At 36.8% G+C, this 62,744-nt stretch overlaps 1 protein-coding gene across 1 annotated transcript; it reads right to left on the reverse strand.

Annotated features, from left to right (window-relative positions):
• Window positions 1-2,176: 2,176 nt before the first annotated feature.
• Window positions 2,177-47,909, reverse strand: CPN1 (carboxypeptidase N subunit 1). Its single transcript, XM_051981855.1, has 9 exons — window positions 47,599-47,909; window positions 32,622-32,818; window positions 26,788-26,943; window positions 25,119-25,301; window positions 18,041-18,152; window positions 15,857-15,996; window positions 14,936-15,035; window positions 8,203-8,321; window positions 2,177-6,043 (listed from the first exon to the last, which is right to left on the reverse strand). The coding sequence occupies exons 1-9, from the start codon at window positions 47,834-47,836 to the stop codon at window positions 5,876-5,878; spliced, it is 1,413 nt and encodes a 470-aa protein (XP_051837815.1). The 5' UTR covers window positions 47,837-47,909; the 3' UTR covers window positions 2,177-5,875.
• Window positions 47,910-62,744: the final 14,835 nt, after the last annotated feature.

The raw sequence follows: 62,744 nt of genomic DNA on the forward strand, positions 1-62,744 counted from the left end.
TTTATTCATTTAATTTTTTTCATTCATTTATTCTTTTGAATATGGGTCTCTAGATTTCAACAGACATTGCTAAAGGGGGTCATGACACAAAAAAAAATCAAATATTACTGGTAGTAGCTTGAGAGCATCATGGGATAGAAGTTAGAGTACTAGTCTTTTAGATCTGATTTTGGATCGATTAATCAACATTTATTTGTCACTTATTAAATACTAGGATCCATGCTGAATATCTTCAGATATGTTATAAGAGTCTTTGCCCAATAAGATGGAGGTCATCATTGTCACCATCATCATAGCACCTATTTCATTGACTTTTCCTTTCTTTTTTTTTTTTTGGCTGAGGCAACTAGGGTCAAGTGACTTACCCAAGCTCACACAGCTAGGAAGTGTTAAGTGTCTGAGGTCATATTTGAACTCGAGTCCTCCTAATTTTAGGGCTAGTGCTTTATCCATTGACTTTTCCTAAGGACCAAATGAGATGTATTTAAAATCCTTTGCCAACTTTAAAATACTACATTTGTTGTTATTGTTAAATTCTGTCCAAACTCTTTGTGATCCCAGTTGGGGTTTTCTCAGCAGATATTGTGGTTTACCATTTCCTTTTCCAGCTCATTTTACAGATCAAAAAACTGAGGCAAACAAAATTAGGTGGCTTTCCCAGGGTCATATAGCTACTAAGTGCTGAGGCCAGATTTGAGGTCAGGTCAAGAAAATTTGTTTTAAGGCTTAGGAAAAAAAATTCATTTCATAAAATAATACTATATCCTCTTTCCCCTTAAAATGTTAATTCATCAGGAGTGGAAATTGTGAAAAGACCCAGTGGTAAGAGGCTCTCTGGTGGCTGGGTAGGGCAAAGAGCTTGTTATAGCTCCACACAGATAAGCTGACAAAGAAGAAAATATAGGAGAAAGGGCACTGCAAAAGGGAGGAGCACTCTTTCCTGCTAACTGGGACAAGATAAATATTGATAAAGGTTGAGCCTAAAACTTCCAAAGTTTTATTTTCTTTGTGTTTTATCTGCTAATAGAGAAATGAGTAATATTTCAACACTCTGGTATTCCTGAGCATTCCTCTTCCAAGTAAAGCATTTTTATGCCTTGCTGTGATTAATAGCCAATCTGTTGTGAATGAACCTTTTTGAATATAGCTAAGTTATTCCTCAGAGTAGAGCAGTATCTGATCTTCCCTAAGAACACAGGCCTCTTTTCTCTCTCTCTCTCTCTCTCTCTCTCTCTCTCTTCTCTCTCTCTCTCTCTCTCTCTCTCTCTCTCTCTCTCTATATATATATATATATATATATATATATATATATGTATATATATATATATATATTTTTTTTGCTGAGGCAATTATGGTTAAGTGACTTGTCCAGGGTCAAATAGCTAGGAAGTGTTAAATGTGTTAAATGAACTCAAGTCCTCCTGAGTTCAGGGCTGGTGCTCTATTCACTGAGTCACCTAGATGCCCCCTATAAAGAGACTTTATTGAAGATGACTGGATAGACATCCTATAAATAGCATTGACTTGATGTGCTATTGTTAAAATGATCAAGTACAAGAAGAGGGACTGGACCTATGATTTTACTGGTGTAGAGAAGTCCCAGATGAAGAAACTCTCCTTAATCACTATTTATGAAGTACTTTAAGATTCACAAAGTAATTCCTGTGCATTACCTTCTCTTAAAATTAAAAACTTTAAAACTTAAAAAAAAAGCTGAGAATAAACATATAACACTGAAGTTAGGTGACTTGTCTAGGATCACACAGGCAAAATGTGAGAAGCTGGGCTTGAACCCAGGTCTTTTGGGCTTGGAGATCAGCTTTCTATATGCTACACCATGCCAGGGTGAGGATAGGAATTCTTAAATGAATTGCTGTGACAACATGTAGCCACTGAAAGAATTGGATGCCCCTCAATTGGAGAAGGGCTGAACAAGTTTTAGTATATGATTGTAATGGAACACAATCATGCTGTAAGAAATGAAGCAAAGAATGATTTCAGAAAATTCCAGGAACTTATATGAACTGATGCAGAGTGAAGTGAGCAAAAGCAGAAACATGGTACATAGTAGGAGCAATATTGTACAACAATCAACTGCACACACAACAATCCAAGACAATTCCAAAGAAATCATGATATTATCCACATCCAGAGAAAGAACTGATAAGAGTATGAATACAGGATCAAAGACAATTTTTTTCAGAATTGGGTTTTTATTTTTTTGATCTACAAATTCTTAAAAAGTCACAATGTGACAAATATGGAAATTGCACACATATAACCTATATCAAAATGTATTCCATCTCAGGGAGGGAAAGGAGAGAATTTGAGACTCAAAAATTTCAACATGAAGGTTTAAAATTGTCTGTACATATAATTGGGGGAAATAAAACCTTTTTTTATTTAAAAAGGGGGAAAAAGTGTCATCAATTGAATGCTATAGCTCCAAAATAGAGTACCATCTCAGAAACTGGGGATAAGTTCAGAAAATGTCATTCTGAATTATCTTCTCCCTTTCCTACCTTTTGTAAATGTATTGCTAATAAATGTGGAGGTTAGTTCCTAAATGGACTCATGTGTGATAAATTATGTTGGCAATTTAACATTTGTTATGAAAGCTCTAGTGACATAGGAAGTGATGTTACTGTGGAAAGAATGCATTTCTTATTTTGCCATAACAAATGATGACACAGACAGTTTCAGAGGAAATTGAGAAGACCCCAATGAACTAATGTAGAGGGAAGTGAGCAGAACACTAAGAGAACAATTTGTGCAATAACATTATGGAGAAAAATAATTTTGAAGGATCATAGAATTCTGAAAACAGTAAACCAGAAGTCCAAATGAAATTATATTACATATACCTCCAAAAAGAAAAATCGTTAATTTAAATGCATGAAGAAAAAGAAACATTTTTAGACATGACTTAATATGAAAATTTGTTGTACTATCATGGGCTTTATTTTCTTCTATTTGCTCAAGTGGGAAATGATAAGGGGAATTATGTGTGTGCATGCACCCACGTGCATATGCATATGCATGTGTGTATGGAGTCAGAACATCTGGGATTGAATCCTGGCTGTGCTGTTTAATGTGTTCCTTTGTGAAGATGAAGTGACTTCTTCAGATCCCATATTCTCGTCTTAAAATGGGAGATTTAGGTTAAAAACTGGAATCAAACTTAGAGATTGTATAATCTATGGTCCTACCAAATTGTTCATAGCTGGTAAGGATTATTATATAGAGGCAATGTAGGGAAATGTTGACCTTGAAGAAAGGAGACTCTGACCAATTGTGTGATTTTAGGTAAGCCAGATAACTTCTTGGTGCTATAGTTAACTCACTCTATAGGACTTATCTTGAATGTTGGAATCTGCTATTTGTGGAGGAAATTCCAACCCAAGGAATTCTCCATGCTGATGAAATTTTTCCCTTTCCCTTATTATATAAGGAATGCTGAAAAAGAAAGCAAATGGTCAGAATTTGTCCAACACCGACAAGCAGAAAAGGCATTTCAGTTATTCAGATAGGAGCTCCTTAGACAAAGATAGATTCTTCAGAGTAAAACAATCCAATCCAGGCCCAAACAAACCAGCAGCAGGACACACCCTGGCAAGCCACTACAGGCCTGGGATGAGGGAGGAGGGGGTGTGACTGAATCACCAGCAGAGGCTTCCAGAGCTCTCGGCCGTAAAGGATAAGAAGATTGAACAATTGATCAGATTATAGGGGACACATCACTAACACTGGATATAAATCCAACAGGGATTTAGGTCACAAATACAAGATGAAGAGGAATCCTAACTATGCTCAAAAAGTTATCAAACTGTGCATATCCTTTGACCCAGCAGTGTTTCTACTGAATCTATATCCCCAAGAGGCCATAAAGGAGGGAAAAGGACCCACATGTGCAGAAATGTTTGTGGCAGCCCTCTTTGTAATGGCCAGAAACTGAGTAGATGCCCATCAATTGGAGAATGGCTGACTAAATTGTGGTATATGAATGTTATGGAATATTATTGTTCTGTAAGAAATGACCAACAAGATGAATACAGAGAGGACTGGAGAGACTTACATGAACAGATGCTGAGTGAAATGAGCAGAACCAGGAGATCACTGTACATAGCAACAAAAGGATTATATGATGATCAATTCTGATGGACTTGGCTCTCTTCACCAATGAGATGATTCAAACCAGCTCCAATTATTCAGTGATGAAGAGAGTCATCTACATCCAGAGAGAGGACTGTGGGAACTGAGTGTGGATCACAACACAGCATTTTCACTCTTTCTGTTAATGTTTGCTTACATTTTGTTTTCTTTTTCAAGTTTTTTCTTCCCTCTAGATCTGATTTTTCTTGTGCAGCAAGATAACTGTATAAATATGTATACATATATTGGATTTAACATATTTAACATGTATTGGACTACCTGCCATCTAGAGTTGGGGGGGAGGAGGGGAAAATTTAGGACAGAAGGTTTGCAAGGGTCAATGTTGAAAAATTACCCATGTATATGTTTTGTAAATAAAAAGCTTTAATAATTTTTTTAAAGGATAATGAAAAAAAACACACCAAAAACATGTAACAAAAAGAGAACTGAAGAAATTGAATACTGACCTTCAAGAAAAATAGGCACTGATCTGTGGGAAAATTGAATCATGAACAATATTTTGGAGCTTAAAAAAGCCAAATCAGTTTTTTTCTTCAAAATCAAACTGTAAAACTAATTGAACACGGGATGAATATTTCAATGTAAAGCAACTCAGTTACAACAATAAACTTGATGTGACTTCTCCAAAAAAAAAAAAAAAGAGGAATCTTAACACATTAGAACTCATAGCCACAGGGGTGCAGAAACCCTGAACAGGGCAGAAAAAATCCTTATGGTAGCCATAGATCAGGAGAATAGTAAACACACTGCTCCTTAAATCATGCTACCTAGAAAGAACTAAAAACTTATAAATCTTCAGAATTACCTCTGAAAACAAGAAAACAGCAGCAAGGAAAATAGTGTCCCCTCTACCCCTGGAGCAAAGAACAACTTTTACATGTTTTAAAAACATAAGCTATTTATGATCAATTAACTATAAAAGAATCTGGTCACTATGAGGATAAGGAAAACACAAACTTAGAAGAGGAATAATGTCAAAGTAGCTAAATGCAAGGCTTCAAAGAAAAAGATGAGTTGGCATCAGGCCCTAAAAGAATTCTTGGAAGAGCTCCAAAAGATTTTAAAAATCAAGAAAGAGAGATAGAGGATAAATTGGGAAATGAAATGAGATAATCTAAAAAACCCTAAAAAAAAGAGTGTATCTTACATCAGACTCCTTTTGTAAATATTTGTTCACCAAGAAACTAGATAATTTTGGGTAATTTTGCCTCCTTGGCAGACTTGCACATGAGAATGGGTTACTTTTTGCAGAGGGTTTTAGAATTAAAATTCAAAGGGATTTTAACTGTCATCTGGTCCCCAGAGGATTAGAGGTCGAGGAATTTGTTCAAGGTCACACGGGTATCAAGTGACTTATATCCTGATACCAAATAAAATTTTAAAAACATAAAATGTTAATACTCCTGTAAGGGACATAAACTAGTCTGCTAGTTTCAGTTACACTATAACTAAAATGCCAGGATCTTGTTTGTAACCTCTTGTAGTTTCTAGGACATCTCCAGAACTGAAAAACAAACTGAGAATACCCTTTTTTTTCTGAATTAGTTTTGTATTTAAATACCTCACAGGTTACAAAATAGACAATTCATCTTATTTAATATCAGGTATAATAGGCTCTCATCAAGCGTGCCTCTTGGTTTTTCTTCATCCTGCTCGAAGTGACTGGGTTTAAGGCAACAGTGAGCAGAGTCCATGTGCATGATCAGGGCCTGCCTCTCCGTGTCTCTCTGCCAGTTTCTCGGGATGCCACCTTCTTTAGGAGGGTTTTTCCACTGGAAGCTTTGACAGGGGCTTTTTTCTCTTTTTTCTCTTTTTGCTCAGTGATTTCTTTAGTCTTTTCTAAGCTGTATTTTTTAAGATGAAAGTTAACCTAGAAGAGAAAGAAAATAAAGAAATATCAGCCAGGAAAACTTCTACACCAACATTGTACTGAGTGGCTCAGAAACTTTCTGGCCTTGTACCCCTTCAGGGTGCCAGGTCTTGAGACAAGTGAATAAGAATAATTAGCCCAAAGGGAGAGCTGGCTGCAGGTTCTAAGTGAAGATTTCATGCTGCCATCAAGGCATGAAGAAAAAGCTGAAAGAAGGCGGCTCAACCATTCTCCAAGTATACTCTGCTCATTTCAAAAACAGCCAAGCAAGTTTGGACACATCTCCTCCAGAACTTTATATACCCATTTAGAGATCCACCCACCTACCAATTTATTTAACCAATCAACTAGAAGTCCAAATGAAGTGGAGGAAAAAGATGAAGTCACTTGAAAATAGAATCACATTTTCTCTCACACAGCCTCCTTTCAACCATGGACTTAAGACACAGTGATCTTTTTTTGTTGTTGTCCTGTGATTATGGTTGTGTCTAATTCTTCTTGACTCCGTTTAGGATTTTTTTGGTAAAGACTCTGGAGTAGTTTACCATTTCCTTCCCCAGTTGAGAAACTGAGGCAAAAAAGATTAAGTGGTTTGTCCAAAAGCATCAACAAGGAAGGTTCATTCTGGTACACTCCAGTTTTAAATCTTTCCTTTTGATTCTCATCTGCTCTTTTAAGTGGTAGAAGAACTCAATTTGACATGATTGAGACTGAATAGTAATCCATTTCCAACCAGAATTATTTAGCCTTTTATTATTTAAATGACTATTTGTCATTTAATCTATCTGAGCCTCTGGAAAAAAGGACCTGAATTCTAAGGTCCCTTCTAACCCTTGATCTATGAGTCTATGACAATAAAAAGGAGGCTCAGTGACTATTCATGGAGCTTTCTTCCATCAGAGAACCCTTCCTTTTTTCTACTCTCACTAACATTCTTTCTCCTTCCTTTCTCTATAACTTATATTGCTCTGACTCATTTCTATAGTCCATACCATCGACCATATATCTTATTTACTTGTTTTCAGAAACATACATTGTGAAGGATTACTTTGGGAATTTCATATGAAGCAAAGACACAGATTTATAAGGAAAGGAAAGAAGGAGAGAAAAAGGGAGGAAGAAAAAGAAGTCCTGTTCAAAGTTCTAGTCCTATTTAGCTAGTTCACTAATTAAAAAAAAAAAAGTTCAGAGCTCAGTATTGTGTAGAAGTCAGAGACCTTAGTTCAAAATCCCTTAACTTTTATCCGGGGCTAAGGAATGGTCTAAGATGGGTGGAGTCAGGGGAGAAAGCCTCTCTGGAGACGGGGCAGGTCAGGAGCTTTGGAAGGAGGCTGTAGACTAGGGCTGCATTCCCAGCTTCCTCATCTGTGTGATGGAAAGGGGGTAATGTTGGGGTGCTGGACTATAACGAATTCTCAAATCCCTTTCAGTTTTGTTTCTATGATTCTGTGGTTGAAAATAACCTTGACTGGCTATTATTATTTCCCACAATTCTCATTCACTAGATGAAAAAAGTCATTTAGAGCATTCTGGACTCAGAATGCCAGATGTGATCTTGGTTGTATGGACAGCTGGCTTGACCAAGGGACATACAATGCCAAGAAAGAAAGCACTAGGAGCCACCTGGTGGTTAAAAGTGAAACTTTTCAACTAGTATCCAATTGATAGTAATCATTCTGACCATAGATTATAGATTTAGGGCTGGAAGGCACCCGTGGAGCATAAAATGATTTTTTTTAGTAAATAGTATTAGTTTTCAATATTTGTTTTTTTTAACAACACTTTGAGTTCAATCTGACAGAGATTATACAGAGCACTTTATTTTATAAAATGTTTTCCTCTTAACAACCCTGTAAAATAGGCAGTGAAAATTTTATTCCCTCCTTGCAGGGAAAGGAGGTGATTTCCCCAAAGATATGGTTCACATCAGAATTAAGATAAGATTTTAGGAAAGGTGCCATTTCCCTCCATAATCAAAAAGGGGAAAGGAAGCAGGAAAGGATAGTTTGGAGAAAGAAGAATCAAGAAAAATAATGCATAAAGAAAGTAAGGTAGAAAGAGGAAAATAAGAGGTTGGCAAAACTTAGGGCCATGAATATTAAGCACTAAAGTTTCCTACATCAGCAAGGAAGGTATTATAAAACATTGACCCAACTCACCTGCATTGCCTCTGCAGGTCCAACTGTCACAGTTGCTGTCTCCAAATAGTACCCAGGTGCTGTGGCAGTGACAGTGTAAGTACCGGGTAATAGCAGTCGGAAGTAATCACCTTGCTTACCTAAAAACCATAAGGATAAAATTCAGTCTGTAAACCAGAAACCTTATAGTGATCCAATGACACAAATACAAACACAAAGTTAAATAATGTTAATGCAAATTAGGGATATTAAAAGAAAATGCCAATTATAGAGATACATATTAATCCCACTATGCTCTCTGCATTGCTCAAACAACAGTCAAAGAGTTTCCTTTCTGGGCCATTCTCTCACTCTCAAAAATTTGTTTCTTTTAAATTGATGGAATAAGACAAGCATTAAAAACTTTATGTATAATCAATACATGAAATTGCCAATCTTTTATGTATAACTTGCTATTTATTTGGGTGTTTCTTTTTAAGATGAATCCTGGCTTTGTCTTTCATAATCTGGCTCCTTCTTGCCTTTTCACTTTATTCACCCCCATGTACTTTGGATCCTTGCTCCTTGCTGCCCCTTTGACAAGATAGTCCATCTCCATTGGCCATCCTTTCATTCCTGGAATCTTCTTCATCCATATCTTCATCCTTCCTTCTGACATCCTTCAGACTCCAGCTAAAATCCCACCTTGACAATAAGTCTTTTCTAAGCCCCCTTACACAAAGGCCTTCATTCTGTTGATTTTTTTCTATTTATCCCTCTCAATCTTGTATAAATATAAATATAAATATATATATATATATATATGTTATATCTCTCATTAGACTGGCAGCTCCATGAAATCAAGTATTATTTTTAGCCTCAATGCTTAGCGCAGTGCCTAGGAACATGCAGTTGTTCATATATTCTTGTTGATTGAATTTCGACTGAGAAAATATTCAAGCAGGTTATTTTTCTTGGAGTTTGGGGTTTTTCTGATTGATGTTTTCTTTTACAACATGATTAATAGAGAAAAATGTCTTGCATGACTATACATAAATAACGTTCATTAAATTATCGACGGGGACAGGACAGAAAAAAAATTTTGGAACTCAATTTTAGAAATGAATGTTTAAAATTGTTTTTATATGATTGTAAGAATATGATAAACAAATAATTAAAAATTATTCAAGCAAGGGCCTTTTTTTTTTTTTAAATAAGGAACTCTGTAGAAGGAATCCCTAAAGTAGACAGGGTTTAGCCTATATTACATCTAAAATTATACATTGTTGAGCAGTTGCTAAACTGCTTTGGAGGGCAGTAAAGTGCCTCAGTGGATAGAACACTGGACCGGGAGTCAGGAAAACCTGAATTCAAATCCAGCTTCAGACACTTACTAACCATGGAACCCTAGACAAGTCACTTAAAATAACAAGAGTCCAATATTTCTGCCAAGAAAAGCCTAAATGGGATCATAAAGAGGCAAATATGACTTAACCCCTCCCCTCAAAAAAAAACAAAACCCCAATCTTTCTTGGTACAAGGAGTAGTCAATCTAAGAATTATAAACTCAGGATTACAAAAACAAAGAAAAAAATACAGTAAAATTATAACAATGAAATTAATTATATGGGCTTTAGGTTGTGTTAAACTCTGTACTAAATACAGAGGTACAAAGAGAAAAAACAGTGCTTGCTTTCAAGAAATTCACATATATGGAACATATTGGTTATGAGATTTTTTTTTCACTATTACAAATAAATAATTTATCATAAAGTCACTATGAAATCAATAAAGATTTACTCCTCTAGTATATATGTCAACACTATTTTTTCCACTATAAATGATATCTTAAGAGTTGTCAATTTTATCAATAAAAGGATTCAAAATAAGCTTTCTTTAATGGGTAATATTTAAGCTTAGTCTGTTCTGAATCCTCAACTTTCTCGTGTTTTTTCGCCAATAAACAGTCTTATATTTCCCCTATATATTTTTGTATTCATTTATGTGTGCACATTTTTCCTCTCAGTAGGATGTAAGCTTCTTGAAAACAGGTATTATTTTGTTCTATGGGTGTTTGGGGTTTTTTTTTGTTGTTGCTTTTTTAAGCTTTTTTTTTTTTTTTTTTTTTTTTTGGCAAACATTCTGGAGTAGTTTGCTCATTTGACAGATGAGGACCATATTTATAATATAAATGAATGCAGAAGACAAAAAATTTGCATCTAAAGGGAACAAGATCAAAGATTCTCAATAGAAATGTAAATAAGGGCAATATTAGAGATGCTTACAATGTTCTCAAAAGCAACATGTGGTGTAATTAGCACAGGTTGTGAAGTCTATGGGATTTGTTCTCTACTGGTTATCCCTGTATTATATGCTCTTTGTCCTTGTAGATCTCAGCAGTTTCCTATTCAACCTTAACCAGTACTTTGATTTCCCTGTCAATGTTTGATCCTGTTGGCCATTCTTTTGTAAGTAGAATTTGTGATGACTGAAATTATACAAAAACTGACACACAGGATGCCATGTGAGACATCTGAGTCTGGGCAGTTAGTGAGTCTTGGAACTCTCCTTGACTATGTCTAGGTAAGTGAATATAGTTAGACACCTCTGCATATATGTATTCCAGAATTATATGTTTCTAGGACTCCTTCACTATATCCTTTTCCTAAAAAATAGCCCAATTAGGCATGTGAGTGCAAATAAGTAGTGTTTTCATGGCTTCATTCTGATACCTGAGAGGGACAAGAAGAAAAGGCTTCCTGGAGAATAATTTAGTCTTGAAGAAAACCAAAACCAACTTGAGGAAAATCCCTAATATGTTAGATAGATGCCCTGTAGCATATTTATGAAAGGATATGGACAAGATTTGCAGCGTGAACAAGTTTGCAAAAGATGGGAGAAAGTACTCCTATCAATGTGGTCACAGGTCCATTGTGAAATGTTACGTTATTTAGTGCATTTCGATTTAAGTTGCTATCAGCTAGCAACCACCTTGGCTCTTCAACTGAAACATACTTCTAATTTTGCATTACATGAGTTTCTTGGACAATTATTGGTGGTTTTTTCCCCCTAAGAATACATTCTACAGGGGCAGCTAGGTGGTGCAATGGATAGAGCACCAGCTCAGAAGTCAGGAGGACCCGAGTTCAAATCTGACCTCAGACACTTAATACTTCCTAGCAGTGTGACCCTGGGCAAACCACTTGACCCCAATTGCTTCAGCCAAAAAAAAAAAAAAAATACATTCTACATATAACCCTATAAAAATAGGGACATTCAATTCATTTACATCAATTTAGCATTATAATTATTACAATTAGTCTTGGAGACCTAAGTTCAAATCCTGCCTCACTGATTACCTATATGACCATTCATAGATCACTTAACCTCTATAAGCCTTATTTCTTCATCTATAAAATGGAGATAGTAATAATATCTATCTTACAGGGGTTGCTTATAAGGATTAAATGAGATAGTTTTTTTTTTTTTTTTTTTAATGATCTATCCTGTTTTATTGTCAAGTCAACAAGCAATTATTGACTTTTTTTTTTTTGGGGGGGGGGAAGAATATGAGAAAGAACCTTTCCTTTCTTAACTGTCTTTTTCCTACCTATTTTTTTTTTGTCTTTGTCAATATGAAATAACCTCTGAATGATTCAATTTGTTCTTTTGTCTGTTTTTTTCTGTTTTTGCTTCCTACCTCCAAAACAATGTAGTCCTGTCCATGTCATCATTGTAATACCCTGTACTTACTACCTTGAAATTGGTATCTAGATCATTCTATACTATTAGCAAGTGAATACTAAAGGTGATGTTGGGGATAACCTACCTCAGAAGGGTCTTTGTTTCCTGTTTTTTGGTCAGGGAGTTGGGTTTAAGGGATTTGCCAGGGTCACACAACTATAAATATGAAGTATCTGAGGCCAGATTTGAACTCAGGTCCTCAGGACTACAGGGTGGTACTCTATCCAGTGCACCATCTCAATGTCCCTAGATGGGGGGATTGGGAGTGGGTCTTAACCTGGGTCTCTTAATTTGTTTGTTTTAATATTTTGATAACTATATTTACAATAAGAAGGGGTCACAGGCTCCACCATATTGTGCCAAAGGAGTCCATGACATAATTAAGAAAAACCATCAATCCAACTCTTCATTTTATAGATAATACCTTCTTTAAGGGAAGTTCACCCAGGTTGTCAGTTTCAGTAACTTGAACTTATCCCTTCTGTTTCCAAATTTAGCCTTCTTTTCACTCTGTTTAGCTACCTCTTCTAATTATACTTCTCTCCATACTATCTCTAATTGTCTATCTTGTTGACCAAATATTTCCTCCAAGGCATGAACAAATTCATTTATAACTTATCTTCTTGCTTTTCCAACACATTATAATTAGAATGAGGTGACTGAGACTATAAGCTGGGTACAGATTCAATTTGCCAATTAGCACTTTCAGTCCTTCAACCAAATACAAACTGAAATTAGAATCTAATTAGCAACAATAATTAGTTAAAATGGGATGTTAAGTGGCAAGCTGGGATGATCTCGCCATCCTGCTCTTCTTTCCTACTTTGCCCCCCAACTGAGGGTATTCTCCACACTGTCTACACCATGACTATGGTGTGTAATATTTACTTAAGGGACAAAATTCTTCTTTGCTTTGTTCATAAAGAACTTCAGGATTCTGAATACCTGATGATCAAAGTTATTTCTTATAATCAACATTCAAAGTGATTTAGCATCTTACTAAACATTTACTTTTAGGTTACTTCTATGGAATTATGACCTCATTGACATGGGTGATCCTAGATTGTGTTCAATCATGTCCATGATCCATGTTTTCCCATAATTCCTGATATCTTCCTCTGTATTTTTTGACTTTATGTGGATATACATTAAGCAAGTAAGCTATTCAATAACTATTCCTTATCCTTCCTGATCTACTCCATTTTTTAGTCATGATTGTCTCGTATGATAACCCTTATGGCACTTCTTGTGCATAAAGTTCTTTAGTAATGAGTTTTTACGTCCCTTTAAGTATACCTTGATCCTCTCCATTGGCCTTTGGGTTGTCCACAGCATAAATTCTTCAGCAACAATGCTGTTTCATGCTTTATAGATCCAAAGCACCAAAGTATAATGATGTTGAATGAAAAGACCTTTGTTTCAGGGAGAAATCTGAGACCATCAAAAGATAATCCATTCTGGCAGCTAGGGGCACAGTGGATAGAGCACCAACCCTGAAGTCAGGAGGACCTGGGTTCAAATCTGACCTCAGACACTTAACACTTCCCACCTGTGTGACCCTGGGCAAATAACTAAACCTCAATTGCCTCAGCAAAAAAAAAAAAAAAAAAAAAAAAAAAAGATAATCCATCCCTCCATTTTCTCTCTTTCATTTTGGGCTAAACTCATTGATCATCTGTAGAATCCAAACAATATGTATGTATTGATGGCTCCTTGCTATAGGTTATATAGTGGTCTGGATGTTTATTTACCATGTATGGACATTTGTTATCCTTTTGGTTTTAATTCTATGTGGCTAACTTTGCCGGAAGTGGTGATGGACCTCATTTAGGTGGCTTTGTGATGTTCACTTATCTAGCCATCCACCAGAAAACCAGGACCCATCTGGGTACCTTGCCTTGGCCAAGCCTCTGATTATCTTTCTCATCACCTGGAAAAACCCTCCATATCAGGCTTCCAAAGACCATGCCTTTACTCCTCTGGGTTCCTGGCACTCTGAGCTGTCCTGACTTGTGCTTGAGTGAATAAAAATTCTCCAAGTAGGTGGTAGAACAGATCAAGCATGGTATTTAGAGCCAGGAAGACCTGAATTCAATTTTTGCCTCAAGACATTTAACAGCTATGGAAGCATGAGTAAGTCAGTTTCCTCATTTACAAAATAAACAGGACCAGCCTCACTGTTTTGAGGACCAAATTAATATACCATGTAAAGTTCTTATTATTACCTAACCCACTATACTGAGCCAGTCCCAGACCATACTTTATGTACCATTCAGTCATATGCCATGTAACCAGGAACCACTCATCTCACCATCTGCCCAGCTACCAAACACCTTCCCCATCCTTTCCCTTTCCTTTCCTTGCTCTGAGAACAGCAACTAAGAATACTCTCACTATTACCGAATCCAACTTCCCTATGACTTCTTTGACAATCCCTGTGACTTTCTAGACTAAAAGTTCTTTCTCTATCTGCCATTTCTTAAATATCCTATATTCTCTTGTTTGAATAAAAGTTCCTTGAAGGCAGGGAATTTTTTGTGTTTGCATTTCCAGTGCCAAGCACAATTAGTAGGTATTTAATAAATGCTTTTTCATTCATTCATTGCATACCTGGATGCAATCATCCTGAAACAGGTACACCTGAAGGACCTTATCATCTATGGATAATCTATTTGATGAGGATACATTTTGGTGAGATATTTGTTTTACGTTTTACTGTCTCTCTGAGGAACATAAAATGTAGTTGGTGAAACTGACTATATAGAAAAATAACTATCATAAAACGTATATTCTTGCACAGAAGAGCTCCAAACTCATATAGGATAGAATTTCTGCTTTTCCCATATCTGCTTCTCCTAGAATAACTCATTTGCCTTAGCAGCAAATGAGTTTATTATTATTTTTAAAAAAGAATTATGACTATCTGATTCAGCTTTTTAATTCATTGTCAGTCTGTCTTATACCCATGATGGGGGTGGAAGGATTGGAGAATACTAACAATAGTGCTGAGCAAAAGACAGTGGATACCTACCTGAAGTAACATCATGAGCAATCCCAGCAATAGAAATTACTGCTCCTGCAATGCCATTGTTATTTTCATCAAGAACCATTCCCTTGATGCCATGGTGAACCTACCGGAAGAAGTTATGATGTTGTAAGAACTGTTGCCCATTCATTTTAGGGTTACCTACTGAGGGTCTAACTTGGGAGACCTCTTCCATAAAGAGCTAAATTCTCTTTCTTTTATTCATTCTATCAACTAAAGGTTTCAAATAACAATAGCCTTATTTCTATTTAGTGTAGAAAGCTACAATAATTGTGTTATGGTCCTGAAACTCAAAGGCAAATAAGTTTCCTTATGCCCTTTTCCTCTGATCTATTGGCTCTCTATCTGCTTCCAAGGTCATCCAAATCTCTTGCAGAGTACTTAGAAACATCACATGCAAAAGGGCACTTAAAACATTTTGGAAATCAATTAAGGAAGAAGAGAAAGAATGGTATTGGAATGATTCCTAAGAAAATGATGCCTTGTTGCTTGCAGTGTATAGAACTATAAATTAGCAGACCAGATAAAAGAATATGGTTCGTAATTATGGAAATGAAGAGGAAAGGCCTAGATCAAATCATTTTCATAAAGCAAAAATTTTAGGACTTGATTTCTATCAGATATGGGATTTGGAAATGGAGATAGAGATAAATCTGTAAGAATAACAGTCATAAAACTGGGAGGAAAATTTTATTGTAGTAAAAAATGTGGAAAATAAACTAGTATCAATGGGGCATTTAGAAGAAGCAAGGGCTAAAGATATCACATTGGAAACCTCTACAGAAAGAGACAAGGTCTCTTGGAGTACTTGGGGTTCTCAAAAAAAAAAAAAACACTTTCATTTACAACTAAAAAATCCTCCATTTTGTGGTGCAAATATAGAAATGAAAAGTTAGGATTAGTTACCTCTTCTAGGAAACTAATCAGTGCCTCTCGGTTGCCAAGCCACTCCCTTTGCAGCTCCTCCTGGCGCGGAAACTTATTGCAACTCAGTTCCAGAGTGATTTCAAAGCAGTTGGTATGGAGATAATTGAAGTCTTGCATGCCTATGAAAAAAAGGGGGCAGTAGTAGATTTGTACATCTGAACACCCTATCCTACCTCTCCCAAATGAAACTCTTCCATCCCCTAATACTTTCTCTTGGCACCTAAATTTCTTCTTCCACACAAAAGCCTTTCCTGCTCAAATTCTTGCCCATCTTACTATTCTTTTAAACTCCCATCACCATGAAATACCTATCATTCCATCTCTATCTCACTGACTTAAAATTATTTCTTTCATCATTTCCCAAATGTCCTTAATTTAATGCCAGTGCTCTAGAATCAGGAGTATACTGGTTAATGTTTAATAATTGTTTTTTTGAATCAGAGCATGATGGGAGTTTTGAAGGGGGGGGAATTATTTTTTTAAGTATAATCTGCCTTATTTCTATTTTATCTAACACTTTCTCAAGACAAGACAATAAACAATGCAATAAATTAAGCTCTGATTTATGGCATTTGCCAATTTCTGCACTGAAAACTTAACATTTGGCATCCAGTAAGATCTGGTTCCAGTAAACCACTGCTTAGAACTAAGGTTACCATATGAACCCCACTTTTAGTGGAACAGATTAATTTTGTGATGGAATGTCCCAAGTAAATGTGGTAATAGGGAAAGGAAGAAAACAACCATAGCAAAACGGCTTTCAGAAACAATCTTTGCAAATTAGTTTCAATAAAACAAACCTATAGTGTGGCCAAAGAGACACATATATATGGGAATCATGAAAAATAGAATGATTTCTTTTACAAACACATACTTTCTAGCTGAACTAGTCAATGCCTAGGTGTCTCAAGCATCCCCAGGAATGAGTCATAGATGCACTGTATGGAAAAACTGGTATCTTATACTGCTAGAAAGCACAGGTCTATGTCTTATTAGAAATTAGAGAGACAATAGCATCACCCCAAAATAGTAATTTGCAACCATCTTTTAATTTATCTTCTTGAGAAGATGCATTTATAGAGGCAAGATTATGCCCGCCAGGTTTTCAGAAATAACAAGACTGATTTTCTTTGTTATCTCCTCTAGGATGTGACATGGTATGGATCATTCTGCACTTGAGGTCAGGACAACTCTAAGAATGAAATCTGTCTTGAGATACTTAACTATGTGTGTCTAGGTGAGTATAAAATGAAGAGGTTGATTTCAAGGAGCTTTAAAATCTTTCAAGCACTAAATTTATTATCCTATAAAACTCTTTTTTAGTTACTATGTATTCAGCACCTCCTAGAAGCTAAATAAGATGTTCTAGCCACCTGAGTACCAGGCCAGGGCCATAACTAGAAATTTTTATGGCTAGAACAAGCGAAGAGCATGGAGGATGTACTTGGAGTTCACACAAGACACAGTCTTGTAAATCTTAGCCCTGGAGAAAGTCAAGTCACTCTTCCTTAATTTTGATTCTGCTAAGTATAAATTACCTTTAAAGTTTCTAAATAATCTTTAAGAGAAGCTTGAAGGAATTCTATGATATTGGATCCCTAACCATGACCTGTTTTGCAAAACTTATAATGCTTTTCTTAAAAGATTACTTTGAAATTCTCTTTCAAATAGAAAAAAGCATTTATAATTTTATTTTATGATGGTATCTTTAGGCATTAATAAATCTTCACTTGAAATTGTTGTTTCTTTAAAGTCATTTAGTAACATTTTTACATTTATAAAAATCTAATTCATTTTTTTCTAAACCATAGAAAATCCTGAGAAAGAAATATGTTTTTAGTCACAAGAAGTCAGATAAATAAAATATATCCTTAAACCCATCTTCTTCCTTCATCCCTTCCAACAAAGATTATCCTAGCTATCAGCTCAGTCCTTATCAAAAGCAGAAAGACAGCGAGCATCAGTGTGCTGGTAAATGTTTAATAAGTGACTCTCTTACCATCCCCCTCCCTCTAACCCCCCCTCCCCGACTTTCTTTCCAAGCCTCTAGGCTGAACATCTGTTGCATCCTTTTGCTTTCCCTCACTATGAATAATGCTGCCTGTCTGTCAGGATAATGAAGCCGCTGTTTCCATTTACAAATCTTCCTTGAAATCCCCTTACCCTTGCTGACAGAATACCAGGAAGCCCCATTGGTGATGCCATCAGGAAAGTAATCGCCACAGTTCCAGCCCAGGTGCATCCATCCATGTGCATAGGAATAGACTTTGGCCAGCTGAGGGGAAAGCACGGTAGGAAACATGACCCAGAATATACCAAATTTATGTGGTAATGTTCACACCTAGAATTGGGGGTGAAGTCAAAAGTCACTCAATTAGCTGTGTTAATCAGCAAGATAGTGGGAAAATCATGAATGGAGAATTTAAGAGCCATGGGTTTTAGTACTGACTCTGTCATTAACCCCACTTTGTAAACTAGAATAAATTTTATTTGGGCTTCAGTTTACTCTTCTGTTAAAAGGAAGAGAATAGGTGGTCTTTAATGCCTCTTTCAGCTCTATGTTATTTTGGGATTGAATTTAGGAGATTATAATGTTCATGTTTTCAATAGATATTACTATTCATATATAGGAAGACACTGGAAGCAGGTTTTTGAAACCACATAAAAGTAACATTTTTGAACACCATGTTTTAACATGCTGCACGTTCATGTCAATGTGCTTTAAATACAAATTTTTAAAAACTCCATTTCATTTGAACTTCATAATAACATAATCTTGTGAATTAGGCACTAAAGGAATTATTAATTCTAGTTTATAGTAGAGGAAACAAAGTCGCAGGAAAGTTAAGTAACTAGGATCACACAGCTAATAATTATCAGGAAGAATAGGAACCCAAGGCTTCCTGCTTTCAAGTCCATTATTATCTCCATTCCATCCTGCTTTTATGATGTTATTTGATGGTCAATTTTTAGGATAGCATAGTATTTATGTTGGGTTGTAGACAGCATGGACATACATGGTCAAAACAAATAGCAGACTGTCTAAAACACCATAAAAAATGATAACTGAAATCTGCATGTAGATAATAGGGTGACTTGCCTTCATTTTTTTGGGTTATTCTCTGACCCATTGATTAATATTTAGAGCCTCAATGCTTGGGCCACTTAATATTAAAGTATTTTGTGTTGTTTGTTTGTTTGTTTTTTTCAGAAAGAAAGACAGAAGAGGGAAAAGGGAAGAAGAGGTAGGTGAAGGGGGAGAGAGAGAGAGAGAGAAAGAAAAGGGGGATTGGGGAGGACAGAATGTGAATAATCTTCTGGGGACAAAAATGAAGAAAATGGTTTAAAGGGAGGTCTTAAGGGGAAGTACACTAAAGGTGAAAAGAATAGTTTATCCAAGAAGATTACAATTACTACTAGGACAAAGAAGGGAGGGAAGGACAAAGAATGTGCCTGTTGCTGTTCTTCACAACAACAGGGACATTCCAGGGGATTTTTGGAGAAAAATGTAATCATCTCCTCAATGAACCTTGTTAACTCTTTCATCTCTTTATAAATTAAAAATGCATGGTTGTATCCTCAGATGGTGGACATAAGACTAATGGCCCTGTACATCTATTCAATGGATGCCAATTATTTATGTATCATTATTGTGCAACGTGCTGCACAGAAAAGTGCCTTATAAATACTAGAGTTTAACAAATATACATAATATTGTTGAATGAACTCTCTTTATGTTGAATGTGAACTTGTAAGGGTTGCCTCCCTATCCAAATGCCCAGGTCTTTCCAGTCCTATTAGACTATCTCTTTTTTCCTTCATTGCTAAACTTGGAAAAAAAAATACCAATGCTTCCACTTCCTCCCTACCCACTCTCTCTCCTACCCTTTGCAATTTACAGGAATATAGAACTTACAAGTTAAAGGATCTTCAAGATCATTTAGTTCAACAGCTTTTTTTGTAGATGAAGAAAATGGGACAGAATGGTTAAAGCATTTGCCCAAGATCATTACTCTTGTTGAACTGCTTCCCATTTTTTAAAGCTCAAATCAAATGTTGCCCCCTCCATTCAGACTTCCTTGATCTTTCTGGTTAGTCACAACTCCCAGTGTATGCAGCACATTATTTTTCAATTCTATAAAGCATTCATTAATTGGCATTGTACATTAGTTTCCTATATCAGTCACGTGCTACTACATCATAAGCTTTTTAAGAGAAGGGATCTATTTATTTCACTCTCAAATTTAGCCAAGGGATCTGTATACAATTGTTGTTCAGTCATACAATCTTGTCCAACCCTACATGACCCCTTTGACCACTTCATGTGGTTTTCTTGGCCAAGATACTGGAGGGGTTTGCCATCTCATTCTCCAATGTGTCTCTATTTTCCAGATGAAGAACTGAGGCAAACAGGGCTAATTAAGTGCCTTGCCCAAAGCCACACAATTAGTGAATGTAGAGGCCAGATATGAAACCATTCTTCTTGACTACAAGTCCAATGCTTTATACACTCCAGCATTGTTGAAATTCAGGGAAACCCCCAAAGTAACAGAATCCTAGTGGCCTGAGCTCCCACCCAAGAAGAGGAGACCAAGGGTCAGTGGATGAGAAAGAGAGGTCTGACCCTTGTAAGAATAGGTCCCTGACCTGGAGGATGACTCAACTATTCTCAAGGAACACAGACAACCTAGTACAATCCAAATCAGACTGGAGAATGTCCTTTTGGATAGACATGAAAGAGTCTATTAGTTAAGAAAGAGCCTTGCCCTTTAAAGAATTCTGATTGACTTTAGCTGATCCAGGACTTTAACAGCTAGAAGGTTTTGTCTAGGGGAGAGGCTAAATAAATAGCTATCTATTGCCCAAAGATAAGCCTCTTTCTTTTTCCTGTAAAAGCAGCTTGCCTAACAAATTGCTGATGCTACAACTTCTCATTGAGAGACCTTCCAGATACAGGGACCAGACCAAAGCTACTTACTCTGGGCTAAACTAATTCTTGTAAACTCATCTTATGGTTCAGGATAACCCAAACAGTACCATGCCTCCTGGGGATTTATTGTTTTCTTTCTAGGACAGAGCAGTACTATGTCAGAAAAGGCTTTTGTTCTGCATAAGCTATCTTGAAACAAGCAATAAATAATTCTGATTTAAATTATTTATTTAGAAAGAGAATTCCAGAGCTGGAAGGGGCCCCCCTCATTTTACAAATGAAAGAATGGAAGTCTGGAAAGGCTAAGTCAGTTGTCCAGATTCATGGAGGTGTCAGTGGCAGAAGCTGTACTGCAATCCCAGCCTCCTAACTCCCTGGTTGGAAGGGGCACTCATCTTCTCGGAGGGACAACCTGGCATAACTGCTTGCATGACCAAACCATTCTCAGTACTAGTACCACTATGCATATCCTCCAATGAACTTGTTGCAGACAAAAATTACTCACTATAATTCTGCCTTTAGCATATTACATTGTCTTATTCACATTACCAGCATAGTTACATATAAATATCTATCATGTGTTCATCATACACCATGTACCAAAATTCCCAAATACACATTTCCTACTACTCTGGACTTCATCATGTCCCATACACCCCTTCATTCTGCAAGACCATCTCTAAATCTCATCTCATCATTAATTTTTGCTCCCTGGAGACCCTCCTTCTGATTGGAGCATAGGAGGCTCTTCCCCAAATCTTCAGCTTATTAAGAGACTCAAGCCAACCATCTCTTCATTTCATATCCAGCTGCATTTCTCTGATCTTTCCCACTAATCATGTACTTTCCTCTCCTCACCTCTTTCAGCTTCTTTATTTTGTGTTGTCTTTCCTTTATTAAATTAGATTCTCCTTGAACTTTCTGATATTGGTATTCCCACAGCTGAGTATAATGCCTGGAACATTGTAGACACTTCGTAGAAGCTTAGAACTGATGGAAACCCACAAATCTCTCCCTGTCTGGGAACCTAGATAATTTTGGGCAATTTATTCATAAAGATTAATTCACTTGCATGTCATGACATCATCTTCCTGATTTCATGGTTCTCTTTGGGGAATGAAGGACAAACAACAATCTTTTTAGTTTTCATGCCTTCCAAAGTTTATGGCAAATACTCATGGAACAATTAAAAAACAAGAAAAGCATCTAATAACACAGTCTCTGCCTTCATGGAGTTTATAATCTTGCTAGAGAGAAAAGAAAAAGAATGTAAATATAAAGTAATGAAACAATTTAAAACAAACAAAGTTGTTGTTTGGTTACATATCTAAATGAGAACATTGCTCTGAAGTTATGATGTCCTTGGGAGGCTAGACCCCGTGATTCAATCGTTATTGGAATCAATTTCCATTTCAGGGAGAAAGGGGGACTGAAATCTGCCCTCAGGACCACATCAACCACAGTAAGGGAATCACTATATTCACACCATAAAGAAGATTAATCACAGCTCATTGACCTTGAGTTGTCTTTAATTAAAAAGCAACCATCTAAGGACAAAAATTTGCTACAACTAAAACTAATCAAAAGAACATATCATAGGCTTCAAAGCAAAAGAAACATCATCATCATAATGAATTGGTAACCTTTCATGGGAACCAAGTTGGCCACAGAATGATCAAATTCCTACATATTTTAAAAAATATTCCATCATTTTATATCTTATATTTTTGAGCCACTGAGATCTTCCCCATCATTTTTCCTAATGTTCTATTCATCTGAACCATGCCAGATATATTTTAAGAACTGAAGAGAAATAATTCATTCAACCTGAAGATATTATCACTATCTTTAAAGAATTTCTTGTCTTTTAATATTATTTAATGCAAATTCAACATTTGTGTTGTGTATTGTGTTTTATTTTGTCTTTAAGATTCTAATGAGAATGGCTATACTTGGAATGATTTTTGAATGACATAATTTGAGCGCTGGAAGGAACTTCATCACTCCAATATAACTTGATAAATGACCTTCTGGTCTTTACCTTAAGCACTCCATTGAGGGACAATCCATTATCTCTCAAAGCATTCACTTTGTTTAATCTTGCATTCCAATAGTGGAATATTTTAATCAGATTGAGCCTCAAAAGAGAGTAAAAAGATGTTTGATGGATGGATGTTATCAAGAACGATTTGCTCACTCCCCAATAGATTAAATGGTCATAAGTTATAAACAGGAAGTTTTCAGAAGAAATTAAAACTATCTAGGAGCAGCTAGGTGGCACAGTGGATAGAGCAGCAGCCCTGAAGTCAGGAGGACCTGAATTCAAATCTGGCCTTAGACACTTTACACTTTCTGGCTATGTGACCCTGGGCAAGTCATTTAACCCCAATTGCCTCAGCCAAAAAAAAAAAAAAAAGCTATCTATACTCATGAAAAATGATGTAAATCATTACTGGCACATAAAACAATTGAGATACTGCCTCACACCTATCAGCTAATGTGAAAGAAAAAGAAAATGAGGAACACTAATGCTTTGTTGTGGAATTATGAACTAACCAAACCATTCTGGAGAGCAATTTGGAACTATGTTTAACAAATCCAAGCATACCCTTTGATCCACTAGTCCTCAGTTTCTTCATCTGTAAAAAGAGAGGGTAGGACCATATATCTTATAACTCTAAATCAATGATCTATTATCTAAAGGGTCAATAGAAATAAGTTCTTTGAGGTATTCTCTATACATTAGAGCAGCTCAAAAGGAAAGTAAAATGTCCTTAATAAATGCATACCATAATTACCATATCAGGTACCTATAATCAAATATCACATCTACAGCTTAACAGGAATTTGTGTGTAATTTAAAATAAAATAAATGTGTATGATATTTTTTTTGGGTATGCTCTGATATATTTATCAGTTCTTATGCTATGGGATCAAAATCTTCCAAACCACTATGACTTAACACAACCTCTCCTTCCTCTGAATTCTTATTCAATTATCCAATCAATTATGGATACTTTTCTTTGTCTTAAACTGTTAAATGAATATATATTTAGACTGGTTAGAGCTCAGCATATGTGTCATTCTAATATATATATTCACACACACATACATACATACTATATGCTATAAATATTTTGTACATATATAGATCCTTTCCCCTTTTTAAATTATACAGATCTAGTAGTAGTATGGCTGAATCATAGAGTATGCATGGGTCTATGTTGGGCACAGTTCCAAAATGCTCTCCAGAATGGTGTATCTATCTATCTATCTATATAGATGTGTATGTGTGTGTGTGTATAGATATACACACACACACATACATGTAGTATATAAAATACATAAAGAGACAGCTAGGTGGTCCAGTGGGTGAAGCACTGACCCAGGGGTAAGGATGACCTGAGTTCAAATCCAGAATCAAATACTTTTTAGTTGTGTGGTCTTAGACAAGTCACTGAACTGTGATTGCCTTAAAAAAACTAACCAAAGTCCCCCAAATTAAATTAAAAATGGCTGTCATGGGGCAGCTAGGTGATGTAGTGGATAGAGGCGTAGCCCTGAAATTAGGAGGACTTGAGTTCAAATCTGATCTCAGACACCTAACACTTCCTAACTGTGTGACCCTGGGCAAATTACTTAATCCCAATTGCCTCAGCAAAAAAAACCCCACAAACAAACAACAACAACCAAAAAAAACCTTGACATTTGTATAGCAATTTAAAGTTTGCAAACACTTAACATGTGCTTTGTCATTTGATCACCATAACAACCCAATCTGGTAGATGCTATTATTATCCATATTTTACAGATAAGGAAACTGAAGCCAAGAGGGTTATATAGCTAGTAAGTATCTGAGATAGAATTCAAAATTAAGCCTTTTGACATTGTGTACTACTTTAATTTTTTTGTGGATTAATTTTTCATTTCCTTATTAAACTATTGCAAGCTCTTAGAAAGATTATAGGTTCACAGATTTGGAGCTAGAAGGACCTTAGAGACTGTCTAGTCTAATATCCTCATCAGTGAGAAAACAGAACCATGGAGGTTGTGATTTCACCATGGTCATATAGACAGCAAACATCGAAGTGGTATTTGAATGCAGATCCTATTCATTCAGAACTGTTTTCCCACCCCCATCCCTGGAGTCATACTGCCTCTTACAGGGAAAGGAATTCTCTGTATCTTCTACTTTGTAGCTAGCAGCAACTCAGCAAGTATTTCTTGATTTCTTGCCCACCTGTTGGTTGTACCTTTCATTTCTAGACGCCTCACTCTCTGCCAGGCATTTATCTTAGCCTTTCCGCTTACCTTTCTGAAAAGCTTATCATCCGGAGTGGGAGTATCAGCGGTACGACGGAAACCCCGAACCCGGTGCTCACGTGATTTGTCATATGGGTAATTGGCTACTACTGCACCTCCATGAAGATTGGCAGAAAGGACAAAGTTGTTGGATTCCATCCAGTATATAACAGCTTCAGTTTCTGGTTCCACCTAAATGGAGGTAGAGTTAGCAGGAACATGATAAATGTGGAAGTATAGAAGAATTATACATGTTTAAAATTTATTAATTACTTGCTGTCTAGAGAAGGGAGTGGGGGAAAGGCTGGGAGAAAAATTTGGAACACAAGGTTTTGCAAAGGTGAATGCTGAAAATTATCTTTTCATATATTTTGAGAAAAAAACATAACCTGTTATTTAAAAGAGTTAGCTGGGATCCAAAAGAAAGTACAAAATCCACACAAATGGGCAACTAAAGGATTCCCTTCCTAATAAAAAAGGGGTCAAGGGGGAAGGTGAAGAAAGGAAGTCTCTATATCTGCTTTCTGACCTATTGTTTTCTCAATCTCCAATCTCTTAATTAAACCAAAGGGGATGAAACTGAGGTGAGGGAAGACATAGCTGAATATCCTTTTAACCTTCTTGCCTGCTGACTCATCTCCACAGGTTTTCTATCATGCCATAGAAACCTCTTCATCATGGAAGCTTGCTCCACCCCTGACTACTTCTCACATTGGAATTGGGAGAGACAGAGACAGAGACTCTGTCCTTTTCTGATTGACTGGTTCCTCCCAAATTTCCTCAATTTAAGGAGAAGACCCCAGGTCACAGTCTCTTTATCCTTTCCAGGTTGTACTGCTGATTCATTTTCATGACTGGTGACTAACTGATACTAACTGCATGCAAAAATGGAAAGAATAAGACTGGAAGCCATTTACTATCTCAGATACATCTAAAATGTGACCCTGATCAATTAATGTATAAGAATTTATTAATCAACAAACAGGTGCCAGGGAAGTGGGAAGTGGAAATATACATACAAAAGTGAAAATATACGTATTTTCCAGTAGCTTAAATATTAATACATCTTAATAGCTAAGTAAATGTGAAAAGATGCCGTCCATAGAATTTTGAATCCCTATTATCACTATCACCAAACATTTATGATCTAATTAAATGTGGAATTCTGGGTTAAGGGCTAAGTCAATACAGTATGGAGTAGAGAATAGGGAGCTGGTCTGGAAGGCAGGAAAACTAAGTCTAATCATGTTGAATGTCATCCTAGGCAATTCATAACCTTTCCATGCTCTAAACAATTACAGAGAAGGTGCAAATCTGCCTTGGTAAATAGTTTCTTCCCTCATTCATGGGTTGCCACTGCTAATGGAAATTACAGATTTGTTTCCTATCCCTATACATTATCAAGTGTGGAAGGCTATGGGATAAAAAATGGAAGTACTATGGATACTATGGAAGTACTAGGGAGAAAAAAGGAATAAAACAAAGACTTGCACTAGAAGCCTTTCAATATAGCTTATTTAGTTAAATATATAAATTTATAAATATATAAATAAATAGTTAAATAAAAAAAGTTAAAGCTTATTTAATACTTACTGAATTAAAATGGAATAAAAGTAAATGGGAGATGTGATTTATACCCACCCAAGCATTTTTGTAGGTAAACATTTCTTCTCTATACCTGACTTCTCCAGTTATCTGGAAGAGGTAAGTGGTGGTTGAGTCCTCCACTCTTCTCATTGTAATACATGTAGGTGTTAAGATCTGGAAAGTTTCGGTTTAGGTCTATTCCATTGGCATTGTTCCGACCAGTAAGATATCCATTGCTGTCCGGCCCCTAGAGAGGAAAAGAAGGTAGAAAAGGAATTTTCAGATTGAAGTTTACATTTGGGGAAAAAAAGAACAACAACAACACTTTTCTGTAACCTTCTATTAGTATTTGATTGATTATTCAAAAATATTGATCACAAATAAAGACATATCAAAAAATTGGAGAATTATTCATGGGTAGAATGAGCCAATAAAATAAAAATGACAATCCTACCTAATTTACTTCACTTAGTTACAAACCAATCAAATATAAAAGAATAACACCCTATACAAAGATAAAGTTGAAATGGGTTTATAATTTAGACATAAAGGATGATGCCATATAAGCAAATTAGGAAAACATGAGATAGTCTACCTCTCAGATCTATGGAGAAGGAATTTAGGGCCAAAGAAGAATTAAAGAACATTACGAAATGCAAAATGAATAGTTTTGATTACATTAAATTAAAAAGCTGTTGTATAAACAAAACCCATGCGGCCAAGATTAGAAGGGAAGCAGAAAACTGGGGAAAAAATTTTACAGCCAAGGTTCTGATAAAGGCCTCATTTCTTGACTCAAATTTATAGTACAAACTATCTCCAAATGATAGTCAAAGGATACGAACAAACAATTTTCTGATGAAAACATTAAAGCCATTTCTAGTCATAGGATAATAATAAATGTTAGAGGGGATGTGGGAAAACTGGGACACTAAAATGTTGTTGGTGGAGTTGTGAACTGATGAAACTATCCTTGAAAATGATTTGCAACTCTGCCTAAAGGGGTATCAAACTGCATTCCTTTTGATTCAGCATTGTCTCTACTAGGTCTGCAATCCAAAAAAATCATTAAAGATGGAAAAGCTCCCATATGTGCAAAAGTGTTTATGGCAGCCCTTTTTGTAGTGGCAAGGAACTGTAAACTAAGTGGATGCCCATCAATCGGGGAATGGCTGAATAAGCTAGGGTACATGAATGTAATGGAATATTATTGTTCTTTAAGAAGTGATCAGCAGAATATTTTCAGAGAGATCTGGAGAGGCTTACATAAATTGATGCTGAGTAAAATGAATAGAACCAAGAGAGCTTTATATACAGCAGCAATAAGATTATGTGATGATCAACTGTGATGGCTGCAGCTCTTTTGAACAATGAGGTGATTGTTCATCTGCATCCAGAGAGAAGACTAGGGGGACTGAATGTGGATCCCAACATAGTATTTTCATCTTTTTGTTTGCTTCCTTTTTTTCTTTCTCAATTTTTTTCCTTTTTGATCTGATTTTTCTTGTGCAGCATGATAGTTGTGGAGGTGTGTATAAAAATTGCACATGTTTAACATATATTAGATTACTTGCTGTCTAGGGAAGTCCCTTTGCCATCCAGGTGTTTGCCTACCTGGAAGTTACAAATTAGATTGACTAGCTTCAGAAAAAAAAAAAAGAGGGGGCTGAGACTTTGGGCCATTAAGATAGACATCATGAATGCCCATTTAGTGACTAAAAGCTGTTCTGATGCTGAACAAAGTACAAGGTATTTTCTGAATTAGCAGCCATGAGCCTCCAGGATGCCTATTGTATCATAGGAGACAGTAGACCAAAAAAAAAAAAAAAAAAGAACAGCTTATTCATTCATTCATTGACCCAGTTTTTCTTAATACTGAAGAAAGTATGGTAAGGCCTATTTGGAGATAACCCAGGGCATTAGCATATTTGAGCATTATTCACACTACAAAAGCAATTTTCAGGTGACCAAAGAACTGAACCCAGTCTCTTTCACATATTAAACTCCATTTAAAATGTCATTTTAACTTTTAAAAAAATCAGACTATACACCATTTCTTAAAAACATATATACTGGATAAGGGAAAAACTTGTACTAGCAACAGAGAATCAGAAAATTTAAAGCTGGTCAGGACCTTAGAAATCACCCATATTTTCATTTTACAGATGAGGAAATTAAGTTTTAAGGAAGAACAGTTAAAAAAAACTCCATTAACTGTTGGTCCTCTGACTACAAATTCAGTTATCTTAAAATGTTGAGGGGCAGCTAGGTAATGATACAGTGGATAGAGGGCCAGATACAGAGAAAGGAAGACTCATTGTTAGTTCAGTTCTGGCTATATAACCCTGGGAAAGTCACTTTGCCTGATTTGTCTCAGTTTCCTCATATGTAAAATGAACTAGAGCAGGAAATGGAACATGCCTCCAGTATCTTTAGCTAGATACTTTGTCCCAAAGAGTTGGACACAATTGAGAAATGATGTAATCAATAACAAAATGGTTGAATGTTTACTGGCTGAATTTCATAGTCCCCTGGCTCCAATATATCCTGAATATCTTTTTGAATAGTTTTTTGATGTCTTTCATTTTTATACCAGTCACCTTTTGGATATGTTGTTATATACTCTTCTACCATCCCATCTCTAAAATTGAGTCTTCCATTGTAACAAAGAAATACAATTAAGTTAAAACAACTGATACTGTGACCTCATCTGGCAATGTATGCAACAATCTGCCTGACTATGTAGTCCCCTGGCTCTTTGTAGGAAGATTTTGGGTTCATTTCATTCTATTCTTTGCAGTGACTCAGTGTTCTGTACAATGGCAATGGGTTCCACAGCAAGAGTGTGGTGAGGGGAGAGGAGAGAAAAAGAGGGGAGAGCTGGCAAAGGAAGGAAGAAGAGAGGAGCTAAAAGATCAGATCTATGGTGAAAAATCCTTATTCTGTAGTCATAAAACTGACAATACAGCCTCAGGCACATGAAAAGAAGCCCTAAGAAGAGAAAAAAAGTACAATGAACTATTCTACCCTAGAGTTGAGTTCCATGTAAAATAAGTTTCTAATTTTCCCTGCAGGAAAGAATAAGTAGCAACTTGATAAGTGATTAAATTATTTATATTTGTTGTCTATTTGTTGATTTTCTATTTTTAAGATCATATATTGAATCCATAGTGTATATTCTCAGAGATACAATTTTTATTCTGAGATCTACTACTTTTGTAGTAACATCACCATCACATTACATTCTTTTTCATTATTGAATCTATAAAATGAACTTTGACCAGAGCATCATTAATACGTTTTGATTGATAAAGCTAATGTTTTGCTCAATAAACAACCCCAAACCCTCAATACAGGCTGTTTTCCTCTCATACACATCCCAAATTTACCTTATATTAAAAAACTGGATGCAGGCTACTGTTAAATTTTTTTAAAGTATTTTCTTTCCTCTTTTAAAGAGACCTCATTTTTAGGCTAAGGCCTATTCAGGAATGGCTTTAATTTAAACCAATGTCATAATCAACTCTGGCTTGATTAAAAACTCATGAAAATATTATACTATATTTGAATATTATGAACTTTTATTTCATCACAGAAATCCATCCATTTCTGTTGTACAGAAGCTTCAGGCAAGTTATTTCTCATTTTAAGTGTTGTTTATTTTAAATCTATAAAATGAGAACACTGAAGTAGAAGAAATTTAAGTTTCCTCCCAGCTCTAATTTTCTATTATTTGTATGATTTTAAGAAAAACCTATGATCAATACACTGGTTTAGTCACTAAAACACAGGAACAATCTGAAAGCAAAAGAAGTCTTAAAATGAACACATTTTAGGAGCAGGAACAGCTTTCTGAGATAATTAATTGTAAAGTGTTTAAAACTGTGCCTGGCTCATAATTCATGCTATATAAATATTAGTTATTGCAATTATTCCTTTTATATTATGGGAATTATGAGTACAGCATCCCTATGACCTGGAAAATCTGCATAAATTTTTTTGGTCCTCCTTTCATATAATAAGTCTGAATTATTATGATATTAAAAGATAAAATAAAATATAAAAATAATACTATGCATATATTTTGTGCATTTCTGGCATGTGTTCTCTGCTTTTTCTGCAAAACTACCCAAGAATTCTCATTTAATTTCTTATGTTGTATATAGGACTGCTTGCCATCTTGGGGGGAGGGGTGGAGAGAGGGAGGGGAAAAAAATCAAAACATAAGCGGAGTACAAGGGATAATGTAAAAAAAATTACCCTGGCATGGATTCTGTCAATACAAAGTTATTATTAAATAAAATAAAATTTAAAAAAAAATTTCTTATGTTGACCAGCAATGCATCAAAACTGTGATAGGGAAAGTCTAAATGTGGAAGAGATAATTGCACTATTATTTGTAATGAAAAAGGACTTTGAATTGAAAATCACAAATCTGACATTTGGAAGGAACCGCAAGAGCTTTGTAGTTCAATTTGTACATGAATGTATTAAAATACATTTAGTGGAGTGTCCATTATTCCACAAAGGAAGAAGTTAACACCTCAAAGGCAAACTCATCCCACTTTTGGACAACTCTAATTGTTAGGAAGGGTTTTTCAGACAATCACGCCTAAATTGGCTTCTTTGCTACTTCTATCCATTCTTCTTGATTCTATCCTCTGGTGCCAAACAGACCATGTCCAATCCCTCTCCTCTAAATGACAGCCCTGCACATACTTGAAGACAGCCTTCAAGTTGCCTCAGCAATATTCATGTATCTTGAACTCAAGATCTTCCACCATCCTTGGCTGACCCCTTTTGGACACTTTCTAGCTTATCTGTGTCCTTAAATCATAGTACCCAGAGCTAATATAATACTCCAAAGGATGTCTATAAGGACAGAGTACAGTAGAATCGGCATCATTTTGTTCCTGGAGATGATTCACCTCCTAACCCACCCAAGAGTGCAATAGTTTTTTGTGTGTGTGATGAGAGGAAAGTGGTATATTGAACTTGCAATATAGCCCTCCCTTCGCAAATCCTCTTCAGAACTGATACACACACACACATTCATATACACACATGTCTCTGCCATCTGTTTGTAGTTTTTTTTTTTTACCCAAGGGCAAGACTATTATTATCTTACTAGTTTCAGTCAAATAATCTAAAATGATCTAACCTGTCCTAACCATAGGATCTGTTATTGCTTTTTTTTTTTTTTAAACTTTCATCCAAGTTCAAAGATTTGGTACAGTGGAAATTTCTGCATTTAGCATCAGAAGATCTGAAATGGAATCCCAGATCTGCTACTTACTCCCTGTGAAACCTTGGGCCAAATCACTTTCTTTCCCTCTGTAAAATAAGTGTTGGGACTCGTTTTTTTTTTTTAAGTTCTGAATCTATGATCTTTTGACCAAAGTGCTGTAGCTTTTTGCTGTTTTAGATCCCTATTAATCAATAATCATTTATTCCTGTAGCACTTACTACATGCCAGGTACTGGGGATATTAAAAAAAAAAAAAAAAAGAAGGAAGAGAGTCCCTACCCTTAAGGAATTTATAATCTAGTAGCATGTATGTGAGCATGGAATGAGGATTGGTAATGAGTATCTGAATCCACTAAGTCTGAGAGTTGTGCTGTACTAGTTAAAATTTTTTTTTAATAATTATAACTTTTTATTTGTACAGTTAAAAATGGGAAATGTGGTGTAGTGGATAGAGCATGGGGCTTAGAGCTAAGAATACATGAATTTAAAGCCCCACTCCCACCTGGGTGACTCCAGTTAAATGACTTATCCAACCCCTCCCTCAAGGTCATTGTGAAGATAAAAATGAAATAGCATTTGTAAACAAGCAAACAAAAATCACTGTAGAATTTAAGGGGGAAAAAACCTTTAAAAAGCAATAGGCACCATTTAAATTAATGCATGATCAAGATGCAGTACCTGGGCTGCAGCTACTTCATAACCATCTGGATTCATGGAAGGCAGGATGTGAATTCTTGTGTTGTGGATCAGTCGGATGATACGTTCATTCCTCTGGCGGTACTCTTCACACAGGAACTCGCAAAGCTGGAGCAGCAGCTCTCTCCCTAGCACTTCATTCCCATGCATGTTTGCAACATATTTAAATTCTGGCTCCACTGTAATTGTAATAAAACTATTTTACTCTTAAAGCTAGAAAAAGAAGTAAAGCAATTGAGTTGACACAGGATCTATCTCCCTGGATAAACACCCACTTTATAAAAAAATAGTTTGGTTTTTTTCTTCTTCTTAATTTTCTAACAGGTAGAATAGTACAAGGAATACTGTCTTTGAATGCAGAGGATTTCAGATCGAAATCCCAGGTCTGCCAGATTTACCATCTGAGTGACTTTGGATAAATAAATTATTTCAAATGTCGGGGCTTCAACTTCCTTACCTATAAAAATAAGGAGATTATATCAGATGATATTTGATCCCTTTCAGCTCAAAAGGATGCTGTGATTCTATTAACATGACCAAGTCATTTAACTTGAGGTCTCAATTTTCTCATGGGGAAAATGGGGTGGTGATGATAAATAAATAGTCTTTAAGTTTCCTTCTGATCATAAGTATGAAGAGCTGGAATACAACTCAGGTGGCATGTTGCTCTGAGCAGATCTGGACACACCTTGTAATTTCTTCTTTCTTCATTTCCGAAACTCATACTGTATCAATGCCAAAAACTGGAGCTGACCTGATATAGTCAGATAGCTAGAAACTGTTGTCAGCAAGAGAAAAACTAGAGATGGTATCAGCAGCAACAGGCTCTCCTTGTATATTTCTTTTTTCTCTCTTTCCTCCATCCCCTTAAAACTCTTCTCTTCACTGGCTGGTGGCTTTATCCTCCAGCAAATCACACCACTGAGCGAACATAACACTGACCACAAAGCTATCTGCCTACATAGGAGAACAAAGTAATCTTTAACTACAGAAACAACAAACAACAGGAAAGCCAGACCTAAACTAAGGCTGTTTTACTGATTGGTAGAGCCTCGTCATCAGGACTTTGGCTTTTAAGTTTCTAGGTTTTTTTGTTTTGTTGAAAAGAACCTGCTTTGAATACCTAAGCAATTCTGAACCCATGATGGTAGAGATAATGATTTCTTTCTCTTGGTTTTGAGTAGGGACTGTCATTACCAATAGAGAGAAAGAACCAGTTTTTATAAATTGCTTGCACAGGGGTTCATTGATATGTTAGGAGTTTTAAAAATTAAGGAAACACATAATTTCTGCTTTACTGGAGATTACAATCTCAAGTAGATAATATGAAGAAATATAAAAGAACATTTCATTGTTTCATCTGTATCAGATTCTATATTACCCTATTTAGGGTTTTCTTAGCAAAGACACTAGAGTGGTTTGCCACTTTCTTATCCAGTTCATTTTTTCTTAGATGAGGAAATTAAAGTAAATAACTTTCCCAAAGTTACACAAATAGTAAATGCCTAAGAATGCTGTGAATTTAGGTGTTCTTGAATGCAGGCCCACAGTTCTGCCTAGTATGCCATCTAGCCCATTAAAAAGTGCACACAGATCCCAGCTGAATAAACAACAGCACCAAATAAGTCTAGCTCTTCCTGTAACTGTGATTTTACAATTCAGGGTTCTTTACTTCAGGGGATCAAATTCAAATAGAAATAGATAATGACAAACCAGACATTAGACTCCACATTGGCCATATGTTGATGTAGAAAACCAAACCATATATTAACATTATTTATGTTCTACTGTATCTTTACTTTGTTATATTGGGTCAATACTCATGAGCATTGCAAATCACATGTTTGACATTCCTACTTTAATCCATCACCCAGCTTGTGGCTCTACTTTCTTCCCTTGGATGTCTTGACCTTAAAGTTGAACAGTTCATTCACATGGCTATTCTCTACCTTTTTCCTTAAATCCTTTATCCCCTTCTCCCTCCTGTTATTGGTCCCTGTGCAACACCTACCAACTATCTTCTTTGCTCCTACATCTGGGATATGAAAAGCTGAACAGAAGAAAGTAATTGCCAGACTGAGCCCATCACAAAATTACCACTACTTAAAACTGATCTTCAGTGCTTTTTCACAAATGCTTTTATTTTTTAAGCTTCCCCAAATAATGGAATCAGCTTCTTTTCAAGAACCCCAGAAATTAGTTCTGTCTCTGTCCTTACCCCTAGAAAAGACTTTGTTCCTACTTTCCTGAAAAAAATTAAGGTTCTTCACTTTTAAAAACTTTTAAAATTTTATCAGCCAGTCTATTCTTTTCTCCTTTCCTTGCTAAAGGCCATCCCCCTCTTCTTCTGTTCTTGCTCTCATCCCCTCTGATCTGCTCCAGGAGCTTACCTCAATCATTTCCTAACCATCAGTCTATTGCCTACAAACACAGTGGTTTTCCCAACCTTATACCTTTCTGGCTTTTATTTTTATTCTATCAGTTCCTCAAAGTAACCTCTTTTTCCTTTCCATACTCATCTGCTCCTAAGATCATCTTCTGCATTGACTGCTTCTCCCTCATTACCACCCAATCACATTTTAAAGTCTTGTAGTTTGGCTTCTAACAAACCCATTGGAAATCATTCCCTCCCCCCATCCCAAGTTCTAGGCTCTCTTATCTTTTCTGACCTTTCTGAAACATGACACTGTGAACCACTCCCTCCTCATAATTAATCTGCCCTTGGTTTCTGTGATACTTCTCTCCTCCCTCATCTGAAGAGAAGCCTTCTCAGTTCCTTTTATGGGTCATCATCTGCATCTTGCTACCAACCATAGTTATCCCTCAAAATTTGGTTCTGGCTTTCCATTTGTCCTTTGCACTTTTTCATAGATTTCAGCCATTTTACAGAAATTGTAAAAGAAATTGAGGCTAAGAATAATTAAATGACTTGTTCAGAGTCACAAAGCTATGAAATAGCTGAGGTAAGAGTTGATTTCCAGTCTTCTTGAGACCAAGTCCTAACACCTTTGGTAGCTTGGTGGAGCAATGAGTAAAATTCTGAATCTAGAGCCAGCAGACTGGTTCAAATCCAGCCTCAAGATACTAATTGTGTGACTCAGGCAAGATTGCCTCAGTTTCCTCTAATAGTACTGAAGGGAGTTAAAAAACTACTGAGACAGTTTTCTTAGAGTAAGATTTCATTTTAATAACAGCTTGGCATATACCAGTTAGGCTAGCAGCAAACAAGAAACTGGGGCTGTCTCCCCTCCCCTCTCCTCCTTCTCCTCTCTCTTGTGTATGTATGTGTTTGTTTGTCTCTCATGTGTGTGGCTGTCACTCACAAGACTCCAAGAAAGAACCCACAGGATCTTTTTAAACCTGAGTGTATTTCTTCTGATTGACCTGACAGTACATCTGAACCTTCCCTGACAAAGGCAAGACGATCAGGATTGGTAGGTGGATTGGCCTTCAGATGTGGATGATTACACCCCTCCCTGACAATGAAGGAATGCTACTTGCTTTGGGAGCGTTAATCGCCTGTAGTAACCTTGACTACAAAGCAAAACTACCTTAATTAGGATCTCCAGGTTAGCCTTCCCCTTGCAGACCAAGTCACCCCTAACTTTACTTCCAAGAACAGGTGCCATCCCCTGGGGAGAGACCCAAGCTCAGGCTGGTACTTTGTTTATCTGTAAACAAAGTCAAGGTTCCAGACACCTTGGGTGGAGGGGCAGACAAGAGTTAATACAATCAAATACATCTAGCCATTCTGGAGAGCAATTTGGAACTATGCTCAAAAAGTTATCAAACTGTGCATACCCTTTGATCCAGCAGTATTTCTATTGAGCTTATACCCCAAAGAGATCTTAAAGAAGGGAACGGGACCTGTATGAGCCAAAATGTTTGTGGCAGCCCTGTTTGTAGTGGTAAGGAACTGGAAACTGAGTAGATGCCCATCAAACTGGAGAATGGCTGAATAAATTGTGGTATATTAATATTATGGAATATTATTATTCAGTAAGAAATGATCAACAGGATGATTTCAGAAAGGCCTGGAGAGACTTACATGAACTGATGCTGAGTGAAGTGAGCAGAACCAGGAGATCATTATACATTTCAACAGCAACACTATATGATGATCAATTCTGATGGAAGTGGCCATCTTCAGCAATGAGATGAATCAGATCAGTTCCAATAGAGCAGTAATGAATTGAACCAGCTACACCCAGAGAAAGAACTCTGGAGATGACTATGAACCATTACATAGAATTCCCAATCCCTCTATTTTTGTCCACCTGCATGTTGATTTCCTTCACAAGCTAATAGGACACTATTTCAAAGTCCGATTCTTTTTATACAGCAAAATAACTGTTTGGACATGTATATTAATATTGTATTTAATTTATACTTTAACACATTTAACATGTATTGGTCAACTTGCCATCTGGGGGAGGGGATGGAGGGAAGGAGGGGAAAAATTGGAACAAAAGGTTTGGCAATTGTTAATGCTATAAAATTACCCATGCATATAACTTGTAAATAAAAAGCTATTAAAAAAAAATAGTTAACACATTCCTCACATTTGGAATAGGAAAGGTCTCCTTCAGCTAACCTAAGAGATGGGTTTTTGATAAAATGGGGAGAGAATGGAATATTAATGATCAAATATTATATTTGTCATATTAAATTTGGGAAATATTATCAATCAATAATATTGATTATTAAGAATATTATTGATTGACACTATTTCCCAAATGTAATATATCAAATAATATAGTATAATATTAATTTTCCTCAGTATCTACCTACCAGGGTTGTTGTGAGGATAAAATGGGATAATATTTGTTAAAAACTTATCCAGAGTTCTTTCTCTGGGTGTAGCTGGTTCAATTCATTACTGCTCTATTGGAACTGATCTGGTTCATCTCATTGTTAAAAACTGGCACATAGTAAGAATCATCTAAATGTTAGCTCATTCTTACTTCTTCATTTTTCCTTCTTCCTTCTCCTCCTCCTTTTTTTGCTTCCTTCTCTTCCTTCTTCCTCATTGTGATGTGTCACGTAAGAATTCAGAAAGGGCCTTGGCTGCTGTGTGGTATAATACAAACCTAGCCAAGAATGTTCTCCACATTATCTCTTATAAATGGTCATCCAACACAACCTGGAGTCCAGTGAAATACCCCACGTATTCCTTTGGGGAAAAAAAGAGCCATTTAACCCTTGTGTTTAATGCCAGGGAATCTGTGGCTTGGCTACTTTCTTTTCCCCCCAAAAAGTCAGGAGAAACTCTGCTTGCTGGAACCTCTCATGTCAAATTTCAACAACAATTTTAGACCCTCCATCTGATCTCATTACTTTATTTTTTATCCAAGTTATACAAAGCTGAAATGACAGGGAATAAATATCTTGCAGCTTTTCCTTTTTTTATAATCTTTCCCAGAAACCCTAAAGTGGGAGTTATTGCTGCTTACTGGGACAATTGCTTTCCCATTGTTCTAAACTCTTTGGTTACAGCCCTTAGAAGTTTTTCTGACTGCATTTTAAATCTTTCAAGGTAACAGAATCTGCAAACAACACAAACATGACACAGACATTTTACAAAGACAGAAACAGAAATGACAAGACATACACACAAAGAACAAAGCATACAATTATAATCAATAGGTAGAGAAATAGTTACAGTGTATAGTTTAAGAAACAAGAGCCATAAAGAGAGACCAATTAATAGAGTTATTCACTTTAAAAAAGGATATTCTTAACAGTAATTTGAGATGAATGGGATCCCCAGAAGGCCCTGGAGTTTTTATCACAAAGAACAGTGAGCTCATCCAAGATGAGAGCATTAGCTCTATAGAAGCAAAGGCAAAGGTCTCACCAGATTTGGAGGGGTGAAGGCGCATAGTGTTGGACACTGAAGAATTCTCCAGTAGCACTTAGTCCTTTCCTACTGGTACTAGTAAGTCCAAAGACTAAATGCTGTCCTGCTTCCATTTCCAATCCCACTTTTATTTTTTTAAACTTTCAATAAGTACTTTATTTCTTAAAAATACAGCTAAAGATTGTTTTCAACATCACTTTTGTAAGACTTTGTTTCAAATTTTCCTTCCTGCCCAGGACATCAAGCAATCTGATATAGGTTGTCATGTTGTACAAGAAAAATCCAACCAAAGGGGAAAAAAATCATGAGATAGAAAAAAACAAAAACCTGCTACTGGCACTGGTTCAGAGGTCCCTAGAGCCTCTTTGCTCTTCTTCTTTACTGGCATGGGGCGGGCAGGGGCTGGGGCTGGGGTGGGTGTTTGGGCTGGTCCTGCCTGTATCAGGACTGCATGTTGGATTCCTACCTTACTGCTACAGATCTTTTCTGCTGACCTTCCAAGTCCTCTTTGGTGTTTCTGGAGTATGAGCAGATCTTAATACTTATACTAATGGCTATTTAGTGAACTATGGCCTTGACAATGAGGAGTAACAAGTTTGATTCATAGCAGGCTTCATGACCAGAACACAGATGCAGAAGGGGCTTCTCTGAGCTCAGAGAGTAGCAATACAACTGCTATTATCTCAAACACAGGGCAGTTTACTTGCTGGGTCTTAGCTCTGGAAAACAAAGTGCTTCCCAGTATCTCAATAAGGTTGATCTGGCTCACCTTGGTAAAAGAATATATAAGCAGAGGAATTTTCTTCATTTCAATGATTATACGCTTCTAATTCATTGCCTTGAAGAGCAGTGGCAGAAGTGCAAGAAGTCCAAGATATAGAGCATGCACAGTGGCAAGATAGAAGAGAAAACAGGAGCTGGGATATGATAAGTCTGAGTAGAATATAGAATATATGAAGAATAAGTTTGGAAAACTGCTTGGAACCAGTTTGTGAAAAGTTTTGAATGCTTGACTAAGGAGTTTGCCTTTTCTTCAGTGAAGACTGAGGAGCTTAAGGTCATAGTGAAGTATCGTAACCAGAGCAAAGAATTATAAAGATTACATAAGCATTAATATGAAGGCCAGATCAATAGGAAAGAGAATAGAAGTTAGGAAGGTCAGCTAAAAATTGCTTTCCTGACATGAGTATGGAAGACAGCTTGCCAAGTTAACTACAGACTATATTTCTGGACCCCATCACACACCCCCCAAAAAATTTTGAAGTATAAAACAAAATGATATTTAAATAAAGCTTTATGTTAGAAAAAACCAAAAATCTGAGTATCTTAAGTTACATTTGACTCTATAACTTCATTTGGAGTTTTCTTGGCAAAGACACTGGTTTGCTATTTCCTTCTGCAGATCATTTTACAGATGAAAAAATCAAGGTAAACAGGGTGAAGTGACTTGTCCAGGATCATACATCCAGTAAATATTACAACCAGATTTGAACTCAAGAATCCAGGCTAATCTACATCCAGAGAGAGAATTGTGGGAACTGAGTGTGAATCACAACATAGCATTTTAACTCTTTTTATTGTTGTTCCCTTGCATTTTGTTTTCTTTCTCATTTTCCCCCCTTTTTGATCTAATTTTTCTTGTGCAGCAAGATAATTATATAGGGGCAGCTAGTTATTGTGGTGAATAGAGCACCAGCCCTGAAGTCAGGAGGACCTGAGTTCAAATCTGCCCTCAGACACTTAATACTTTCTAGACTGTGTGATCCTGGGCAAATCACTTAATCCCAATTGCCTCAGCAAAAAAGAAAAAAAAAAGATAATTGTATAAATATGTTTATATATATCAGATTTAACATATCTTTTAACACATATAACATATATTGGATTACTTGCCATCCATGGGAGGGAATAGGGGGAAGGAAGAGAAAATCTGGAACACAAGATTTTGCAAGGGTCAATGATATTATCCTTGCATAGGTTTTGAAAATAAAAAGTTTAATAAAAAAAAATAATAATCTAGGCCAGGTACTCTTATTTATTGAACTAAGTTCCTCTAAAACTGTTGTTAGGATCCCAAAGTATATTAAAATGAAAGATCCTACTTTACATTCACAGCCCTTCATAACCTAGCCCTCCCCACAAACCTCTTCATTCTTTACCTCCCTTCCCCCCTCCCCACCTCTCCACATTAAAGAGTTTTCCTTGCTGTCTTATGAACAAAGCACTCTATCTCTGGGCTTAGGGCATTTTTACTGGCTGTCTTCCATATCTAGAATGCTCTGACCTCTCATTTCTATCTCCTGGCCAAACATTCTATCTCCTATGGGAAATTTTTCCCAATCCCATTTATTTACAGTGCCTTCCTTCTCTTAATTATTTCCTATTTATCCTGTATATAGCTTATGTGTACATCTTTTGTTTGTCTCTCCTATTAGATTGGGATTACTTTCAAGTAATCCCAATAGTATCTAGAGTTTTTGGTTTGTCTTATTAGGTTGGGAGCTCCTTAAGGGCAGGAACTGTGTTTTGCTTTTTTTTTATATCTATACCTGTTAGCAAAGTGCCTGACCTACAGTAGTTATGTAATAAAATCTTACTAATCGATTAAAGAAGCAGGTGACTTATTAGTTTAGGCAACTCCCATCGAGGAAACTTCTACTTCTCAAGTAGCTTGGAAACTGTTTTGCAATTTGAGATTTGCCTTAAAGAGACAAGAGATGAGCAGTAGAAATAGCCCAGGACTTGAAGTCATATAGCTTTGGTTTTTATCATCTCTAGACCACCTACTGTGGGATCTAAAATCTTTGAACATGCTTTTTTCAGCTTGGGCTACTTGCTTCACAAGGTCATTGTGAAGAAAACTTTTTGCAAACCAGGAGATGCTACATAACTGAAAGCAATTATTATTACTATTATTATCAAGTGGATCAAATTCCTTTTTATTCAGGTGGAAGACCTTGGCATGAAAGGAGTTGAGTCCCATGGCATAATTACAAATGGATACTATTAACTTCATTTTCTTAGTTCATTCATTCAACAAATAAGGATTAAGTAGTTCACTGGGAATATAGACAAAAACTAATCCAGTTTTTGCTTTCAAGGAGCTTGCCTACCAAATCGGATTTTATATATATATATATATATATATATATATATATATATATATATATATATATATATATATATATGTATATATATATATATATATACACACATATATATATATGTATGTATATATATATATGTATATATATATACATATATATATATATTATATATATGTATTTGAAGGAAGTTAACATCCTAGAGGCAGAAGAGGAAAGGGGGGAAGGGGATCACAGAGAAATGCCTGAGCAAAATGGTCTCAATTATGTCTTTCTAGGAACTAGAGGAGTTTTCCCTCTCCTTCCAGAAATACAGTTCTTTGGTGGATGGTGAGAAATGTAGGGAAATTGACTAGATAACTGCTAGGAAATTGGAGGTAAGTATTTTGAGATTATCTCCCAATACTTTGGGACTTCCCTAACCTTTTCTCATTTCTCTCTATGGAATTCTTCTCCGGTCTCATTACTAATTCTTTTGCTTCTTATAAATATCATCACATTTTTAAAAATTTCTTTTTACATTATTTTTTCCAAAATTTCCAAATTCTCTTCCTCACATATATTGGATTACTTGCCATCTAGGGGAGGGAGTGGGAAGAAGGGACAGGAAAAAAAAAAAAAAAAACTTGGAACAAGGTTTTGCAAGGGTGAATGTTGAAAATTATCTATGCATGTCTTGAAAATAAAAATATGATATATAATTTTATTTAAAAAAAAAAGAAATTCCAAATTCTCTCCCTCACTTGGCTCTTTTCAATAATGAGGTGATTCAGGCCAATTCCAATAGACTTATGATGGAGTAAGCCATCTGCTAGAAAGAGGGCTATGGGGACTGAAATGTGGATCACAACACACATAGTATTTTCACTTTTTAGTGTTGTTTACTTGCTTGTTTTTCTTTCACGTTTTTCCCTATTGATCTGATTTTTTTTTTTTTTTTGTGCAGCAAAAATGTGGAAATTGTGTTTAGAATTGCACATGTTTAATATATAATGGACAACTTCCTATCTAGGGGAAGGAGTAGATGGGGAAGGAGGAAGAAAAAATTGTAACAAATATTTTTGTATTAAAATGTCTTTTTTTTTTTCTTTTATCTCTTTGGGATACAGACTGGATCAGTTTTATAACCCATTAGGTATATAATTCCAAATTCTTATGCAGAATGGTTGAATCACTTCACAACTTTACTAACAATTCATTAGTGTCCCTGTTTTTTCCCTCCAACATTTGTCATTATCTTTTCCTATCATCTTAGCCAATTTGATATATGTAAAATTTTAAATTTGAATTTCTCTAATCAAAAATGATTTAGAGCATTTTTTCATGAGGATAGCTTTGATTTTTTCACCTGAAAACTGCCTGTTCATATTCTTTGGCCATTTAGCAACTGGGGAATGACTTGTATTTTTATAAATTTGACTCAGTTCTCTATCAGAAGTGACTTATTTCTCTCTATACTTTTGTAAGCTTGGATTAGTCATTTGGTCTGATGATATTGTAAATACTGCTTCCAGGACACAGAACAAGATCCCTTCATCTTCTCTTAGTCCAACGAACTAGACTATTCTCAGTTCTTATTCTTCTTTGATTTCTCAAATGCCTGTGACTCTATTAGCCAATCACATCTTTAAATTCTACCCTCCCAAATTAGTTTCAGTGATGAAGCCCTAGCTAGTTTGCTTCTTCCTCTGCCCCTCTTCTCTCCAATTCTTTCCCCTTTTCTCCATGTCCTATTTAAAGGCTCAACCCTCAGACACCTGCTTCCCACCTCTCCCTCACCCCAATCACCATTTCAATTACCTTCTGAATTTAAGCTTCAGGCTATCCTTCTTACTTCCTTCATATACTTTCCCTAATTAACTTCCTTTAGAATTGGATCAATTCCATATTACATGACTTTTCAGCATTTTTATGCAATTTATACTATATGATTACTTTCTTTGCCTTAGAGAAATCTGATGAGGGAGACAGTTTACAAACAAATATCTACAAAGTAAACTATGAACAATCCACCAGAAGGTTATTACAATAGTTTGGCTGGGAAGTGAGGAGAACCTGTACTAAATGGGTAGCAGGATCAAGAGGAGAAAAGTGGGTATATTCAAGCGATGTTATAAAGGTGAAATGAGAGGCTTTGGGAACACATTGGATGGGAAGAAATGGATAGTAAGTCCAAGATGTATCTTAGGTTGGGAGCCTGAGGGATCTGGAGGATAGCACAATAATAGGGAAGGCGGGAAAGGCAAGAGCATTTGGGGAAAAGATAATGAGCTGAGGTTACTGGACATCAAGTAGTTTCAAAAAGACAAAAAAGCATAGGAAAGAAGCCTAAAGGATACCTACAGTTAGAGCAGTTTAAGTAGGAAACTAAAATCAGAAACCAGATCGAAAGGAATTAAAAAGAATAGAAAAAGTGGAGACACAAACCATAGATTGCCTTTTTAAAAAGGTAATCGGGGTTAAGTGACTGGTCCAGAGTCACACAGTTAGCATAGATGGCCTTTTCAAGGAATTTAGCTACAAAAAGTAAAGGACTATGGGTTTTTTGAGAATAGGGGACATAAGCATGCTTGCAGGCAGACTGATGAGGAAGGCACAGTAGGATTACTTAGTGGCAGTGAGAACCCAAATGTGTTCCACAAATTTGTAGTAGACCCAGTCAGATTTTCTCCACCTTAGTTCTCCACCTTGCTTAGCAGCAAATTGCAAGAAATTAAAGTAATTAAGGGTTGCTGAAAGGAATCAGCCATAATGTATGAAGAGGTTGGACAAGATGACTTCTGAAGTCTCATTCTTTTATAAACCTATTTTGGTAATAGTGGACTGGTGGCCAGAATAAAATAATGATGAGGTCCTGAATGGTGTTTTGGATATAAAGAAACTTAATTGATCACTGGGGTAGGCAGGGAAAAGGCTCTGATAGAGACCAGTTTAGCTCCAAGATCCCATCCTCTGGGAAAGTAGTCCAGTCTAAAACACAAGTTTTGTCAAACCACCCTCTGTAGAGGTCTCCAGCAGTCTCATCTTGTCAGAAATCCCAGTCATGTCCCTGAAGTTAAATTTTCCCTATCAAATCTACTTATAGGCCATCCCATGGCCTTCCTTCTGGGTCAGTCTACCTAGAATTCTACCTCTGCTCTTTCCCCTTCCCCTGTGCCACATGGTATCTCCCCTGACTTCACTATGCTTTCCAATGCCACTTCACTTCCTTAAACTAACTTTTTTTGGGTGCTAAGTCCCTTTCAGGATTTAGCCTGCCAACTGGTGCTCTCTTTCTGTTGGATAACTGTTGCGAGTTACACTTGTCTTTTAGATGCTCTCCCACTATTTCATATTTACCATTCCCAGTATCTATTGTATCCCATGATTTTATCTGCAAATGTTTCCCTCACTAAATCTACCTTTTGCCAAAGAGAATGGTCACTGTGAATTTTTCACAAGGCTGAACCCCAACTTTTGGTGCCTACCATCATGTGGTGTCTACATCAACTGTATCACCCATGATGCTGGTGCTCAAACCACATCAAATAACACAATGGGGTTTGGAGTAGGGTGGATAGCAACAGGAATGAAGAGGAACTGACAGGTGTCCTGGAGTAATGAAGGTTGAATTCAAGTTAATAGATGGAAGAGTAAGGGATATTGAAAATAGAGCAGATGTTTCAATCCTAAGGGATTAGGATAACAATGTTATTGCTAAATAAACTGGCAAATTATTTTGTGGGAAAGAAAGGGGAAGATGAGTTTGATTTTAGACATTGAGTTAGACATAGCAGGATGTCCAAGTAAAAAGGTCCTTATATATACAAATATATACAAAACCAATATATGGCTAAGTTGTATATATTTATAGATATATAGAGAGATATAGATTTGCAAATAATTAGCATAGATGTGAAAGTTGAATGAATGTGTAATAAATGAATGTCCAAAAGAGACTCACTCTTAGTGGCCAGCTCACATAAAAGAGACAGGGGCAAGTAATGAAACTGCTTTGCTCCCTGATTCAGAGAAAGCTCAAGTATTCTGACAGTTTCCTATCCACTCACTGTTCTGCACTTTCTTCCAGGGTAATGTTCCATAGAGAAATTCCATTAAGCCTCCAAGTGGAGAAACAAGCCTCAGGCCTTTATCCCCTACCCCCAACCCCATCCCAAGACTTCTAAGTTCAAGGAAATGGCTATGATCAAAAAGTCAGATCTAGCAGGCACAATAAAGTCCAGGAGCTGGAATCCATACCAGGATTTGATTGAGGCAGAGCAGGGAGAGGAAGGGATGCTTGTACTTCAGTTCTAGATCTAGATTCTTGGGTAATTATCTCTTTGTAAATGCTAATTGATTTTAATTAGCTAATGGAAATGGGGCACCCAACACAGAAGAATGAAGGTGGGAAGAGATCTAGGGTTTAAACTGATTTCTCCTACTTTCTCTTTGAACCCTATTGGGGAGATACACTGCCATGCTCTGGGCACCTTCCTGACTCAGCAGAGCCAATGGGAGTTGGATTAAATGCTTCCGAATCTTAGATAATATTGAAAAGATTTTCTCTGAGAAAAATGAGGCTTAGGAAAGTCAAGCATGCTTCTAACCATATGCTAAGAAGTTTCCAAAATGGATTGGCTCACTGAATTAGACAATTCCAAATCAAAGCATCTCAGAATTGGAAGGTTATCTTTCAGGTATCTATTTTTAAAGGTCTAAAGTCAGTATCCACAAAACATAACTTCCTAGTCAGATATAAAAAATCTTTTCTTCTCTCCTTTGCTTTCCCTTTCCTTGCACTTTATCCTCTATGCATCCATGACTTGAATTTTATGCCAAGCAGTCAATGAGGGTTAAAGAATGTGCCTCAGAGGGGCACACACGGAAAGGGTGCTGTTTTGATTTTGTTTTTGTTTTTCAGCAAATGGGCTGGTGACTTGCCTAGGGACACACAACTTAGTGTCCAAGGACGCATCTGAACTTGGTTCCTCCAGACATCCAGAGGTGAAGCACTACCCACAACATTACATAACTGCCCCTGAACTGGTACTTTTTAAGATTCTAAAGTCAAATATCTGCAAAACATAAGCACTTCCTAGTCAGATAAAAAAATCTTCCCGTTTCTGTGCTTGAAACATAAGCACATTCCTTTTCTTCCCCTTTTCTTCTCCCCTTTTCCCCACCTTCCATCTCTTCCTTATTCCTTTCCTTCTTTCCCTCCCTTTTTCTTCAATCTTATTCTTTTCTCCCACTTCTTACTTGGCTTATTTTCCACTCCTTGGCTGGTCCATTTCCCCTACACTAGTGACCTCCATCTCCACCCTAGTCGTCCCACAAAGAAATGGGACTATTCCTATTATGCATCTACAACATGCCTAAAATCAGGGGACTAGACTAATGATCCCTAGAAACCTCTTTCTGTTCAATGACTGTGTACAAGTCATTCTTAGACATGGCTTGAAGAAGGGGTCCCCTCGAGTAGGAAGCAGTCATCCAATTTCCACCAGCCTCTGCTCCCATACTCTAGCATACTGGTGGCTTTGCTCCTTAGTCCTACCTTCTAGATCATTTCTTGACCTCAGGGTGACTGAAGGTTGCTTGTTCAGCAGAACAGAGAAAAGAACTTGTTTTCAAATTTACAGGGAAGGAATTTTCTTTGGCAATCTAAAAGAATTGTTTTTCTTCCTCATACCCTTTCCCCCTAACCTGGCACCATCACTATTTCCATCAAGACGACCGAGTGCAGCTAAAGTTTTTAAGCAAAGCCAGGGAAACTGGACCAGATTAAGATTAGCTAGGCCCCTGGAAAATAAAAAGTAGAACAGGGAGATTTTGATGAGCACTAGTATGGAAGGAAAGGTCTAGATTATGAGCCTGGGTGGAGTACCTGGGTGAATGTCAGCTCCTAGGGATGTGTGGGAGAGGTATTATTCTGGGCAAAGCTCCTGCCCCTGAAATCCCAGCAGCCAACTCCCCCAACGGGTACCATGTACAATGAAGGTTCAGTACTCACACAGCTCGTGCATTCCTGGGAAGTCACTGAATTCCAGGGCATAGAGATGTCTTCCCTTGACGCTGTGGCCGATGCTGTAAACTCGAGTGATGTGGGGACACTCGTTATGTACCTTGTATAAGGTCCGTATGAGATCATCATAGCGATGATGCTGGAAAGTCACAGAAGCCACCCCACCTAAAAGCAGCAGGAGCCGGAAAAGGACTGAGAGCACTTCAGACATTTTCCTGGGCCTCATTCTTCAGAGACACCCTCTTCTCCTCCAGTCCCGGCTCCCCTTCCCGTCAGCTTTGCGTAGCTTCTCGTGGAGAAAGATCCAGCTACTGAAGGCAGGAGGGGAATTGAGGTCCGCCTTTTAATCCCTCCCCCCCACTCCAGGTTTGGGATGATTGATAGCTGGGAGTGACCTGACTTTATCTCCTCCCCCTCCAGATACCCGGGAAATGTTTTAGAGATATTTCCCTTAACTTGGAAGGTTTCACTGATTCTGGTTCATTGATTAACTGCCGAGTAAACAGGCTTTTGGAGCTGCTCATAACCCTTTGACTCCTGAAAAGTGGGGGAGTGGAAGGGGGTGCGCGGGAATTTGCCCTGTTCTTTACCCTACAGCTCCAGTGAGTAGTATTAAAATAGCTCAGGACTTTTAAAACTACTCTTTGAGATAATAAAAAAGGGAAAAGGACCCGTACGTGCAAAAATGTTTATAGCAGCCCTTTTTGTAGTAGCACGAAACTGGAAACTGAGAGGGTGCCTGTTAGGTGGAGGATGACTGGATAAGTTATGGAATATTATTGTTCCACGAGAAATGATGAGCAGGCTGATTTCAGAAGGGCCTGCAGAGACTGACGGTGAACTGATGCTGAGTGAAGTAAGCAGAACCAAGAGAACCCTGTACACAGCAACAAGATTGTGTGATGATCAATTGTGATGGACTTGGCTCTTTTCAACAATGAGGTGATTCAAGGCAATTCTAATAGACTTGTGATGGAAAGAGTCATCCAACGTCCAGAGAGAGAACTAGAGGCTGAATGTGGACCAAAGCATAGTATTTTCATCTTTGTTGTTGTTGTTGTTTACTTGCTTGTTTTTTTTTCCTTTCTTGTGTTTTCCCCTTTTTGATCTGATTTTTTGTGTGTGCGGCATAATGAATATGGAAATACATTTAGAAGAATTGTACATATTGAACCTATATTGGATTGCTAAAGGAGAGAGGTGGGGGTAGGATGAAGAAATTTGGAACATAAGTTTTCACAAAGTGAATGTTGAAAACTTATTTTTATATGTATTTGGAAAAATAAAATACTATTAAAATTTTAAAAAAGTGAAAAAAAAAAACCCTACTCTTTGGGAAAGAGTGAGAAGTGAGGGAGGGAATGAGCCAGGCTTGCAATTTCATTAGTGTGAGGAGTTCTTTTATGGAGCTAAATGAACAATTCATCAGGAAATTCCCAGGATCTTGGACTTGGGACTGGAAAGGAACTTAGAAGTCTTGGAATCACAGAATTTGAGAATTGGAAGGGACTTCAGTGACCCTCAAGTTAAAATGGAATTCTTATTCTAACATACCCAACAAATGATCATCTAACCTGAAGACCTCATAGTAAGGAGCAGCAATAAGGCATTTTCAAAGCAGAAGCTGATGGAATAAAGCTTTAGTTCTATAATTATAGAACCTAGGTTCAAATCCTGTACAACATGCCCAACTCTGGCTGAGACCAATACAAGCTTGGAACACTCTCCCACAGGTCAAGCACAAATATGAACATTTGAAGTAGAGATGTCTCTAAATTTTTGCATTTCACATTTCTTCTAGGTGACTGCAATTTTGCTCATAGAGCAAAACCCCTTCTTCTTTGATGAAGGCATGCCATGTTGGGAAATCCTGGGCCATGTCTCCCATGTCTTACAATTGATTCCAAAGTTCTTCAGAGAGACCTTGAGAGTGTCTTTGCATCATTTCAACACCCCACCCTGTGAGTGCCTACCCTGTGTGAGTTCTCCATAAAATAGTTTTTTAGGCAAACATATATTGGTATTTGAGCAATGTGGCTGGCCCATCAGAGTTGAGCTCTTTGCAGCAAAGTTTTAGGTTTTGGGGGTGTTTTATTGGCCAGAAAATTTTTCCCATTTAATTTATTTTTAATAGTATTTTATTTTTCCAAATACATGCAAAAATGGTTTTCAACATTCACCTTTGCAAAGCCTTATCTTCCAGACTTTTCTTCTTTCTCCCTCTTCTCCTGCTCAAGATAGCAAGCGATCTAATATAGATTATGATGCGGTCTTCAATGTTAGATATGGCTTACAAAGAAATTGATAAAAATTAACCCCTGAAGCAGGGAGGGAGAAGGCCCTGATAAAAATCAGTTTAGCTCCAAGGTCTCACCCTTGGAGAATTGGTACAATCTGAAATTCAAATTATATCAAACTCCTAAGACCCCATTCGCTGTAGAGGTCTCCAATAGTATAATCTTGCCATGTCCCATCCAAAATTCCACTCATATCCCTGAAATTTTCCTTATAAAATCTTGTTATGCATATTTAACATGTATTGGTCAACCTGCCATCTGGGGGAAGGGGTGGGGGAAAGGAGGGAAAAAGTTGTAACAAAAAGATTTGCAATTGTCAATGCTGAAAAATTACTTATGCATATATCTTGTAAATAAAAAGCTATAATTAAATAAATAAATACAATCTTATTATGGGCCATCCCATGGCTGCTGCTTTCTTTTGGATCAGTCCATCCTGGCATTCTGCCTTATGGTGTCTTTCCCCTTTCCACATGGCATGTGATATCTCTCCTAACTCCACTCTGCTTCCCAACCCTACTTCTTCTCTTTGTAGTTAACAAACTCTTTTAAGGGGCTAAGTCCCTTTGTTAGCCTGCCAGTTAAGGCATGCCCCAGCCTCATGGGGTGCTCCCTTTCATCTGGGTAATTATGAGTTTCACTGAATACAGAGAGGCTTGGAGAGACTTACATGAATTGATGCTAAGTGAAACGAGTAGAACCAGGAAATCATTATACACTTTGACAACAATATTGTATGAGGATGTATTCTGATGGAAGTGGATTTCTTTTTTATAACTTTTTATTGATAGAACCCATGCCAGGGTAATTTTTTTTACAACATTATCCCTTGCGCTTGCTTCTGTTCCGATTTTCCCTCTCTCTCCCTCCACCCCCTCCCCCAGATAGCAAGCAGTCCTTTACATGTTGAATAGGTTACAGTATATCCTAGATACAATATATGTGTGCAGAACTGAACAGTTCTCTTGTTGTACAGGGAGAATTGAATTCAGAAGGTATAAATAACCTGGGAAGAAAAACAAAAATGCAAATAGTTCACATTCGTTTCCCAGTGTTCTTTCTTTGGGTCTAGCTGCTTCTGTCCATCATTTATCAATTGAAACTCAGTTAGGTCTCTTTGTCAAAGAAATCCACTTCTATCTCTTCGATGAAGAGAGTTAATTCAGATCAAAGATGGACAGAAGCAGCTACACCCAAAGAAAGAACACTGGGAAATGAATATAAACTGCTTGCATTTTTGTTTTTCTTCCCGGGTTATTTTTATCTTCTGAATCCAATTCTCTCTGTGCAACAAGAGAACTGCTCGGTTCTGCAAACATATATTGTATCTAGGATATACTGCAACATATCTAACATATATAGGACTGCTTGCCATCTAGGGGAGGGGGTGGAGGGAGAGAGGGAAAAAATCGGAACAGAAATGAGTGCAAGGGATAATGTTGTAAAAAAATTACCCTGGCATGGATTCTGTCAATATAAAGTTATTATAAAATAAAATATTAAAAAAAAAGAAATTTAAAAGTTTTAGGAAGTTGCTTTGTTTCAGAGATCATACTTGAATCCAAGTCTCCCTGACTCCAAGGCCAGGTTTCTATTTACTATGCTACACACTGCTCCTAGGAGCACAACTGAATTATTTACAAATAAATATGTAGACACTGAGAATGTGTGCTCAAAAATTTATATGTTATGTGACAAGTCAGAAAAAAATTTAGAGACCACTGGGCTAGAACATTTTAAAGTAAATTTGGATTATTGTCTAAGCCAGCCATATGTATCTGTATAAAGGATGTATATGCATATATACATCCATATATATATATATATGTATATATATATGTGGATGTACACAGTGCATATATGTATGTATAGATATAAGTGTATATATCATATACAATGCATATGTATATATATACATGCAATGCATCTATGTGTAATTTAATTTTATATTATATATAATTTATTTCATTAAACATTTCCCAAGTACATGTAAAAAAATTAAACTTTAAAAAAAAATTATGAGTTCCACTAGGAACTGTCTTTCATATGCTCTGCCTCTATTTCAAATTTACCATTCCCAGTGTCTATTGTATCCCTTTATTTTATCTATAAACTCTTCTCTTAATAAATCTAAACTTTGCCAAAGAGAGTGGCCATTGTGAATCCTTCACATGACTAAACTCTAACTTTTGGTACCTACCATCATCTATCCACATCATTTTATATTACATCATTTTGAACTACATCAGGTTAAACATGTGCAATTCTAAATATATTTCCATATTCATCATGCTGCACAAGAAAAATCAGATTAAAGGGGACAAAAACATGAGAAAGAAAAAGCAAACAACTAAAAAAAAAAATAATCCACACTGAATGATCCACATTCAGTCTTCATAGTTCTCTCTCTGGATGTCAGTGGCTTTTTCTATCACAAGTCTATTGGAATTGCCTTGAATCATCTCATTGTTGAAAAGCGCCAAGTTCATCACAGTTGATCATCATATAATCTTGTCGTACAATGTTCTCTTGGTTCTCCTCACTTCACTCAGCATCAGTTCATGTAAGTCTTTCCAGGCTTTTCTGAAATCAGCCTGCTGATCATTTTCTATAGAACACATATTCCATTATATTCACATACCATAACTTATCTAGCCATTCTCCAACTAATGGGCATCCACTCAGTTTCCAGTTCCTTGCCACTACAAAAGGAGCTGTTGCAAATATTTTTGCACATGTGGGTCCTTTTCTCTCTTTTATGATCTCTTTGGGAAGCAGATCCAATAAAGACACTGCTGGCTCAAAAGGCAGGCACAGTTTGATAGCCCATAAAATTTGAATTCTTAACAGTTCAGTTGGAAAAAGGATCTCAGTAACTGGTACCTTCAGGATCTTCCTAAAACAATTCAAATGGAAGCAATTTAGTTTCTTGACATGGCGCTGGTAAACCAGGTTTTACAGGCACACAACAACAAAGTCAACATAATGGCTCTGTAGACCTTCAGTTTGATAGGCAATTTAATACCCCTTCTCTTCTAGACTTTTCTTTGTAGTCTCCCAAACCCTAAGCTAGCACTGGCAATGTGTGTGTTGAACTCATGATCTATGTATAAATCCCTGGGAAATATGATGTTGAGGTAAGTGAATTTTCTCCATTGTTTGTAATTGATGGTTCCATATGGAACCATATATGTATGGTGTGGTGCTGGCTGGTGGAGAACCTTTGTTTCTTTGGTATTGATTGTCAGGTCAAATTTAGCACAAACAGCAGGGAATCACTCCATACTTTGTTACCTCTCAGCCTCAGAGGCTGAGCTGAGTGTACAATCATCTGCAAACAAAATGTCATACATATAACTCTCCCTCCATTTGAGTCTTGGCTTGTAGCTCTTTCAAGTTGGATAATTTACCATCAATGTGGTAACTGATCTTGATGCTGTTTTTATTCTTGTTGAAGGTGTCTGACAACATTGTTGGAAACAGCATATTAAACAGCATGGGAGCAAGAGCAGACAGCCTTGCTTCATTCCATTGGTAACTGAGAAAACACAGGAGTCCATTATTCAAAGCATGCTGTTGAAGAACACATGATACTGATAAACTCCAGGAAACCAAATTTTGTTCTGATTTTCCACAAAATTTTTTCTTTAGATATTATGAGTCATACAAAGTAATAATAATAACTATTTCTACAATGAAGCCATTTCCCTATCTCACTTCATTTCACCACAGGCATGCAGTTCTCCTCCCCCATGACTTCTAGTTGGTTAATAGACATGAATCTTCTAAAGCCCTAGTTGCCAACTTTGCCCTTCTATTCACCATCCATATAATGAAGTAGTGGAGATCTCAAAAGCCAACCAATCTCACTGTCTTCTTTAAAACTTATATATTCTTTTTAGCAATTGTCAAATGAATCTGAACAATCAAGTAAGCCCAAGTTGAATCCCATTGTTGTCTTTGTCCATGAGCAGTTGCTAAAACACATTCCTTAGAACAGTTCAAAATCCCTTTTGTAGAATAAGGAAAATAGCACTGGATTTGATGGCTCCAATTGTCTTTGATTCTTTCTCAGGCGGTCACTTCTCTCTGAACCTCAGATTCTTTATCTGTAAAATTAGATGATTCAACTATATAACTTCTATTGTCCCTTTATTTTTTTTTTAATTAGTTTATTTTAATACACATTGCTTTATGAATCACACTGAGAGAGAAAAATCAGAACAAAAGGGGAAAACCACAAGGAAGGGGGAAAAAAGAAAAAAAGAAGTGAACATCATCATGTGTTGATTTATATTGAATCTCTATAATTCTTTTTCTGAATAGAGATTATATTTTCTGTTCAGTCTATTGGGATTGCTTTGGATCACTAAATCACTAGGAAGAATCAAGTCATTCATAATTGATCATCTCACATTCTTGTTGTTATTGTCTACAACGTATTCCTGGTTCTGCTTGTTTCACTCAGCATCAATTCATGTAAATCGTTCCAGGCCTTTCTATAATCAGTTTGTTCATCATTTTTAATAGAACAATAATAGTCCATTACCTTCATATACCACAGCTTATTCAGCTATCCCCCAATTGATGGGCATCCCCTCAATTTCCAATTCTTTGCCACCATAAGAAAAGTTGCTACAAACATTTTTTTTAATTGAAGTTTTTATTTTTCAAAACATGTGCATGGATAATTCTTTGACATTAACCCTTGCAAAATCTTGTGTTCCAATTTCCCTTCTCTTCCCCCATCCTCTCCCCTAAATGGCAAGTAGCCCAATATATATTAAACATAGTAGAAATATATGTTAAATCCAATATACGCATACATATTTATACAATTATCTTGCTGCACAAGAAAAATCAAATCAAACTGGAAAAAAATAAGAAAAAATAAAATGCCAACTAACAACAACAAAAAGAATGAAAATACTTTTTAATTTAATCTAATCATAGTTGTCCATTTTGCTTTTCATAATGTTCTCCAGTTCTTCCTTGGTCTAAGGTCTTTTTAAAGCTATGATTTGCCAGAAAATTTGCCCAGATTCAATTTTATAACTGATAAAAGACCATCTAGTCCCACTCTTTTCAATTTTACTAATGATGTAATTGAAGCTCAGAAAAGGAAAGTAATTTGCAAAGATCACACAGCAAATCAGTGACAATACTGAATTTATTATCTTTGTTTCTTTACTGCTTCTAGTCCAGCATTCTTTGGTTAGCATTCAATCAATCAATAAGCATTTATCAAGCTCTTGTGATTGACACTAGGGATTCACAGAAAGACAAAAACACTCTCATTGGAGGTGCTAGATGGTACAGTGGATAGAGCACTGGCTCTGGAGTCAGGAGAACCTGAGTTCAAATTCAGCCTCAGATACTTAACACTTATTAGCTGTGTGATACTGAGCAAGTAACAACCCCAATTGCCTTGCAAAAAGAAAAAAAAAACCCTGGTGGAATTGTGAATAGATCCAATCATTCTAGAGAGCAATTTAGTACTATGCTCAAAAAATTATCAGTGTTGATACAGCATTGGGCTTATATCCCATAGAGATCTTAAAGGAGAAAAAGAGACCCACATGTGCAAAAATATTTGTGGCAGCCCTTTTTATAGTGGCAAGAAACTGGAAACTGAGGGGATGCCCATCAGTTGGAGAATGACTGAATAAGTTATGATATATGAATGTTATGGAATATTATTGTTCTATAAGAAATGATCAGCAGGATGATTTCAGAGAAGTTTGGAGAGACTTACATGAACTGATGCTAAGTAAAATGAGCAGAATCAGGAGATTATACACAGCAACAAAAAGATTATACAATGATCAATTCAGATGGACATGGCTTTCTTCAACAAAGAGATGATTCAAACCAGTCCCAATTGTTCAATGATGAAGAGAGCCATCTACACCCAGACAGGCGACTATGAGAACTAAATGTGGTTCACAACATAGCACTTTCACTCTTTTTGTTGTTGTTTGCTTGCATTTTATTTTGTTTCTCTTTTTTTCTTTTGCAGTATGATAATTGTATAAATATATATATGCATATATTGGATTTAACATATAATTCTACCATGTTTAACATATATTGGACTACTTCTCATCTAGGGGAGGGCTTGGGAGAAGGGGAGGGGAAATTGGAACACAAGGTTTTGCAAGGACTAGTGTTGAAGAATTGTCCACGCATATGTTTTTTTTTTTTTTAACACGTGATATTTGCCATTATTTCTTTTTTTTTTTTAATAACTTTTTATTGATAGAACCCATGCCAGGGTAATTTTTTACAGCATTATCCCTTGCATTCACTTCTGTTCCAATTTTTCCCCTCCCTCCCTCCACCCCTCCCCCAGATGGCAAGCAGTCCTTTACATGTTGAGTAAGTTACAGTATATCCTAGATACAATATATGTGTGCAGAACCGAACAGTTTTCTTGTTGCACAGGGAGAATTGAATTCAGAAGGTATAAATAACCCGGGAAGAAAAACAAAAATGCAAACAGTTTATATTCATTTCCCAGTGTTCTTTCTTTGGGTGTAGCTGCTTCTGTCCATCTTTGATCAATTGAAACTGAATAGCTCTCTTTATCGAAGAGAACCACTTCCATCAGAATACATCCTCAAACAGTATCGTTGTTGAGGTATATAATGATCTCCTGGTTCCACGCAGATGTTTTGAAAAATAAAAAGTGTTAATAAAAAGAGAAACAAACTAAAAAAATCCCTCAAGGATCTCACTTTCTGATGGAAATTAGAACATATAAGAAAATTGTAAATATAAATTGTATATAGTGTAAGTATAGAGATAGTATAAGGTAAAAATAACTCGGGAAGAAAATCGAAAATGCAAATAGTTCACATTCATTTCCCAGTGTTCCTTCTTTGGGTGTACTTGTTTCTGTCCATCATTTATCCATTGAAACTCAGGTCTCTTTGTCATAGAAATCCACTTCCATCAGAATACATCCTCATACAATATCGTTGTCGAAGTGTATAATGATCTCCTGGTTCTGCTCATCTCACTTAGCATCAGTCCATGTAGGTCAGTATAGAGATAGTATAGTAAGTATAGACAGTTTTTCTCAGACAGAAAGAAACACATCTCTAGTCCAGTATTCTTTGGTTAACATTCAATGTGAGGAGGGAAAGGAGTGATGGGGAGAATAAGACCCCAACCAAAGGCCAGTGTTTAGAAGGGCCATTGAAAGGAGTATTTTGAACCCATAATTATTGTATGAATCAAGAGGCCAAGCTATAGATGTTAACTCCTTGGGATGCTGTCAGGGACATGGCCTTTTACTGGGATCTTATTCACCCCATCAAGAGGAACCATAGGACACCTCCTATGGAAAATAAGATTTAAAATTTTGATAGAACTGTCTGTTTGGATCTTTTGGAAATAATCTGGAGTTAAATGACTAGCCCACAGCTAGAGTCTGAAACCACATTTGAACTCAGGTCCTCCAGACTCCAGGATGAGTGCTGTATCCACAATACTACCTCACTGCCCCAAGATAGTGTTAATATTTGTGAGGACACTCAGAGGACTCTGCCCAACACAATCCTGCGCATAGAATATAATGCCACAGTCTCCTTGAACTGCCCTACCTCAGTTATTCTACCCCAAACCTCAAGCTATTATACCACTCCTCCCTCTTGATTATCAGAATAATTGTTAAGGATAAAAGATTTTATATTTTAGAACATCAGGTGCTGCTTCTCCCAATCTATTAGAATATCAGATAACTTTCCCAACTCCAGTGCATCCCCATTATGTCATTGTTTGTCACCCTATAAAGAATCTCTACACCCCACATTCGATACTGGATACTTGGAGAGGAGAATCCGATCCAGTCAATTGATTTACTTGCCAATAAATTAAATTATTATAACTCTCTAACCTCTATCTTGCCTCAGTTTCTCCGACATTACAAGAAGAACCTCAATAAATAAAAGCTTGTTGAATCAAATTGAATTTCCTATATTAAAAAGTAGTAACCATTATCTACAGAACTGGCTCTGAGGAGAGGCACTCACTAAACTGCGTTTTTTCCATCGCTGTTCCCCAAAGGGGATGTTTACAAAAAGCACAGAGGACAATTTCCACTTTCCAGTCGGCGTCCAGGAGCTGATCCAGACATTAATATGGCTCCGATCCATTCTTCCAGTTCCTGGGATCAGTCCATCCCTTAGTTTCTTCTCTTCCTACTTCCGTTCGGGCCAAATAGAGGGACTATTTGGTCAGTATTCCCGAGAGGGAGAATTTGTTTTTCACCGCACCCTTAAAGAACCTGTCCTCTGGGCAGTTTCCCAGTCTCCCGAGATTAGAATGAGAAATCCGGCCCCTGGGTTCCATTCAAGGAAATTGTTCCTTATCTCTACAGGGGCATTAGAACGAGATTCTTTAGCCTTGCACAGCCTCTCACTAAGATAATGGAAATTCTCTTTTTTTTCTATCCGAGACCCTCCGGCCAAAGGCATTCTGTAATGGGGAGAAAGCGGCTGTAGTGCTTTTGTGCCTGTACAGGCGCCAGATAACATTTTACTGAGGGAGGAATGCACTAAGAATCTCAGGATGTGGAAAAATTTGGTCTTGAACATCTTTCCCAATTTTCCGTCTTGAAACCTGCCTTTCGAAATGACCTTTTCAGAAAAGTTCCATGGCCACCTGTTTTCACCTGGCATCCTATAACCTGAATTTATAAGTCTCCGAGTTTGGTGGTGACCGGTTGGTTTCAATCTTGTTCAACTTTTCCTGACTCCAATTTATTTATTTTTTGTTTTTTTAGAAAGATACTGGAGTTGGCAATTTTCTTCTCCAGATCATTTTACAGATGAGGAAACTGAGGCAAACAGGGTTAAGTGGCTTGCCCAGGTGATAGCAAAGATGAGTTTCTGAGTTTGGTGGTAGTGTTATCAGTAACATGAAGCACCAGGTCTTTCTATCTTTTCCCCATAAATTTGGGTAGTGGGTTGATTTCAATTGTGTCCAGCTTTTCTTGACCCTGGTTTTTTTTTTTTGTTTTTTTTGTTTGTTTTTTGTTTTAGGAGAAATACTGGAGTTGGCCATTTTCTTCTTCAGCTCATTTTACAGATGAGGAAACTGAGGTAACCAGGGTTAAGTGACTTGCCCAGGTGATAGCAAAGATGAGGTGGAAAGATTGTGAAAAATCACAATGAGACTTTCTTTCTGCCATCTTTATTAATGAGTGAAGGTCAAGGGCAAAAATACAAATAAGATTTTGTGCCATACTTTGGGAAGGGATGATTTTTATAGACAGAAGGAAGGGAAAGAAACCAGAAGAGATTTTGGGGAGAAAAGAGATGTTTTGAAGGAATAAGGGAGATGCTTGAAGGATAAAATTAGGGAGGAGTGGGGGAAAATGCTTGAAGAATAAAATCAGGGAGAGATGGTTCTTGGATGAGAACAAAGTCAGAGGAGAGCTAGAAGAATACTTGGAGGTCAAAGTCAGAGGAGATGGTCTCAGAATGGATTAAAGAATTTTGGTCTGAGTATGGTGAGGGGTCTCAAAAGAATTTGCAGGTTCTGATCCAAGTCAGGGGACAATGTTTATTATAATTGTAATTACAATTAAAGGAGGATAGATTCCAAAAGAATTTAGCAAAGAACCAAAAGCAAGAAAATAAATTTATGGGGAAAAGATAGAAAGACCAGGTGCTTCATGTTACTGATAAGCTAATTTTATGGTTTAGAGGTAGAATTGAGTCTCCATTGTTGAATTCTATGGCTTGGAGATGGAGTTGCACCCTATTATTAGCTTAAATTGGCTTAGGTTATGTCAGAAACTTTGTTATTACTGACCTAAAGATTGTTATCTGACAGCCAATTTGCGGAACTACCACATTCCCAAGGTAAAGCTGAGGGCTTTAGGATGAAGGCCAGGTAGCGTTAGGGTTATTGCTCCATCATTCTGGAGAGGACTAGCCCGTTTGAATACCTATCACTGGGTCATACTACTACTATCTGAAGCTAGATTTGAATTTAGGTTTTCCTTCTCCAAGCCTGATACTCAAGCCACTTTGCCACCTAACTGCCCAGGGACTCTGGGTACCTAGTGTTCATTCCTCAAGGAGATTTATATAGTTCTAGTGTCAACCAAGATTCATAATTTCCTTTATATGATCAATCTAGCCCTGTCTTTACTGACTTCTTACCAGGGCAGATATAAGATATTATGGTAATATAGACACCAGGTGATGGTAGGTTCCAAAAGTTGGGCTTCAATCATGTGATGAATCCACAATGGTCATTCTCTTTGGCAAAAGGTAGATTTATTTAGGGAAGAGATTACAGACAAAATGAAGGAATACAATAGATACTGGGAATGGTAAATATGAAAGAGTGACAGAGCATGTAAAAGACAAGTTCCTCAATGAAACCCAAAATTACCCAATAGAAAAAAAGGAGCACCCCATGAGGTTGGAGCATTCCCTTAGCTGACAGGTTAAATCCTGAAAGAGACTTAGCACTTTAAAAGAATTAGTTAGCTGTTAAGGAGAAATGGAATTGGGAAACATAGTGGAGCTAGGAGAGATACCATATGACATGGGGAAAAGATAAGGGGAAAGACACCACAAGACAGAGTGCCATGGTGTACTGACCCAAAAGAAGGCAGAAGCTGTGGAATGGTCTGAGTAGATTTTATAGGGAAATTTTAACCTGAGACATGACTAGGATTTCTGATAGGACATGGCAAGGTGTGACTAGAGACTAGAGTTTGACCAAAATTGAATTTCAGACAGGACCACCTCCCCAAAGGGTAGGACCTTGGATCTAAACAGATCTCTATCAGAAGTTTCTCCCAGCTTACCCCTGGGATTAATTTTTATCTAGTCCACTGCTAACTACACCTAAATTTGAAGACTTCATCCCTGAGGTGGAAGTAGACTATGCTCAAGGTGAGGCAAATGGGAAATTTATTTCAGTGATGCAAGCAGTAATCACTGTGGCTGGTTGATAGGGAAATTTCTGAATTGTATATTCGTCCAAATGTGGAAGGTTTATGGATTAAATGAAATGAGACAACATATACAAAACATTTTGTATATCTTAATGGCTTTTATTAGTTTGCACCTAATGGCAGGAAAAACTGTTTCAATTCTGCCTCAGACTCTTAGTAGTTGTATGATCCTGGGAACATCACTTAACCACTTTCAGCTTCAGTTGCATTATCTGAAAAATGGGATTAATAATAGGTCCTACCTCTAGGGTTGTTATGAAGATCCAGTGAGAGAAACTATGGAAAAAGCTTTGAAAACATTAAAGCGATGAGGTTGTGAATGTTGTGTTGGACAGAGAGACTAAGAAATTAATCCCTGATTGTGAACACATCTAGCCATTCTGGAGAGCGATTTGGAACTACAGCCAAAAAATTATCAAACTGTGCATACCCTTTGATCCAGCAGTGTTACTACTGGGCTTATATCCCAAAGAGATATTAAAGAAGGGAAAGGGACCTGTATGTGAAAGAATGTTTGTGGAAGCCCTCTTTGTAGTGGCCACAAACTGGAAACTGAATGGATGCCCCTCACTTGGAGAATGGCTGAATAAATTGTGGTATATGAATATTATTGTTCTGTAAGAAATGACCAGTAGAATGATTTCAGAAGGGCCTGGAGAGACTTATGTGAACTGATGCTGAGTGAAATGAGCAGGACCAGGAGATCATTATATACTTCAACGATAACACTATATGATGATCAGTTCTGATGGACGTGGCCCTCTTCAACAATGAGATGAACCAAATCACTTCCAATAGAGCAGTAATGAATTGAACCAGCTACACCCAGTGAAAGAACTCAGGGAAATGAGTGTGAACCACTACCTAGAATTTCCAATCCTCTATTTTTGCCTGCCGGCATTTTTGATTTTCTTCATAGGTTAATTGTACACTACTTTAAAGTCCTATTCTTTTTGTACAGCGAAATAACTGTTTGGACATGTATACATATATTGTATTTAACATATACTTTAACATATTTAACATGTATTGGTCTACCTGCCATCTGGGGGAGAGGGTGGGGGCAAGGAGGGGAAAAATTGGAACAAAAGGTTTTGCAACTGTCAATGCTGAAAAATTACCCATGCATATATCTTGTAAATAAAAAGCTATAATAAAAAGAAAGAAAGAAATGAATCCCTGAAGCACCCTTTTTCCTGGATAATTGTGAGTTCCAATTGTGAGGGACTTAACTCTCTCACTCTACTTCATATTTATCATTCCTGGTGTCTAGTGTATCCCTTCATTTTGTCTGAAAATTCTTCCCTAAATAAAACTACCTTTTACCAAAGAATGGTTATTGTGAATTCTTCAAGTGATTGAAACCCAACTTTGGTGACTACCATCATCTGGTGTCTACAACACCCCACATTATTTTGGTGCAAAAGCAAGATACATCAAAAGTACTATATTTATTATTGTTCAGTAGTTATTCAGTCATGTCTGACTCTTCATGACTTCATTGGAGATTGTCTTGTCAGAGATATGACAGTGGTTTATACCATTTCCTTCTCCAGTTCATTTTACAGATGAGGAAACTGAGGCAAGCAGGCTTAAGTGATTTACCCAGAGTCACACAGCAAGTCAGTGTCTGAAGCCAGATTTGAATCCAGGAAGACTCAGCTTCCTGAATCAGGGTCTGGACTCTATCCACTGTGCCACCTAGATGATATTTGTTATCATTTGATAAGGAAGAAGAGGACGATATTTTGGCTCTAGCTCTTTCTTACTCCTCTCACTGGGAGGACAAAAAGGTACCGATCCATTCTTTTAAACAAACTCTCAGTGTTCATCTAGACCAATAGTTTGCTGGGAAA

This window comes from Antechinus flavipes, chromosome 2 (genome assembly GCF_016432865.1).
Source record: "Antechinus flavipes isolate AdamAnt ecotype Samford, QLD, Australia chromosome 2, AdamAnt_v2, whole genome shotgun sequence".
Lineage (NCBI taxonomy): Eukaryota > Metazoa > Chordata > Mammalia > Dasyuromorphia > Dasyuridae > Antechinus > Antechinus flavipes.

Bases quoted from the DNA above. Each gene is read 5' to 3' on its own strand.
- CPN1 (XM_051981855.1), bottom strand. From the start codon at position 47,836: ATGAGGCCCAGGAAAATGTCTGAAGTGCTCTCAGTCCTTTTCCGGCTC. The intron at 18,153-25,118 runs GTAAGCGGAAAG...CTTTCCCCTCAG, and splicing joins ATGATAAGCTTTTCAGAAAG to CTGGCCAAAGTCTATTCCTA. The intron at 15,036-15,856 runs GTAACTAATCCT...TTCTTCCGGTAG, and splicing joins TGATTAGTTTCCTAGAAGAG to GTTCACCATGGCATCAAGGG.